Genomic DNA, 60,948 nt, shown 5'->3' with positions numbered 1-60,948 from the left:
CAGTAGGCAGACCACAACGTTCTGGCCTGGGATTGTCAGCATGTGCCGGAGAGAGAAAAGTATGCACTAAAAACAGACCCACATCTGCGAGGTGAGAGAGAGAGAGAGAGAGAGAGAGAGAGTGCACGGTCTGGTCACATCAAATTGCCCTTACAAGGGGAACGAAAGCATGCGCTCATCATCTCAAGAATGAATTACTTAATGTTTTCAAAAGAAGAAGAAAGGGGGGGGGGGTCGATAACATTACACGTAATTTCTGCTGCGTTTTCCAGGAATTTATAATGTGATTTGGCTTGGCGGCTGTGTCGTGTGCAGAAGCAACTTGTAGGCTACATGCCGGTTAATACTTTGTTACATGAGAGAGTTGGGTGCTCTAATGTTGAAGTCATGCACAGACAGACAGATGCTGCAATGACAGATGTTGCTGTCCCTGCAATGTGTGTGTGTGTGTGTGTGTGTGTGCGCGCGTGTGTGTGCGTGCGTGTGTGATGAAGCCTACAAACCCTAAACCACGCCCTCTAGGGGCGGTTGTGTTGTCCAGAATCTCCTCCCCTGCGCTCTCTCCAGGCCAAGAGCCACAGCTGTTTGCTGTGGATGGACGGACTGCCCCTTTAACCTTATACGGACTGCCCCTTTAACTCGCAACAACAAATCATAGGCTCCACGTCGTGTAGAAAAGCAGCCTTCAGCAGCTGCAGCTGAGCCAGAGAGTGGACGCGCTCAAGTGCAGCTGTAAGTCACCGCTAAATAGACGCTCCGGCGAACGGTTGTTTTACGCACGGCGTTTTGGACTTGGAGTGGTTTGGGCTGATTTTTAGCATGCATTTTAGGTGACAGGCAGTCTCATCCTGTGCATTCTGCAGTAACGACGAGGGAGGGACCGGGTAACGGGTTAAGCTATCGCTGCAAGACGTTTCTATCCGCGAAATCCGTCGGGAAAGCGATGCGTAAAAGCGCGGAGCGTTTTGGCAAGTTCTCCACAGTGGACATTCAGCTGGCAACGGACTCATGATCTCCGCGTAAAACTTTCATCCCGTTTCTTTTGTACTTTGTATGGGCATTCAATCATTTCTTATCGATTGACTGACTGAATACTTCATTGACAGCTTGCAGAAGAAGAAAACAGCACAGATAATTAAGTAGCCTACAGTTCGATACAAGGTCTGCTTCTCTGCTAAGAGGATTTAAACTTGTTTTTCCATTGGTGTCCTTCATACTCAACTCGTCGAAACGTTGAATGACAGACAGCATCGGTATCTCATCCAAACAAAGAAAAGACAACATGCAGGTCCTTCTGTTCGTCGCCGCGGCGGTCCTCCACCACCTCGGGGCTCTGGGGGGGGCGGTGAGCGCGGACCCCGCCGCCGCCAGGGACAAGCTGTGTCCCACCCGGTGCGACGTGAGCACGTGCCCCAGCCCCAGCTGTCCCAGCGGCTACGTGCCCGATCGCTGCAACTGCTGCCTGGTGTGCGCGCACGGCGAGGGCGAGCCGTGCGGCCGCAAGGACGTCGACCTGCCGTGCGGCGACGGCCTCGATTGCAAGCACCCCGCGGGCGGCAAGCGCCTCTCCGGGAAGAAGGGCTTCTGCCAGTGCAAGCTGGCGGGCAAGGTGTGCGGCAGCGACGGCAGGACGTACGGCAACGTGTGCCAGCTGAAGGCCAGCAGCCGCAAGGCGCAGCAGCAGGGCCTGCCCGGAGTGAGCAACGTCCAGAAGGGGGCGTGCAGCGACAGCAGCAGCAGCGCCGTGGGGAGTCTAGGGACCGGTATGTCACTTCATTTTATACTTTATTTGTTTATTTGGACAGGACAATGCATATTAATGGACGTCACATGGACGTAAATACACCGGATATAGCACAGTTGCTCATTTTCATCCACAGTCCTCATAGTCCGTGAGCCAGGGGGGTTGGTCTGTACCATCTGGCTGAATAAGGCTCATAGTGATTTTTGTGAAGGTATACATGTCTAGAGTTAGAAAATATGTGATAGCATTGCACCCGTGGTAGCTTTATGAGTGCTATCATGCATTTTATTTTATAACACTAGGCGAAAATTGCATGGATCAATATGAAAAAAAAAATAGTAATACACCCCCCAAAAATGATAGAAAAGGTTTTTCCAATTGGTTCTGGTACCTCTAGGCATGCTTAAGAATATAAATAAATAAACGTCCAAAAATAATAATAATAATGATCTTTCATAATCCTTAACTTCGAAAGTCTGAGGAGGATATTGGAAGGGGTATGGGAGCGCAACCTGTCAGCGGTGATCACATTCATTGACTTCCAAAAGGCTTTCGACACCATCCACCGGGGGAAACTCATGAGTATTCTACGTGCCTACGGAGTTCCAGAAAAGTTGGTCCAGATGATAGAGTCAAGCTACAGCCAGACTCGAGCCAAGGTCCAAGTTCGGCCTCAAGCTCAATACCAAGAAAACAAAGGTAATGACAGTCAACACAGAGGACAAAACCATTGCCACTGCAGACGGGACGGTGCTCGAGCGAGTCGAGGACTTCAAGTACCTCGGGGCCTGGACTGCCTCAACTGAAAAGGATCTGAAGGTTCGGAGAGCACTTGCCTGGAAAGCCTTGCACGGGATGAGGAGAGTGTGGAAATCAGACATGGGAGAAGACCTTAAGAGGCGGCTGTTCATAGATACTGTCGAGACATGGACCCTCACAGTACAACAGGAAAAATCCCTGGATGGAGTCTACACAAGAATGCTACGAATGGCACTAGGTGTCACATCAGAAATGTGGACCTCTTCTATGGGGACCTACCACGGGTCACGGACAAAGTCAGAGAGAGAAGGATGAGGCTGGCAGGGCACTGCGTCAGGTACCCAGAACTTGAGGCAAGTAAATTGACTATGGGAGCCAAACCCAGGGCAAAGCCAAGGGGGGGAAAGAAGCGTACCACCTATGTAGACGTGCTGCGGCGCGACAGCTTGGCTAACAACACTGCAGAGCTCAATAACCTGATGTTGGATAGGACATTGTGGAGGGCAGCGATCCAGGAATCCCGAGTTGGTGTTGGCTAGACCTCACTCTCGCAGTTACTATGTTCGAAAAAGGAGTAGGGAAAAGTTTATTGAAAAACGTAATCGGTCTGATTAATCAAACCGATGCCGATTAATCTAAAAACAACTCAAATCGTCCGATACCGATGTGTTTGCCGATTATCTCCCATCACTAGTTAATTATGTATTGCCAAATCCAAAATGGTGTCCATACCACACCCAAAGTGATGTTCTATTGTACTGCATTATGTAAAAACATTACAATTACAAAATGAACAGAATAACTGTCACATAAAATCAATTTCTTATAAGTAGGTCAATCTTATGTGCTAAAGGTCAGGTCAATGTCTGTCTCATAAGCAGGTGTGTCCAAGCATGCAGGAGATACAGTATGGTCACTGGTTGACATGCACAGTATTCACCTTACCATTGATATGCAGCTGTTTGTTGTTGTAACCTACAGCAGGGGTATTCAACTAGATTGAACTGTAGAATGATGGTGTGTGGGGGGCCGCACAGCGTGCACGCTTTACTGAAAATGTGGGGGTTCTCAAAATGCATTTGTGCTCAAACACAAAGATGTATACATTTGTGCACAGTAATGAGCAGGATAATATGACTATACAGCTATATGTTACCATAGAATAGATGTAGACCTATTTGACAGTGCATAAACATAATTGCCTTGACATTAACGACCTTCAATGGGACAGTCCTGTGCAACCTCATATCCATGTGCAAAGGCAAGATCAGAGCACAAAATACTTTGCTGGCAGGGAACTTCCCAGACTACCCTGATGTGCTGGGTGAGTTGGGTGTCACAATGTAACAATCTGTTGCTGCTGTTGTACCACGACAGTTGTACTCATATACAAGTGGAATGTGGCAGACCACCAAGCTCAATTTGAAAGTTCAGGTGATGTCACACAATTTGGATGGGAGATCCACATTTTGCTAAGGGTGACCTGACACCTGATGAGATGTTGATAATAAAGAGACGATGAGGTAGATCAGGATTTGGGTAAGATATTGCTGCCAATCAGGAGGGCTAGGGGGATGTGGTGGGTTGATTTTATGTTCCTGATTATGAGTTGAAGCTTACAGATATTGAATGTAGTTGCAAAAGATAAATATTATCATATTTTCTTATGCTATTATTACAAATGTATAAGTATAAGTTGTTATAGAAATAGAAATAGTTGTTTCTGTTTCATTGACCAGACCTTTAACATGTGAGATTGACCTGAAATAAAGGCCTTTTTTGATTATGCCAATTACCAAAGTTTGGGCAACCAAGCTAAAATTGTCCCCAAATACAAATCAACAACAAAAACGTAATATGAAACAGCATTATTAGGTTTGGTATTGAACAGATAGAAGTGTCAAATGGACTAAAAGGTGATGTAATGGTGAACGGAAAGTTATCTTATGCATTACTTACACTGTACACTTACACTATATTTAGTTTATTGAATTTCATAAAACATTTCATTAGAATTTATGTTCTAAGATGGTTTTAAATATTTACAGTTATTTACAGAGGGAACCTTTGTGCTGCATCTTTCATGAAAACAGAAGTACGTCTCATGTAATATATAGTCCCTATATGTTGTCTCTCCTGTAATAGATAACATTTCTAGATGTGCTAATTTTAACAACTTTTCAGAGAAATATATAGTCTGAGCTGTATCCCAACCATTCTTCAAAGATATATGATCAATAATAGGAGAGAACCATCAGTTTGAAGTAGAATGCTCCATTCGGATTTTGAAAATTGAGTTTTGGCATGTGGTTATAAATGGAGTGATAACACACAGAAAGCTACCACAGATGCAATGCTATCACATTTTTCCTAGCACTAGGGATGTATACCTTCCCAAAAATCACTATGAGACTTATTCACCCCATCGGTACAGATGACCCCAGATTTGGGGTCCTGGCTCACGGCCTATCACAAGAAACACAAAACGGAAAAACAGACAGTCAAACAGTGGAATGCATTTACATAACATTACATAGGGAAGCACAGCATAAAACATAAATACACCTAAAATAATCATGCATGGTTGCAGCTTCGGTTTTCAAGCAACCATTTTTTCATTGACACTTAGCTTGCCCTATATCTGACCTGCATTAGCCTACATTTTAGACTCTCGTAGATGTATTTAGGCTAACCAGTGCCACTATACCCAGTTCAGTTCAATTCAGCCTTTTATTGTCATGAGAAAACATTAACATTACCAAAACATTCCCCCCCCCCCCCCCACTGTGATTTTGCTGTTTTCTGTGTTTTAGCTATAGTTATAGGCCTACAGTGTTACAGTTACATTTTAGATTTTCTGTACAGCACTTTGTAAACCTGTGTTGTAAACCTGAGTTGTAAAATGTGCTATAAATAAAGTGTACTGGGGGAAAAAAATCTAAACTAAGAAATAGACGTATAGTAGGCTACACTTAAAAGGGAATAAAGCAATGTATATAAAAAGCAGAGCTGTGAGTGACACATTTGCAACTTCCCCCGTTTCATATCAAGATTCATGAGTAGGCCTTTTAACTTTATTCTCAAATTGAGTTGTCAGAGTGTGGCGGACTGGAGGAATTATGAACTTTTCTTTTATAAAAAAAAAGATGTTCATCATGTTTTCCTATTCAGCAGGCAGTCTTATAGGGGGAGGGAAGACTTCTTCAGTCTGCTTGCATGTATTGCCATCAGGGGAGATTTATCGGCTGGCGCACATCAGGGGAGATGTTTATAAAGTGGGGGTCTGTGGACCACCAGGGGTCGTTGGGGGGGTTCCAGGGGGTCCACTGACAGCAACACAAGGAGCAGTTTAAAACATTTAAGCCACATTTTATTTTATGTCTATTTGAAAATAGTCACTCTAGCTCAAGCTCACGGTGCACATATGTGATTGTGTTGTGAGCTTGTAAAGGATTTTATCTTTAAAATAATATATACAATCTTGTCAAAATTAATGTTTACAAATCTTGTCATGGCACAACATATTTTCAAATGGGGGCCTGTGGCCAAATACATATCAGTTTAGGGCTCCTTGACAAGAAAAGGTTTGTGACTATTTAAAATATAGGTTGTAAAGCTCTCTTTCATTAGACTGCAGCTGCTCTTTAAACCTTTGTTTACACACTGTATTAAATAGTGTGTGTTTACCATAGTCCGTAAACAAGGTTTAAAAGGTGCAGGTGTTGTCTATTAAAGTTTTTTAAACCTGTTGTTTGGACCAGAAAAGATAGTCTGTTCAAGATAGTCTGTTCAGACTGAACAGACTCTATGCTGTGAGACTGACTCACTCATTAACCACTTCAGGATTATACTTCCTTACAGGTTATGACGGAGAGCAGAAACAGCTGATCTACAAGCTCATAACGCCTCACATGTCGATGCGTTGTGAGCTTTAGTAGATCTGCTATCTTCACTATTCTTTAAATAGTTTCGACATTTGCCTAAATTAGGGATACCAGGGTTATTGTATACGGTAAGTTATAAACATTCCATCCTGCTGCTCTACCGGCCACTCTACCCCTGAGCCACTGCCGTCCCAGTACAGGGATCTAAAGTAGAGTGCATCCACTTTGGGATGCACTCTTCGGAAAACAAAACAATTGGTTGCACCAATGCACCTTACATTTAGCGACCACCAGAAACCTGTAGCTACAGTAGCCGACATGAGCAGTGCATGGTCATCGCATGAAACGATAATAAACTCAATGATGTTTGACTAGATAGCTCAACCTAATATTACTGCAAACCCGTGGGGGTGCATATGCGTTTGTTAGACATGCTAACAGTCCGACAGGCATTAGTCTGACAACACCGTCGCGCCTCCCGACATGCGCTGCCGGTTACAATTAACCCTTGGCCGAGGTTAAAACCCACCCGTGGCTTCAAGCATGTGCGACAGGTTAAAACTAACCTGTGGCAGGTTAAAACGAACCCGTGGCTCCGGACCAAGCACGGAGAAGCCAGTGTGTGGACAGCCTTCCGGTAGCAAAGAGAGGAGGAGGAGGAGGAGGAGGAGGAGGAGGAGGGGGTCTGGTCAGTCAGCCAGTGGAACGATGTGTTTCTCCCATAAAGCACTGCTGCATCTGGGGAGAGGGGAGGCTGCAGGGGCAGTGAAACTTCAGCCCCCGTAAAATACATTTATTTTCCCCCTTTTCTTTATTTGTTGCCACTTTCAAAAGCCTAAAAATAGCTGATCTCCAAGCTGTGAGCTTATAAAAGATGGCCTATTTGCAGTGCCTGACACAGACTCTGATTGATTGATTGATTGATTGATTGATTGATTGATTGATTGATTGATTGAATATTTGTTTATTAGACAAAAATGTAAAAACAGCAACACAGTCAATCATTTAGTCTAAAAGAAAAAAAGTCCTTGTGGTCTTGTTTCTACTATACACGAGTTTTACTGTAAGCTAGTGGATGTGGATGTGTGGGGGCTTACTTTGAGTTTTACTGTAAGCTAGTGGATGTGGATGTGTGGGGGCTTACTTTGAGTTTTACTGTAAGCTAGTGGATGTGGATGTGTGTGGAGGCTTACTTTGAGTTTTACTGTAAGCTAGTGGATCATGGATGTGTAAGGGCTTACTTTGAGTTCTACTGTAAGCTGCAGATGTGCCATTTGAGAACTTCACAGGTCATGCCATTGACAAGACAGTAAATTGTCTGAACATTGTCAGTGAGAAAGGAGGGCATGTCTGTCTGTACCTTGTACCCATTTTGACCTGAGATCAGATTCTAAAAATGTCTTCTACATCCTGACAGTTTTCTGAAAAAGCTATGTTTCTATGTCAGTCGTTCTTTGATTTTTCAAAAATAGCAGACCTACAAGCTCGTAGCGCGCCACTCGGTGGCGCGCTATGAGCTTGTAGATCTGCTATTTTTCAATAGCTAAAGCATAACATAATGCTAACACCAAAAGGGGATCCCGCCCAAAATGGGTTAATACCAACACCGTGGAAGAGTTTTATTTTGACCAGAACTTAAGAGGAGTGGCTCTCAAACTGTTGGTATTTGGTATTGACCCCCATCTGAAAATAGTTTTGTGCCAGGGACCAATTAAGGGACCAATTAAGGGCTCCATTAAGGGACCAATTAAGGGCTCCATTTCCGTCACCGCTAAACCCCTTATCCCTAAACTTCTTTGCCTTTTTTTACTATTTTGCAAAACATTTTTGAATAGTTAAAATGGCCAGTCTACAAGCTCACAACGTGTCAATGTAGATTGGGCTAGTTGAACCATATTCAAAAATGTTTTTCAAAATAGTAAAAAAAAAAAAAGGCAAAGAAGTTTAGGGATAAGGGGTTTAGTGGTGACGAAAATGGAGCCCCAAATGTTGGATGTTATGATAGATTTACAATGCATACCATTACACATCATTATAGCTTGTAGCTTGTAGATCAGCTATTTTCAAACAGCACTGGTTGTATTGACTTTTAAACACATTGTGTGCTGGCGCCATGCACACTGGAACCTCCAGGACCCTACTTGGAGAAGCACATTGACCCAGTGTGTGTGTGTGTGTGTGTGTGTGTGTGTGTGTGTGTGTGTGTGTGTGTGTGTGTGTTACCAACACTGCGGAAGTGTTTTGCTTTCACCAAAAACACCGTATGTTATTACGTTCACCACACAGTGGAAGTGGGGATTTCAACAAGTCAGTCCTTGGCAGTGGTCGGGATGACGTTATGATGCTTGGCCTCGCAGAGAGGACATTTGTCATTCCAGCAAAAACCCTCTCCAAGTCCACTCCTCCACACAGGGAAGGAAACTGTACTGTAGGCAGACAGAGCGTTAATAATAATAATACATCATTTACAGTGGTGTAAAGTAACTAAGTACATTTACTTACGTAGTTTACTTAAGTACAGCTTTACTTGAGCATTTCCAATTTCAAGGTCTTAAACGCAAAACTTGAAATGAGACATTCTGCATTAATGCACGAGTACTTTTACTTTTGGTACTTTAAGTACATTTTGTCATTCCAGCAAAACCGTCTCCAAGTGCACTCCTCCACAGATGAATAATAATACATCACGCATAGGGACAGTTGGAGGACGGGAGAGTGAACTGTTGTTCTTTACAATTTACAACCAGCTCAGTGGCCTTGTGGTTAGAGTGTCCGCCCTGAGACTGAGAGGTCGGGGTTCGATCCCAGGCCGGGTCATACCAAAGACTCTAAAAAATGGGACCCAGTGACTCCCTGCTTGACACTCAGCATCAAGGGTTGGATTGGGGGTAAGTCCCTGCGACATACTAGCGTCATGTCCAGGGGGTGTACTTGTACATCAAGCTGCCTCACACTACAGAAACAGGAGATATGGGCCTCATGGCTCGGCAAGGCTACTTACTTACTTACAATTTACAATGTATAGGCATTCAGCAGAGGCCGTTATCCAGAGCGACTTACGGTAAACACATACATTAAATGCATGGGAGACAGTGTAGTGCCCCAGTATAGAGCGTTGCAGTCCCGCCCCCTACCATGGCCCAGGAAATTATTCTCCGTTCATTTTCCTCATAGACATTTCAGAAAGTATTTATTTAAAGATGTTTACGCAGCGGACAAAGCCAACTCGAGTCGTAACAAATCATGACAACAAACACAATTTTTTGGGCCGAACAAATAATTAGAAAGAAGAAAAAAACGGCAGGTTACAACACTTTTTTTGTTGTTTTTCTTCTTTGTAATTATTTGTTTGGTCCAAAATATTGTTTGTGTTGTCATGAGTTTGTCCGTGGCGTAACCGTCTTTAAATAAATACTTTTTGAAATGTCTATGGGAAAAATGCATTGGGATTCATTTCCTGGGCCATGGTAGGGGGCGGGACTGCGACGCTCTATAGACTAGGAACAATATACTATCATCTAAAAACAATCACTATCAAAAAAATAATGTGTACATCGAAACTACCAGGTAAACAATGCAACGCATCTGTCTGAATAACATGCTATCTAAATTACATTTTAACATTGTAGTCAGGAAAAACAAGCACAAGTAACTACAACATGAGATCCAATTGATTGATTGATTGATTGATTGATTGAATGCTTTATTAACAGCTTGCAAAAAGTACAGAGGTACAGTTATACAGTAATGCTAAAAGATAACACAAAAAGCCCCGAGGGCTTGTTTCCATTGTGGTCCTGTCTATTAAATTCATCAAGACACATAAAGACATACAATACTATGCAATAAATCATCATCATATTTACAGAAAAACAGCGGGGGGTCATTTATTTTGGCAAGCTAGAAGACTTGTCTAGGTCCACAGTTGCTAAACTGGACCGAAAATGACCACGGTAGCCAAAGTCTTCATGGCCGTCATGCATATCTAGGTCAAGCGGAATCATGGACGAGCTTTTAGTGTGAACACCTGGAAAGTTGACATAAGCGCCGGAATGCAACCCGATATACCTCTGCACGTGTGTCCTCTACATGAGACAACTCTGTCTGTCCTGTACAGAAGCCAGTCCGACCACTAAAGCTAAACCCTGCAGTTTCCAGTTTGTGTGGAAAGCAGCAGCGGTATATTAAGCGGTTCTCAACCCGTGGGTCGCGACCCCTCGGGGGGTCGCCAAATTATTTTAGGGGGTCCCCAAATTATTTTCAAAAAATAATAAATAAATAAAATAATAATAATTTTATTTTCACGATTTTTCAAAAATAGCAGACCTACAAGCTCATAGCGCGCCACTCGGTGGCGCGCTATGAGCTTGTAGATCTGCTATTTTTCAATAGCTAAATTATAACATAATGCTTAAAACACCAAAAGGGGTTCCCGCCCAAAATGGTTTAAGGTTATTGTAGCAGTCAATTTATATTGGGGGTCGGGAGGGGGCAGGGCGGGGGTCCCGAGACATTGCCAAAGCATTTCCGGGGGTCCCCGGCCAAAAACTTTGAGAACCCCTGTATTAAGACACAGGTGATGGAGGAAACAGAAGCACATCGTCGGGTGGAAACCTTACATGTCCCAACTACAACCTATCTCAAACCCTCACCCTAACCCTCCCACGGGGCAGCACACCTAAACCTAACCTTTAGCCATTTAGGCCTGACCTCAAAATAAAAAAAAAGAAATTCTGAAATAAATATTTTCACGATTTTTCAAAAATAGCAGACCTACAAGCTCGTAAGCGCGCCACTCGGTGGCGCGCTATGAGCTTGTAGATCTGCTATTTTTCAATAGCTAAATTATAACATAATGTTTAAAACACCAAAAGGGGTTCCCGCCCAAAATGGGTTAACCCATGTCTAACCAATGACTAGTCTAAACTAAGTATATGCACCCCGTCCAGGATTCAAAAGCATCAAAGGTGTAGCAGATCTACAAGCTCTGTAGATCTGCTACTTGTGATGCTTTTGTGTGACACTGTAGTAGTATGATCACGTTAATTTATATATATATAAAAAAAGAATAGGATATGGAGATAAGAGGTTTTTGCCCGACAGTGATGATACTGTAGTGTGTGTGTGCGTGCGTGCGTGCGTGCGTGCGTGCGTGCGTGCGTGCGTGCGTTAGGGCATTCACTTCTAGTCATTTTTTACTAGTTGACTAGTTGCCTAGTTTACTAGTCGACTAGTCGACTAGTTGTTTAACTACCTATTATGTTTAAAAATGTACAAATACATATTTGTACATTTAAAAACGGTGTACATTGGTGACTATAACTATAATCTACCTGATCTTGAGGCCTACAAAATCGGGGAAAAAATAAAATAAAATAAAAATAAACTTTTTTTTCCTTCTTATCAACTAGTCAACTAGTACCAACAAGGTCGACTAGTGGATTTACTAGTCGACTAGTAAACTAGTCGACTAGTAAACTAGTCGACTAGTTGCTTAATGCCCTAGCGTGCGTGCGTGTGCGCGTGCATGTGTCAGTGTGCGTGCGTGCGCTCATGGTAGACTCATCACCAGTATGGTCCCACAGAGACTGTCAGTCACCCCGCCCCCGGGACAGTCTGACACTCACACATCCACACGTGGAAAATCCAAACATACACACACGTGCACATGGGCTCACGTGAATACACGCCTACACGCCTACACACACACACACACACACACACACACATGCAACTTTGACCATGAATAAATATGCATTATTATTTGCCTGCAGACCACCAATCTTTCCACATTTCTTTCTACATATTTTTGGAAAATATCCGATTTACAAGCTAACAATGCATCACATCGTAAAGCGCTGTGAGTTTGTAGATCGTCTATTTTCGAATAGCCAATGTACATAATACCTCTGCTGTCGGGAAGAATCCTCCAAAATGTACATTTTTCAGGAAATGAAAAAAAAAGAAAAAAAATCAGTTGTACAACTAATCCTAAAAGCAATCCCCTAATTATGATGAATTGAATATGAAGGACCCCAATTGAAACAAGCCATAGGCTTCCTTGGGTTTTAAACCCCCTTGTTTTGCTTGCTTTTTTTCTGCTAAACTGTTAATAAAGTATTCAACCAATCAATGCTAATCCCTCTACTGTAATCCTAACACTGACCCCGCGATGAATGAATGCTTTGCTAATTGTTAGAATGAAAATGACAGCCGTATCAATAGGTCAAGGATTTGGTCTTATTAGGATTGTGGGGATTCTTTCGGTCCCTAGTGTCTAGACACGCACGCACGCACGCACGCACGCACGCACGCACGCACGCACGCACGCACACACACACACACACACACACAGCCTGCGGTCAAGGCCATGGTCCCGAGTGAGGAAGTAAGAAGTCCCCAAAGTAAAGAGACCACTTTACACACACTGCTCTTTGATCATATAAGCCCTTTATTGTCTGAGCAGTGTGCACGCACCCACACACACGCACACACACAAACACACACACGCGCGCACACACACATTACACACGTGACTGTCTGTGTCATTACAGCAACTTAGGGTTGCAAGAACTTGTTATTGTAGCATGAAAGTGGCGTGCGTGTGAATTGTGTGTTTGTGTGTGTGTGTGTGTGTGTGTGTGTGTGTGTGTGTGTGTGTGTGTGTGTGTGTGTGTGTGTGTGTGTGTGTGTGTGTGTGTGTGTGTGTGCGCCTGCGTGCGTGCATGCGTGTGTGTGTGTGTGTGTATTGTTGTGAGCCACCCAGTCAGTATGACTGCTTAGATTACACACGGTTCGGTTTGAAGATAATCTCCGTAATTCTCCAGTTCCGGGAAGTCTGTGTTTATGTTATTCGTCCCTTCTGTGGAGTTTGGAGCAACATTGGCCATTCACGCCTTATCATTTAGACAAAAGTGGAAGTCCGCCCTACAAGAAATGTGACTTTTTTTACTGAGCATACCTAATTTTTTAGAGTAGTTCACCCAAAAATGGACTTATTTTCTGCCACACACACACACAACCTACCAGAGACTCAACCGGTCATTACATTATTGGCTTATGCTGCATTCACACGGGCAGATGCAAAAGATACAAAGATGCAATGCTACACAGTGTATTTGTAGCGTCGTATCTTTGTAGCTGAAGTTGAAGCTCAACGTTTTTGTAGCTTCATAGCTGTTTGTTTGTAGCAGCTGCAAACGTCGGATGTATCTTTGTATCTTCATGTCGCTGGCTTCTATCGAGAATTAATGATAGACTGTATCTTTGTATCTTCATGTCGCTGGCTTCTATCGAAAATTAATGATAGATTGTATCTTTGTATCTTCATGTCGCTGGCTTCTATCGAAAATGAATGATAGACTGTATCTTTGTATTTCCATGTCGCTGGTTTCCATTGAAAATGATTGGTAGACCGTGTCATTGACAGTATTACAGACAGATTGTAATACAGATTGTAATACAGACTGTATTATTATTATTATTTTCTATATGTTTTATCCCACAATCTTTGTAAAATGTTCAATTTTTTTTTTTTAATCTACAAAAGATGCTTGTAGATCTGCTATTTCTGAATCATGGCCTACGCATGAACCAAGCGCTATGTGGTTTCTTTTAAAGTAATGACTATGTATGAAATTGAAACAAACCCAGTGACTTTAGATCTCAGCCGTTCGAACCGTATACCCGTAGCGTCTGAATGCCAGCTCACCCTACAGACCTAGAAACACCAAACCACATTTTCCTAGAAGTCCAGAAAAAAGTCTAAATGCCTCTGAATGGCATCATGCAGCTGACTGCGCGGAAACCCCAGAGCTGATTCTGTCCCGTTTAGCCCATTTTGACCCATGGGAACGATTCTACAAAAGGTCTTCTAAATACTGACAGTTTTCAGAAAAACCCATGTTTCTATATGTCAGTGGTGCTCAATATTTCATGTCAAGGACGGAAGGACCCCCAGAATTATATGTATTTGGCCGCCGACCCCCATCTGAAAATATGTTGTTAACTTCCAGGGACCCCCCCAGAAGCAAAGATTTGAGTTAAAAACTCGCTCTGTAACAATATATATTCAAAGATTTCAGGCACATTTTCACCATTTTTTAAAAATAGCAGACCTACAAGTTCATAGCGCGGCACTCGGTGCCGCGCTATGAACTTGTAGATCTGCTATTTTTCAATAGCTAAAGCATAACATAATGCTTAAGACTACCAAAAGGGGTTCCCGCCCAAATTGGGTTAAAGGCAGACACACAGTCATCATTAGCGTTACCACTCAGCCTCGGCTTTTCCGAGCGCGCTGCCAAGTTTGTGCCATCAGGTGGCTTTGATAATGTCGGTGGTAGCCAAACCAAGCTAGGGCCACAGGGCAATTTGTATAGCATTTATCTGTGTGTGTGTGTGTGTGTGTGTGTGTGTGTGTGTGTGTGTGTGTGTGTGTGTGTGTGTGTGTGTGTGTGTGTGTGTGTCTGATCGTGAGATTCCCTTGCATTATTTGTAACTACAGTTGACTGAGGGACTGCCATTGTTTTTTTTTCTTCATGTCATATGAAAGCAGGGAATCATAGCTTCAAATTGACATATTGGTTGTAAAGTTTGACCCACCAGTTTTGGAGATATGGCTTATAGAGTAATGTCTTGCAGAAAACAGCGAGTTGAGAAAACAGGCTTGAAAGGTTCACTTCTGTGGTCTCTAACATTACACCAAGCATTTATTTCATATTTACATGTCAATTCCAGCTCTGACACTTATTTCAGACATGCTCTAGTGTGTGAAGAGTCTGCCTGTGCTATTAACTCATTTTTTTGGGTGGAAAAAAAAACGTTTTTTCCTCTGATGAAAAGCTGGAGTTTGCGCGATGGCAGGCTCTCAGTCAAATCTGGTCACATTTGTATGTGTGCGTATGTAGATCTAAGGATTTCGGATGTCGTTTAGACATCATTCATCATTTGGCTCAAGGTGAGGTGAGGTTTTACTGGTGAGCTCACTCACTTGGCCGCTGTTGAAACGTTCGCGCTTTCCATGAGGAATGGGGGGGGGGGGGGGGGGGGGGGGGTTGATGGTGGTCAAAATCAAAACTAGATGGGCAGATTTTCATGAAACGTGGTGGGAGCATACTCAGCATAGTACACACACCAGGACCCCTTTTATGTGTTCCCCGCATTGGACCCTGAAAAGAGATGGAAACTGGGATCATAGGGATATGCCCCCTGCTCTGTGTGTGAATCCCTCTGTGGTTCCATTGACGTGGTAGTTGGGAGATACAGGTCAAGTGAGCATCTTGGACATCTGGACACCTCAATGAAAAATTGGCTATTTTCTTGTCCAAAATGTAAAAAAGGACACTTAATTTGACTTAGTGGGGATCGAACCAGGAACCTTCCGATTTCCAATTCTTAAATGTTTTTTTTTTGTGGCTTTCGCCTTTATTTTATATTTTTTATGGAGGGACAGACAGTAGGCTGACAGGAAATGGGGAGAAGACATGCAGTAAAGGCCGTCGGGATCGGGAGTCGAACCCGCAGCACACTGCCAGACTGGATTACCAGCCAAGGTGCCTGGACCACTGAGCCACGGCCCAGGCCCCGATTCCCAATTCTACCTCATGCATGGCGAGTCCTGAGTAACTAAAATGAATTGGACAGACAACTAGTGCTGCACGATTCTTGCTCAAATTTAGAAATTAGTTCTCATATAGGTGTCTGAATCTATAGATCTCTTATCTTTTTTCGTTTAATTGTGCAGCACTAGTGTGCTTGTCATCGGTATAGTGACTCTTATCACTCAGACATCTCACATACCAGTATTGTATTGTAAGTAAGTAAGTTGTCTGACATGACGTTTGAAGGGCCGCCTCCGCCTCACTCTTCCTCTCGGCTAAACCGCTAAGACATGTGTTCCTCACCATGGTGTCAGTCACCATCACTCCTCCACAGCCTTAAAACCCATTCTGGGCGGGAACCCCTTTTGGTATTAGCATTATGTTATGCTTTAGCTATTGCAAAATAGCAGATCTATGACTAACCACTGACATAGAAACATAGCTTTTTCAGAAAACTGTCAGGATGTAGAAGACATTTTTAGAATCTGATCTCAGGTCAGGTCCACTGCTAGAGCCAAAGAAGGTCAATGGAGGTCTCGCTCATCACAATGACTTCCTCATGCATGATGTCCTCAAGTTGCTTCATGGATCATGTTCCTCTGGTCTGTAGACACTAGACAGTGGTGGAAGAAGACCTCACATGTTGTACTTTGTACTGTTTTAACTAAGCATTATGTTATACTTTAGCTATTGAAAAATAACAGATCTACAAGCTCATAGCGCGCCACCGAGAGGCGCGCTACGAGCTTGTAGGTCTGCTATTTTTGTGGCACAAATCTTTGAATATATATTCTTTCAGAAGACTTTTTTTTTTACGTCAGGCCTTAACCCACTTAGGACTGAGGCCAATTCTAAATACTGACCTAAGTTTTCTGAAAAATTCTAAATTCTTTATTCAAAAATGGTATCTGACCTGAATGGGTTTAAGTAAAAGTAGCAAAGTAAAAGGTAAGATTTGTGCTTGGGTAAAAGTACAAAAATATTGGCATTAAATTGAGCTTTCAGTGCCAAAGTAAATGTACTCAAACCTTTTTTTAATAGCAGAACTACTACTTTTACGTTTAAGTACAAGCTCACAACGTGTCACACTGTGAGCTTGTATACGCTGTTTTGGCTTTTGTAAGATGCTGTATGGTCAAGTAGGTCATTAATAAATAAAAAAAGAAGAAAATTAACAACACACAAAAAGTTTAACTCCAGCGCTGCGCACACTAACTGACCATAACTCAAAAACGCAGCGGTTTTTTAATTTAAGTGGCTGGGATGAAACTGGAGGATGATTGTAGTTCAGGGCCCAAAGTAAAAAAAAAAAAAAAAAAAAGATTTATTTTATTTTATTTAACCTTTATTTAACCAGTAAGAAAAGATTCATTTTCCGAGATGATGTTCTCCTTCTCCTCTGAAACGGTGAAAGTGATCTGGGCGTGCAGCACGTTTCCATCTTTTCTCTCTCTCTCTTAAAGAGATCGCAATGACAAGCACATGTTTTTCGGACAAAGTGCTTCCAGAGCGGAGCGGCGGCAACGGTGGAGAGAGAGTCAGAGACCACCGACCGCACGACGTGACAGAACGGGAGCCAATAAACGGCCAATCAGAGGGAGCGTGTGGTCGGCGGGCGGGGCGGGGGGGTGGGAGGGGGGGGGGTATGGGTTTACATGTCGGGTCTAAAAAGTGCTGTCAGCAGCGGTTTTAACCACTTTAACCCATTTAGGCCTGACGTCGAAATAAAAAAAAACGTTTGCTTTTTCAAAAATAGCAGACCTACAAGCTCGTAGCGCGCCACTCGGTGGCGCGCTATGAGCTTGTAGATCTTCTATTTTTCAATAGCTAAAGTACAGCATAATGCCTAGTTAAAACACCAAAAGGGGTTCCCGTCCATGGGTTAACCGTGGCATCGAAAACTGTGCAAAAGAATCTATAGATCTGCTATTTTACAAATCATTTTTTGAAAGTTCATCTGTGAATAACAACCACTTGAGCCCCGGCAGCATCCCGATCTCTGGGGGAACATATAATGCCAAAAAATAGCAGATCTACAAGCCTGTACAGTAGATCGACTATTTTCAGCAAATCGATTTGGTGTAGAGTGGGGGGAAAAGAGTGCACCAAAGTACCGTTGCAACTCATCTCTGTTTTACTAGGGAATAGAGGTTTTAAGACGTGGTTGAAAGAGAACGGAAAATAGCAAAATAGCAGATCACCTATTTTCACTATCCGTCGTATACAGCACAATAGCCATATTGGGCTTAACCCATTTTGGGCGGGAACCCCTTTTGGTGTTTTAACTAAGCATTATGTTATACTTTAGCTATTGAAAAATAGCAGATCTACAAGCTCATAGCGCGCCACCGAGTGGCGCGCTACGAGCTTGTAGGTCTGCTATTTTTGAAAAATCGTAAAAAAAGCGGCACATATATCTTCGAATATATATTCTTTCAGAGCGAACGTTTTTTTTTTTGGTTTCAAAGGTGGATGAAAAACGTAGGCTGATTGATTTGTTTTCCCAGTTCAGATCCAAATCGTGGCAGGCTGCATAAGGATTGATTGATTGATTGAAAAATGTATTAACAGTTTGCAGAATTACAGTACATTTCAAGCACAAACTCAATACAAAGGCTGTTAACTGTGAGTGGACGACCCAATTAAGCATTACACTTGTTTACAACAGGGTCCACCATGTTCAATTCATTCAGCATGCAGCCTGCATAAGGACACATGCAGTCACATGATGCATGTGAGAAGAAGTGTCAGCCTCTCGTTAATTTACATTCTGAGAATGATGCAGCGTTTCCTGTTGCGGTAGCAGAGACACCGCTGAGGCGTGTGTCGTTCTAACACGTCTGAGCTTTATGGGGTTCAAGTTCAACACCGGTGGCTCGGGCGCCATCCAATAGAAAAGAAGTGCTGTGGTTGACCCCACTTCACCCATTTTGACCTGAGATCAGATTCTAAAAATGTCTTCTACATCCTGACAGTTTTCTGAAAAAGCTATGTTTCTATGTCAGTCGTTCTTCGATTTTTCAAAAATAGCAGACCTACAAGCTCGTAGCGCGCCACTCGGTGGCGCGCTATGAGCTTGTAGATCTGCTATTTTTCAATAGCTAAAGCATAACATAATGCTAACACCAAAAGGGGTTCCCGCCCAAAATCATGAACACCTACTACTGTATAAAGTTGAAATGCCTAAATTCATTAGTTTGGCAGCTATGACTCAAATATTGTACCTCTCTGACCCCACGTTGGCAGCCTGTTTAGCTTGTAAGTTTTCTTGCAGTGAGCCAACCACTCCGACATAAGTCAAATGAAGTATGAACTATACACACCCGGAAACCCAAGACAACACATGGGAAAATGAAGCGCAGGCCTGACAAATCGGCATGCGTTTGGCTTCAAGCCAGGCTTCTGTCACGTATGTGTGACCGACCGACCGGGCCCTGGCGCTGGCTGACCTCATAGGATGCAGTGATGTAAGTGTAAGCGCCACAGCTGCCTGCAACTGTAGATTAGTTCAATGGGGGGGAGGTGTTAGAGTTAGGTGTCGACACATCTGTTGACTACTACCGGCGAATCTAACACGCCCGTTATTAATCTAATTAGCTGCAGCTGCATTGCCTGCCATGTTTTTAATTCGCTGTAGCGCGAGCCTAGGGGGTTTCATGTACCTTTAAGAGAGTACGGGTAGGTACCCTCACAAAAAACATGCAGTAATCCTGGTCTCTAAACTGCCTCCCCCTGGCCTGCCTGATGGAGGGGAAAGGAACTGGTTGGAATAACGTGTTCCTTCCACGCGCTATGTCCAACCAGGGAAACTCCCCCCTGTCAGGTGAAAAGGAGCAACTTGGACACTCAGGCATGAAGGAAGCATGAGTTCAAGTCCGTTGCTCTCCCCAGGTTGGCGGAGGGTGTGTAGAGCCCAGGATCACATTAGATAATAAAGAGAGTACATTTTGGAGTTATGTTTAGGCCTTTGGTTTCTGGGTGGCTGGAGTCCGTCGTTGCGCCGTTGAATACACACGACATGGAAACACGGCGTAATTATGGTCAGGGACAGGGTTATTCCTAGACACCTGTGGTCGAGGCACTCTCTCCGTACTTTGTTCTTTGGTTCTGGTTTCGGTGCAGGACATGGACTGCATGTGTTTCCTTGGGTCTGGTTTGTTCAGCGTGTGTTTTTTGCCAAGGGGATTATTTTCTGGTACTACTTAGAGACAAGTGCAGGTCAGGTGAACCCTCGCCGCCGCAAGTCATAATAAGAGACGCGTTGAACGGAGAAGAAAGAGGAAAAACACTGTGCAAGAAGTAAATAAACGCGGTGGAGTCCTCGAAATAACTACGGTGTGTTAGAGCCAAGACTGGTTGTGTTCTGACAAGGTCTCAGACTGTCACCCACATACAGTACAGTTGTATTACAGTATTACAATCCTAGTAGAGGGCTCAGGATCCTTTAGGATTTCCGGTTCCTCAACAATTCCCTCTCAACGGTCCCGCTCCATTTAGGCCTGACATCGAAATTTAAAAAAGGTCTTCTAAATCATGACAGTTTTCTGAAATACCTATGTTTCTATATCAGTGGTTCTCAAACTATTTCATGTCAAGGACCCACAGAATGATCTGTATTTGGCCGCCGACCCCCCCATCTGAACATAATGTTGTTCCAGGGACCCCCCCCCCCAGAAGCAAAGATTTGAGTTAAAAACATTCGCTCTGAAAGAACATATATTCAAAGATTTGAGGCACATTTTCATGATTTCTCAAAAATAGCAGACCTACAAGCTCGTAGCGCGGCACTCGGTGCCGCACTATGAGCTTGTAGATCTGCTATTTTTCAATAGCTTTCAATAAAAGGTGTTCCCATTCAGAATGGGTTAACGGTTCCGGTAAACCGCTGTTGTAAGGAGATGTATAGAGCAGCTGTGGGAGTATACTGCAGCTGCGTGTCTCTTAAAAAATTGTATCATTTTCGGGCCAAATACTGAGACTGAGCGCTGGGGGGTGCGTCAGCTAGGTCAAGAGGTAACAGGGGGGTGCAGGGCCAATAAAGTTTGGGGACCGCTGATGTACAGTAGATAAAACCTGGTTCCAGAAACGGTTCCAAATGTGTTGTAACCCATTCCTGGTTCTGCAAAGTTGGATCCGGTTTCTGCGGTTCCGGATCCCGACCCCTGACCGACATATCGATTGGGACGGTACATCAGTTATTATTTTGGACTTTTATGACGGCATCAATATCGGCAATTATGCAGCCACAATGTCCCGATTTGTAAGCACTTTCCATTGAGGATGTATTGGAACCCGATAAGACTGAATCAGTCCTATATCGGGTTGACCTGTTGACCCAACATCCCTGCTCTGGGGCAAACATTTGGGCGAGAATAGCCAAATCTACAAGCTCCTAACTTATGTGAACGTGTAGTTCAGCTAGGATAGTTACTGTAGTGTAGAGCAAAAACAGGAGGGAGGCCTATGGTATACTGTAGAGCAGTGGGTTAAAACCTCCCCATAGGACCCAAACTAGTGAAAATAGCAGATGTACAAGTTCACAACCGTGTCCCTTCGTGCCATGTTGTGAGTTTGTACATCTGCTATTCTCACTGTACTTCTTGCATTCCACGACCCACTGTTTGGGAGACAGTACATGTACTGTACATAGAGCCCTATGGGACACTCAAATAAGTGGTTAAAATGAACGCCCGTGTGTTTGTGCTACAGTAGTATGCTCAGTTACACCCTGCCAGTTGAAGTGCACTAAAACTCATCATAGTGTGTGTGTGTGTGTGTGTGTGTGTTCGTACAGGTCTGTATTAAAACCCATCGTAGTAAATAATAAATGGTGCATTTATATAGCGCCTTCATCCAAGGCACTTTACATAGATTAGTGCATTACATTCACCCATTCATACACCGATTGTGGCGGAAGCCATGCAAGGTACCAACCAGCACATCGGGAGCAATTTGGGGTTCAGTGTCTTGCCCAAGGACACTTCGACATGTGGACAGGAGGAGCCGGGATTCGAACCGCCGACCCATGGATCATTGGACGACCTGCTCTACCTCCTGAGCCACAGTCGCCCCACTGTGTGTGTCGTGCCTGTGTGTGTGTGTGTGTTAGTACAGGTCGGTATTAAAACTCATCGTGCCTGTGTGTGTTTGTGTTAGTACAGGTCTGCTACACCCTGCCAGTCCGCGCTACAAGTTCAACTTCATCGCCGACGTGGTGGAGAAGATCGCCCCGGCCGTGGTGCACATCGAGCTCTTCCTCAGGTATATTATACGCATGTTTTATTCACATACAGTCTTGTCGCTGTCCGGAAGAAACCTCTGTATTAACCCATTTTTGGACGGGAACCCCTTTTGGTGTTAGCATTATGTTATGCTTTAGCTATTGAAAAATAGGGCTATTTTTAGGGCTATTTTTGAAAAATCGTAAAAATGTGGCGCAAATCTTTGAATATATATATATAAGTGAATGTTTTTAACTCGGGTCTAAATGGAATAAAAGCAAAGGTTAAAGCCTCTGTCTGTGATACAGTATCTTCACCTGGTTGAGTATGTTGTGCAGCAGGAACAATATTACTAAAACATCATAATTTGACATGTTGTGCTAATTGTTTAGGATACAGCGCTAAGTGTATGTGCACATGTTTTCAGTCGTGAGATTTAATGTGTCTTTAATCCATGCCGAACCCGAACAGGCATCCCCTGTTTGGCCGTAACGTCCCGCTGTCCAGCGGCTCTGGGTTTCTGATGTCCGAGACGGGCCTGATCATCACCAACGCCCACGTGGTGTCCAACAACAACCCCGTGTCCGGTCGCCAGCACCTCAAGGTACATATTAAAATGCATACACTTTTTTTTTTATGATTCAAATTTGTATTGCTTTTTCAGTTTAGTCACAAGGGAATAACTGAGAATGTACATACAATAATCATACAAACAATTAAGACAACAAATGAAACAAAACTAGACAAGAAAAGAATAAATACATTACACTACGAAACCTTTACAGAAAAGATAATACAATACAATACAATACAATACAATACAATACAATACAATACAATACAATAAAAAAAGGAAAAAGAAATGAAGACAATGCCATTGAACCTGGGTAATATTAATTTACACTGTATCCAAGGAAAAATAAAAGAGAAAGGGATGTTAAGCAGTGGGTCACACAGTGTAAAGGTCAAGTCATCGTGTGCATGTTTTCCCTGTAGTAGCAAAGTTATGTGAACTTTGTGTGAACAACTTCACAGTAGGCTATGTTCCATAAATATGTACAACAAAATGCAGTTTAGAAAGGTGCAATACGAGCATAATAGTGCAAGAAGAGGGCGAAGGTGTGAGGGAGGGAGGGAGGGAGGGAGGGGGCTGGGGCGCTAGTGTTGTCCTTTGCCCTGTTTCCCTCTGATTCTTATCAGTTCGTTAATATATCTGACTATCTGCTTCCTCTCCCCTCCCCTCCTCCCCTCCCCTCCTCTCCTCTCCTCTCCTCTCCTCTCCTCTCCTCTCCTCTCCTCTCCTCTCCTCTCCTCTCCTCTCCTCTCCTCTCCTCTCCTCTCCTCTCCTCTCCTCTCCTCTCCTCTCCCCTCCCCTCCCCTCCTCTCCTCTCCCCTCCCCTCCTCTCCTCTCCCCTCCCCTCCTCTCCACTCCACTCCACTCCACTCCACTCCACTCCACTCCACTCCACTCCACTCCACTCCACTCCACTCCTCTCCTCTCCTCTCCTCTCCTCTCAGGTCCAGATGTCCAACGGTGAAGTGTTTGAAGCCACCATCAAGGACATCGACAAGAAGTCGGACATCGCTACCATCAAGATCAATGCACAGGTGAGATCTCTTCCTGTTCTCGTCCATAAAGTGAGTCACACATGGAAGACATTGACATTGAGACTGTTAAGGGCTTGTGTTCTTGGCTCAAGAGTCCAACTCTTAATACTGTAAACCATTAATACGTGTGTCACTTTAGCATTTAACCACATCCATTATATTTTATACTTTAGCTGTTGAAAAGTAGCAGATCTACAAGTCACTGGAAATAAATATTTTGAGATGAGGTCGGCGGCCAAATACAGATCATTTTGGGGGTCCTTGACGTGCAAAGGTCTGAGCACCACTGACACAGAAACATGAGTTTTTCAGAAAACTGTCAGGACTTTGAAGACATTTTGTAGAATCTGGTCTCAGGTCTCACTGGGTTAACGTAGACTTACTGTCCAGTTCACACTACCCATTTTGGGCGGGAACCCCTTTTGGTGTTAGCATTATGTTATGCTATTGAAAAATAGCAGATCTACAAGCTCATAGCGCGCCACCGAGTGGCGCACTACGAGCTTGTAGGTGTGCTATTTTTGAAAAATCGAAGAATGACTGACATAGAAACATAGCTTTTTCAGAAAACTGTCAGGATGTAGAAGACATTTTTAGAATCTGATCTCAGGTCAAAATGGGTTAACCTTGTCTCTCTTTAGTTGACATAATTCTAAAGCGTTGCAGCAGACAACAAACACGCTCACCTGTTTCGGTGGTGAGCAGACAGAGACAACATGGCCACCTCATCCTTTAGCCACACAGTGGAACAGTGCACACGTTGTTCATGATCCTTATTCTGTTAGCAGTCACACACACAGCGGTACTTTCCCAAATGTTTTTTTTTTTTCTTTTCGGGAGGGCTCATTGTTGAGACGGATCGGGGAGGAATTCCCACAGGGAGGGGAGTGAGAAGTTGAGAACTGGGTCCAAGGATTATCAGCAGAGCCCGGGTTCTAGTTCTGGTGTGTTTACTGAGTGGTGGAAAGTAACTAAGTACATTTACTTAAGTACTGTACTTAACCCATTTAGGCCTGACGTTGAAAGAAGCAAAGATTTCAGTTAAAATGTTCATTCTGTAATAATATATATTCAAAGATTTGAGGCACATTTTCACGATTTTTAAAAAATAGCAGACCTACAAGTTCATAGCGCGGCACTCGGTGCCGCGCTATGAGCTTGTAGATCTGCTATTTTTCAATAGCTAAAGTGTAACATAATGCTTTAAAACACTAAAAGGGGTTCCCGCCCAAAATGGGTTAAATTCAATTTTGAGGTATTATTTTTTTTAACTTTACTTAGTATTTCCAATACTTTTACTTCTACTCCACTACACCTCAGAGGCATCTCCACTACAATGAATTGAAAAGTTTAGTTACTAGTTACTTTGTAGATTTTGATTACAAAACATACATTAACCACTTCAGCCCTATATACATTTTGGCCATTTGAAAATAGCAGGTCTTGGTACTTTTAAGTACATTTTGAAACCAATGCTTTTGTACTTTTACTCAAGTAAATGTTGAATTCCAGACTTTTACTTGTAACAGACATTACATTACATTGCAGTATTGATACTTTTACTTAAGTAAAAACTTTTTTCCACCACTGATGTTCACCGAGTGCGTCACACATAGTACTGCTTTTAGGGTGTGGTTGAACCCACCCCAGTTTAAGGCGCATAATCTTTCTGGCCCCAGGTGTGTGTGGGGGTCGTTCTGAGCCCCCCCAAGCACTGTGGGAATATTGATTTTCAGTAGTGTGTGTGCGTCTGCGTGCGAGTGCGTGCGTGTGTGTGTAAAGTCAAGTTTTTGACAAATAACAGAAAAGGTTCGCACACTGCCAGAAGAACGTTCAGACTCTTTGGATGCAAATACATACCGACATCATCGTGTATACATACTTCTATGTCCACTCACTCCTTACTAAAATCATACGGTGTTTAGTCAACTAAAACAAGATTAAAACTAAGACATTTCAGATGACTAAAATATGACTAGAACTAAATGGAATTCTATTCAAAAGACTGACTAAAACTAAATCAACATTTGCTGTCAAAATCAACACTGGCTCCTTGCTGTCACTTTCCCCCTATGTCACCCCTTTTCACTTTGTTGTAATGAATAAGATAAATACAGTATATTTGCATCCACATAGAGCCCTCTCGCATGGCCTCTCACACCTGGCTCTAGCTCCGAGATAAGCTTTAGAGCACAAACTTATGTAAGTGTTTGACCCAAATCCCTCAGCACGATCCCACAGTCCAGATGGGAGGGGAGGAGTGGGGAGGAGGACATGCATAGTAGGTCAGACAAGAAAGACCTCCTTAAATCATGACTGTTTCTCCCTCTGGCTCTCTCGATGATAGTCTGGGCCCTCTGGGGAGTACCAAAATGCACTCCTTCCTCAAATCATATGGTGTTTACTAGTCAACTCTCTCCCTCTCTCTCTCTCTCTGACTCACACCATCTCTTACTGAAGCAGCATGTGTTTACACTCAGCTTCCCTCACCTAACATATGCCGCTGCTACCTTCTAATGCTCACTCCTTCTCTCGCTCTTCCCTTCTTTGTTTATTTCATGTTCTTTCTTTCGCTGGTTCTTTGTTGTCTCCACCACCAGGCCGAAGGCATGGGGAGAGAGCATGTTTTGCACTCCGTCCGTGTATGTGTGCGTGTGTCCGTCCTTCCTTCCGTCTGTCCGTTACCAGCTAATCTCCGCCACCGTTGGCCCGATCCATGCCAAACTTTGCACACATACTCCCTGGTTTCACTGTTTTTTCTTTCCTTTTTTCATTCACTCACTCCTGCTCCTTTTGGCATATGTATAGTCCGATTAGATCAGATTAGATTAGTGGGTCTCTGTACGTACGAAATAATTAAAACCATTTAAAATAAGGGGACCCATAACAATGTGTCCGTGACCCACAAATGGGTCCCAACCCAGTGTTTGGGGAAACGGTGATCATTCTAGGCATCCATGGAGTTGTAAACAGCAGTGCAACCTCTTCACACCTTGCAGACAAATGTTTAGTCTGAGCCTTCTACCCGGGCTTTTATATAGGCCTACCGCAGGTGTGCCAAATTAGGCTCAAACCAGGCCCCGCCCATCACTTAGTGAAGTGATTAGCTGATTAGTCCCACTTCGCCCCGAGAGTGAGGGGATTTTGTACACCCATTATTCTGTTCCCCGACTTCATCCAACCTTCTGTATTAAACTCATAACCATTGTGGTGGATATTCTTGTCAAAATTCCACTTTTACCACGGAATGAGTGGACAATAACATTAGCGGAAACACATAAAGAGATAGCCCTGAATGGCCATTGCAGGCCTGTAACTCTGAGAGTTTACAAATGAAACCATTTGGTTCCATTTGAACGCTCTCAGAGTTAATGGGGTCCTCCCAAATAAAACATTTGAGAACCACCAGTACTAGTGGACTCATAATATGCAATAGTGTCTGTAAATACAGACCCATAAGGGTCCATTTGTAACTATCTGTAATTGAGCTAGGTACCCCCTGGAACTCCCTCAAGTACCCCCAGGGGTCCCCGGACCCCACTTTGGGAACCACTGACTTACAGTATGTATGAGCTGGCAGACAATTGCGGTGTGGTGATGTTCCAGATCCAGCTGCCAGTGCTGCTGCTAGGTCACAGTGCTGACCTGAGGCCTGCTATAGACCTACAGTATGGTTAACTACAATAACCTTGGTGTGGGTGATGTTCCAGATCAAGTTTCCAGTGCTGCTGCTAGGCCACAGTGCTGACCTGAGGCCTGCTATAGACCTACAGTATAGTTAACTACAATAACCTTGGTGTGGGTGATGTTCCAGATCAAGTTTCCAGTGCTGCTGCTAGGCCACAGTGCTGACCTGAGGCCTATAGACCTACAGTATAGTTAACTACAATAACCTTGGTGTGGGTGATGTTCCAGATCAAGTTTCCAGTGCTGCTGCTCGGTCACAGTGCTGACCTGAGGCCCGGGGAGTTCGTGGTGGCCATCGGCAGCCCGTTCGCCCTGCAGAACACCGTCACCACGGGCATCGTCAGCACCGCCCAGCGCGACGGCAAGGAGCTGGGCCTACCGGACTCCGACATGGACTACATCCAGACTGACGCTATCATTAATGTAGGTGTAAGTGTAACATACATACATTTCTAAAACGGGTAGTCCCAATTCTGATTGGCTGGTTACCGTCATGTGACCGGTGTAAATTTCACCGATAACCCACACCTTCAATCACTCATTCGCAGCTGATTCTACATCTATGTAGCTGTACTGGGGAAGGGGAGCGCTTGCTTGCCTTGCAAACCCATGCCGTGCGGGCGTCTAAGCGCCGCCCGGCTCATATGACTGTGAATGTGTGGCTCCAGGCGGCCCCGTAAAGACATCAAGCGCTATTCTCCCGTCACATAGCCTACTTGCAGCAAAACAAGGAAGTGATGTGGCTCGCTCTGGTGGCACAAATTTTATGAATTTAATAGTTTTATTAGGTTAATATTGCTATATGTTTGTAACCGTTTTAGAAAAGCAATAAGCCACTCGAGGCCCCAGCTTACCGGGTATTTTACAATACCCGGTAAGGTGTGCCTACGCCCCCAGCCATTGTAAAATACCCGGTAACCTGAGACCTCTCGTGGCTTATTGCTTTAGTATACGGTGGCGCAGTCGGTAGCGCTGCGCCAGTAATCCTGGTCTCTAAAACGGCCTCCCCCCTGGCCAGCCGGGGCGCCTGATGGAGGGGGAAATGAAGGAACTGGTTGGAATAACGTGTTCCTTCCACACGCTACGTCCAAACCAGGGAAACTCCCTCCTGTCAGGTGAAAAGAAGCGGCTTGGACTCCTCATGCATAGAAGGAAGCATACGGTCAGTCCGTTGCTCTCCCCAGGTTGGCAGAGAAAGTGTAGCGCCCAGGAATACATTAGATTTAAAAAAAATGGGTTGCAAAATCGATATACTATCACAGTATATATGTGATACAGTGGACATTTTATGAGTCCCACTTCAACGACATTAGGAGTCATATTTTGTCATATTTTTTTTTTTACAAATTGCAGCATTTAACTCCCATTTCATTTTATATGGTTATAGGCCTAATGTCTTTATATTCATGTGGAAAACAGGAGAAGAAATGATTATTATAACTAAAGCTAGCAAAATAAAAAAAACAGTACAGTAGTGCATCCCGTGGATGCAGAGGGTGTTGTTTTATTGCGTCCCTTAAAGGACCACTTCACCACTTTTCAACATCTCTTCATATAATTGGTCCTCACTAATGTTCATGATAAAACACCACAATTTTTTCCTACTTAGTCTGTGTCTCATAGGAGGGCTTTGGGCAGTTCGGACGCCCGTCCACCAGTGACATCATCATTAGGCAGATTTTTTTTTAACAAGATTTGTTTTAAAATATATTTAGATTTGTATTATCGTGAGAACGATGGCTTCAACTTTTGCATTGCAACCTTTCAGGACTAGAAAGCCTGCCGTTTCTATTAGCTTGGATTCACCATCGATGATGTCACTGGTGGACGGGTTTCTGAACTGCCCACAGCCTTCCTATGAGACACAGACTGAGTAGAAGAAAATGGTGCCATTTGATCATGAACATTAGTTTGGACCAATTACAGGAAGAGATGTTGAAAAGTGGTGAAGTGGTCCTTTAACTATGAACTGCATTTTAGGATGCAAAATACACCCTATTTTAATCTCTGCTATCATACTGGAATGAAGGCTGAACGGAAACGTACAATGTGGATAATATGTAGAATATTCCATATTCCACATACCACATCTCACATACCATATCTCCCGTTGGGAGTCTGTCTGGAGCCATGTGTTGCATGTCTCTCACCTCTCTCTACTTCCATACACGTCCTCCTGTTGACATTTTTCTGTTTTTCTTTTGTTTTTCTCCAGTATGGGAATTCCGGAGGACCTCTAGTCAACCTGGTAAGGCTAATGGAATGCATTCCTCTCTAGACGTTATCTTCCATACTGTATGGATATCATTAGGATGGCCTTAATATACAGTACTGCACGTTAGGGCATTCACTTCTAGTCATTTTTACTAGTCGACTAGTTGTTTAACTACCTATTGTGTAAAAAGAAGGGAAAAAAAACTTTTTTTTCTTTTTTTTTGGGAAATAAATATTTGTACATTTAAACACTGTGTACATTGGTGACTATAACTATAATCTACCTGATCTTGAGGCCTACAAAATTCTTTTTTTTTTTCAATTTACGTTTTATTGAATGAGGCCTACAAAATTCTTATCAACTAGTCAACTAGTACCAACAAGGTCGACTAGTGGATTTACTAGTCGACTAGTAAACTAGTCGACTAGTAAACTACGACTAGTTGCTTAATGCCCTGCTGCACGTCAGTGCACGATGTATGTTTGTGGTTCCCAGTTAAATGACCAAATGGACCCTTATTAGATCTTTAACTCTTGAGAGCCTAAAACGAAACCAAATGGACCCTCGAGTGTTACATTATTGTTAAACATCTGCATCACTTAATTTACGAGAAGTCTACACAATTAGAGAATGTATAGAATGGTACCACACAATCTCATCCAACGATAACAAAACAGTCTTAAGTCTCGGGTCTGAGAGGTTAAAGGTAATCAAATGGTGGTCCGTGGCTCAAATGCAGAATATATAACCTTGATCTGAAAAGGGTTGAAAACCTTGGATTATGGAAAGTGTGTGAAAGCATTCACATCCAAACGATTACACAATGAGAAGGAATAGTAAAATATCAGCGTGTGTGTGTGTGTGTGTGTGTGTGTGTGTTTTTTTTTAAGGTTTCTTTAAGTATTTTTTGTAAGTATTTTTTTTACGTAAAGTTTTTTTTTTAAGTTAAGTTTTTTTTACGTTAAGTTGTGCGTGTGTGCGTGTGCGTGTCCTTCAGGACGGTGAGGTCATTGGCATCAACACTCTGAAGGTCGCGGCAGGAATTTCCTTCGCCATCCCGTCCGACAGGATCACTCGCTTCCTCAACGAGTCCATGGACAAGCACAGAGCTGCTCAAGGTGAGCACACACACACACACACACACACGCACACACACACACACACACACACACACAGCGGCCCCCTTTTCCAGCGGGGTTGAACCGGTTCCGTTCTTTTTTCATGCCTAAGTTTTAACAAAATTAATTGGTTCAGATCCCCTAAAAGTTGGTTGGGAACTGGAACCAAAAAATACTTCTTCTTGCCCTGAAGTGGGAAACAAAGTGGGTGTGTCACTATTCAGGCTGGACGATGCAGCAGTGATATAAACTGGGGTGCATACTTAGTTTAGACTAGTCATTGGTTTATGCACCCCCATAAACCATCATAAAGAACGGCACCAGTTGTAGAACCAAAGTTCTTTGGTGGAAAAAGGGCCACGTAGTGTGTAACACACAGATACAATATGATGTTGTACATGACGTGCACATTGATGTGGGAAAAAAAACGTATCCTGCTATAAATAAACTCTCAAACTACGAATGGCTTAACCCATTTGGGGGCGGGAACCCCTTTTGCTGTTTTAAACATTATGTTATAATTTACCTATTGAAAAATAGCAGATCTACAAGCTCAAGCTCTACAAGCTACGAGCTTGTAGGTCTGCTATCTTTGAAAAATCCTGAAAATGTGGCGCAAATCATTGAATATATATTTCAGAGCGAACATTTTTAACGAAAATATTTGCTTCTGGGGAGGTCCCTGGAACTACATATTTTGAGATGGGGGTCCGTGTCCCAATGGAGATCATTCTGGGGGTCCTTGACATGAAAAAGGTTGAGCACCACTGACATAGAAACATAGGTTTTTCAGAAAAATGTTAGGATTTAGAAGCCTTTTTTTATCGACCTCAGTCCAAAATGGCTTAAGTATCCCAGAGGTCTAGGGAGTGCATTGTGAAATGGGGATAGACTCTCACGCTCTGGGTTGTACTGACAATAAGCCTCTCCCGACGTACTTATTATCCTTCTATAAACAAACTCTCAAAATTCAAATAGCTTTAATTTTAACCCATTTTGACCTGAGATCAGATTCTAAAAATGTCTTCTACATCCTGACAGTTTTCTAAAAAAAGCTATGTTTCTATGTCAGTGGTTCTTCGATTTTTCAAAAATAGCAGACCTACAAGCTCGTAGCGCGCCACTTGGTGGCGCGCTACGAGCTTGTAGATCTGCTATTTTTCAATAGCTAAAGCAGAATAGAAAGAAGAGAGAAGCATAGACAGACATACGCACTCTTGAATCTATGTCATGCTCTCCTTGCTCTCCTTTTGCACTCTCTGCCCTTCCTTTCCTTAGTTTTATCATTATTCTACTGCTATTGTCTACGCTGCTGCATTGTCTGAAGGAAGCCAAACAAACCAAAATAAGTTTTAATGATGTACCTGTACACACGATAGAGAAAACTGCCTTTCTTCGTCCTTTTTTTTCAAACTTGACTATGGTAGCGGTGGTCTCAAAAACACAAGGGAAACTTTGACAGAAAAAGACTGGCTCACCGTATAAAAAATAGAAGTAAAACCCCTTAGACTGAGACTTAAGAAAATATTTTTTATTTTATTTTATCATTTATCATGCTCATAAAGTGCTCTGTGCTCAAAGTGCAATTAAAAAGTTTCGGTCCTAAGACCTTCGTCAGTGCTATATGATTTTCACAGACAAAGAACTTTCTCTTAAAGAGCTCCAAAACAATACAGCTCAGGTGCTGAGAATTGCTAATTACTAATTGAGGACACCTGTACACAAGATGTAACAATAAAGTACAACCTTGAACCTCGACTGCCCCCGAGACAGTCAGTGACTCTACCTACAAAGTAACTGAAAGTCTGATTGTCTTAGGCCTATCTCACAGCCCGCTTTCCACGCCCACTAGATAGTGGTGACATTTAACATTAGGCATTTACACTTTTTTTCTCTGGAGAATCTAAGTACATTTCCTAATGTTAAAATGTCAAAGACCGATAATAATATGAAGAAAACACAATGGTATAACAACTCAAATAAGTAGAATAAACCTTACCTTTACAAAACGGTAGTTTGTGGCTTGTGAAAATACCTCTTTTAACATGGAAGCCTATGGACCGAAAAAAAAAATACACCACTAGCTCTAAAAGGGGGCGTAAAAAGGGGGCGGGGAAATGCTGTGAGATAGGCCTATTCCCTGAGATGAGCATTGGGATTAGGCTGACCCAAGCTATCTAAAAAATAGACGTAAACAAGGAAAAGGGAGTAAAGGTAGAGTTTCTCTGGGAACGCCAGGTGGACAGCACAGAACACAAAGTCTGTCTTATGAGAAAATATATTCTGGCAAAACATTACCTCACATGTTTAGGAAACTGCAGGTCAGTTTACTCTCATTTTCTCATTTTCACAACATCATTTAAAATCAGTTTTTGTTTTTTCCCATATCGACATACCCGACACTAACCCCCAAACTTGATGTACTGTACTGTACTGTACTGTACTGTACTGTACTGTACTGTACTGTACTGTACTGTACTGTACTTATTAAACTCGATCTGCCCGCATTTCTTTCCACCAAATGTTTTCACCAAAAATACATGCTCATGTGCTCGTACATCTACTATTTTTTATTTTTTTGGGTAATGTTCATCAAGCACCTACATACTGTACAAGCACCTTGATTCTTTCTTGATAGTATTTATTGTTTTTTGAAGACATTGCATATGCAATCATAACTCCTCCACACCAGGACAACCAGATGTTTTGTTTTCAAATAACAATAATAACTGATCTCTTTTTTTCTTCTTTTTTTTCCCTTTTACAGATGTGAGGTCCATGAAGAAGAGGTTTATTGGAATACGGATGCTGACAATTACTTCATCGTAAGTCATATTGATTGAATGGACGACGGATGAGTCAATCAATGAGTCAATGAAGTCAATGAATGAACCGTGTGTTCAACGTGAGCGGCCTCGGGGCTGAGGAATGTGTTTTATAAACAACAAACTGACTAAACTGACAGACAGTCATGAAAACTTAATACCAAACAACATTGAGACAGACTCTGCCTGGCAGAGCGCGCTAGCCATGATGATAAATTTGAACAATGTTTTCAGTAATTAATCACAGTCTGTGGTTGTGTGCGTGTGCGTGCGTGTGTGTGTGTGTGTGTGTGTGCGTGCGTGTGCATTGCACCAGGCTGATGGAGGAGCTTAAACAGCACAGCCCAGACTTCCCTGATGTCACCACAGGAATCTATGTCCACGAGGTCATCCCTGACTCGCCTGCACAGAAGTATGTGTTGTTCTCTAGACATTCATCTATTACTGAACCACTCAGCCACATTAACTATAGTACTTATATAGAACTTAATCCCTGAACCACTTCACCACAAAACCAATTAACCCATTCTGGGCGGGAACCCCTTTTGGTGTTTTAACTAAGCATTCTGTTATACTTTAGCTATTGAAAAATAGCAGATCTACAAGCTCATAGCGCGCCACCGAGTGGCGCGCTACGAGCTTGTAGGTCTGCTATTTTTGAAAAATCGTGAAAATGTGGCACAAATCTTTGAATATATATTCTTTCAGAAGACTTTATTTTTTATTTCGACGTCAGGCCTAAATGGATTAAACTACAGTACCAACTAAATCACTGAACCATTAGCCACAAAACCAATTAACCAACTGTACCCATTAAGATCTGAGGCCCATTCTACGGTTGTAAATCTGCTATTTTTAAACAGCCAACGCTATGACACAGATGCTTTCCTGGTTTTAATGGAACCACTTAACACTCCCATCGCCCAGGACGAAGTTCTTTGTCCTTTCTATTAGTAACGCCCGACGCCCAGGACGAAGTATTGTCCAAAAGACGAAGTTTATTGATATGAGAACGGATCGCATGGCTCCATAGCCCAGGAGCGCCTGTTGGGCAATCCTCGGTGTTGTTCCCTCCCCTGTTTAGCTGATGAAAACGAAAATCTTAAAACATGAATGATCTAAATCATCCCGTCTAATTATGAAAAAGGATCCTGTATTAGACGGCGCTCCGCGGTCCAGTCGCTAGTCGCGATAGATTTATTCTTACCTTCCGTTGTTGTCGATCGACTCTAGAGTGGTGTGGCTATTGTTAGCTGCTACACACACATTCACAACAACATCCGGTCCGTGGGTAAAAAAGGGGTCCGTGTTTATAAATCGAATCGGCGCTATAATGTAATGGATTAAATAACCGTGGGCAATAAAGTGTTAACCACTTACTGTCACTGTCTCTCTCTCTCTCTCTCTCCCTCCGTATACCAGAGGCGGCATCAAGGACGGCGACATCATCGTGAAGCTGAACGGCCAGCCGCTGATGACCACCTCGGACCTCCAGGGGGCGCTCCAGGAGGAGACGGCCCTGCTGCTGGAGGTGAGGCGCGGCAACGACGACCTGCTCTTCAACATCCAGCCCGACGTCATCATGCAGTAGAGACCAGGGTCAAAGGTCACCGCGCCGCATTGTCGCGGCCTGTGCACAACAATCCAAAGGCACTAACGAACATCGCCGTTCCTTTTTTGTTAACCCCCCCCTCAAAAAACCTCTTTAAGCACTGTTGTTGGGGGAGGGGTGTCGAACGGTCTGATGACGGTGCTGATGATGTCATCGACGAGATAACGACACGATTCTTTACGCCCTGGTTTATATTTGGTTGCGCGTCGTGCCCGCGTACTGAAAATACGGGAAATAGCAGGTCGCTATTTTGGGGTGCGTGGCCCCCAAAATGCTCCAAGTGTAGACCGGGCTTTTTATTAGCATCACTTTGATTAGATTCGGGGGCGGTCTGAGGACCAAGGTGGGGACAGCTCTGACTGGAAGAGCAAATTAACTTCCAGAATAGACTGCAAGACAATACATTGGTTGTCTCACGCTGAACGTTGACGGTCGGACAATGCCTGGACATTCCCCCCCACCACCACAGCATGGATGTGGATGTGAGCTGGACATTAATAATAGGAGACACTTGATATTTTTTGGTTTGTGTTCTTAATGTGTATGTTTTTGTAAGCCTGGTTTCCAGCGTGATTCGCCGCGTTCCGTGATTTACTTTTACTTTATTTGTTTATTTGGACAGGACAATGCATATTAATGGACGTCACATGGACGTAAATACACCGGATATAGCACAGTTGCTAATTTTCATCCGCAGTCCTCGCAAGAAACACAAAACGGAAAACAGACAGGCAAACAGTGGAATACATTTACATAACATTACATAGGGAACACAGCATATTGTCACTTCCCTGCTCAGTCTGGCCAGCCTCCTGTTTGACTCGTATTTCATGACGTCGCCTGTTACGTAGCCACTTTGTTGCCGATACGTTATCATCAGCGCCAGCCAGCGCCACTTTGTCCATGCTTTTCTCACTGTTGCAAAAAATTAGCGTCAGTATTGGCTGGGAACCAGGCTTTATGTTTTGTGTCCACTGTGGTCATATCATGCTGTAATACATTTAAATTGCAATGTATATAATATGTCAAGACACTTCACTCCCTCCCAATGAAAGTGAACATCGGTTTTTAAAAGAAGAAAAGTCGTGACGCGTTTTTATTCTGCTTCTGGATGACAGGGGGCGTAGTTGAGCCCTCCGAAATGCTGCAACTCCTCGTCATTCCAATAACCGTAATGTGAACACTTAAAGCACGATGACACTTTGGTAAGAGGTCTGGCTTAGGGTTAGTTAGTTACCTTGTCGTCATGATGGGAACTCCAAAACATATGGGTGAGATATCTTCAATGGTTGATGATGTCGTTGATTAGAAATTGGTCCTTCAATGTAGCCTGACTACTTAGGCTGCACTCACACATATCAAACACATGTTCTGTGTCTTTGTCTCCCATTTTGGGCGGGAACCCCTTTTGGTGTTAGCATTATGTTATGCTTTAGCTATTGAAAAATAGCGGATCTACAAGCTCGTAGCGCGCCACCGAGTGGCGCGCTATGAGCTTGTAGGTCTGCTATTTTTGAAAAATCGAAGAACGACTGACATAGAAACAGCTTTTTCAGAAAACTGTCAGGATTTAGGAGACATTTTTAGAACCTGATCTCAGGTCAAAATGGGTTAAGCTACTAAAATCAACAGAAAGTTGACATTTTTATAAGAAATATAAGCAAAATACTGCCGTATATTATATTATAAACGGTCAGTGTTCTTTTACGTGCTAAAAGAGTGACGTTGAGACCTGCGCAATGTAAGTCAGTCAGCAGGCTTGGAATATCAACTTCAAATAAAGTAAACCATTTGAGATATCTCACCAATATTTGGAGTAACATAATCAAGGTATAACACCACCCCAACCTCCTCTCCCAAAGTGTCATGTTGCTTTTAAAGGATGTAATCATTTTGAGAGAAAGAGCTTGAAATGTGAGCAATCTCACTTGCTGCTGTACTTTTTGCTACTCTTTTTGTTAATGCCGGACTAAATATCGGACTCTCGCTTCTAGTGTGAATAGAAACACGCCCATATCGCACAACGTAGAATACAATGTTTACATGTAAAGGAACTCACCATAGCAATGAAACCTACAGTACGCTGTTTGTCCGCAGGGCTGTTTGATAGAACAATATTTTTATGACGTTTTGTTTCAACAAATAAAAGTTTTCATCAACTTGTTGTGATACTTTTTGGGGTAACTTCTCAAATGTCTTCACGCACATAAATAAGTTCTTGTTCCTGCACTTCGATTCACAATTGACAGACTTAAAGGGCCACTTCACCCCTTTTGCAAACAGTCACCAGATCTTTTTTTAATGATGTTTGGGAGACAAGAAACACTTTCCTGGGGTTTATATGTGGGTAATGATTATGTGTTTTTAGATATTTTAGTATTTCAAAGTGTCTGTGATGTCATGGACGCTAGTCTCACTTCCTTCCTGGACTACATGTTTTCTCAGTAAAGGCTCATTCATAGTCTGGATTTTCGGTGGTGAGGTGACCACCGCTCCGGTGGTGAGGTGACCACCGCTCCGGTGGTGAGGTGACCACCGCTCCGGTGGTGAGCTGACCACCGGAGCTGAAATAACGTTGAGCGGTGGTGAGTAAAAACAGAGAGAAGGGCTGGAGCGGTGGCGGTGGTTTGATCTTCACCGCGGCTCGTGACATTATGTTGTAGTTCGGTGGTCACCTCACCACCGAAAATCCAGACTATGTATGAGCCTTAAGACAGCCCTCCCTCTATCCACAAGGTGGGGTGAGTGCAGCAAAGCATTATGGTAATTGTAGTAATCCAGCAGTGAGACCAGTGTCCATGACATCACTTTGACACTTTGAAATACTAAAATGTCTAAAAACACATAATCATTACTCACATAAAAACCCCAGGAAAGTGTTTCTTGTCTCCCAAACATCATTCAAATAAGATCTGGTTGCAAAAGGGGTGAAAGGGTACAAAATATACTATGCTGTGGGTTGATGATGGCTTTCTGGCCCAAAACGTGATTTACTATCCTGTGCGTATCGGGTCTACAAGCTCACGTGTCACATGTGAGCTTGTAGATCTGCTATTTTCAAAGGATTTTTTTACACATTTTGAAAACTTGAAATGGGACATTCTGCGTAATGAGTAACTTAAGTACATTTTGATACTTTTGTTGTACTTTTACTCAAGTACATTTTGAATACTGGACTTCTACAGGTATTTGAGTATTACTGCGTTGCAGTATTGATACTTTTACTTACTTCCCAGTCCCTCTGTGGCACAGTGATGTCATTGACGACCATGAAGCTCGTGGTTGAGACAGTCAAACATGTTGGTGGTAAATATAATTGTCATGCTGTATATAGACTGTATAATATAGAGTATTACAACATGATAATCATTTTACCACCAAGAATGACGTATACGTCACAACAGCATTCCTCTGTCTATCTATACTATGAAGAGGAATGCTGTTGTGACTAGCCCTGCATACCGGTACTTACATTGGATGACACATTGCGGAAATAGCAGATCTACAAGCTCACACAACATGTCGCAATGTGAACGGTTGCATCAAGAACTTGTAGATCCGGTTTAAACCCCAGTGGTTTAAATTGATTGATTGATTACTATTTTATACCACACAAATGTAAACAGCACAAGTTTGGGCTAAAAGGATGTATAATGACACAAACATGTCCTGGTAACTTATGTAGGACTATTCAATTCATGTTAGTTTGTGTTCAATTATAACTCAATTTTCTGTTATCGCGGGGAAAGCTTTCGCAGGAAAATAGCAGATCAACAAGCTCACAACGCTTTGCTCTGCAACGCGTTGTGAGCTTGTAGATCCGCTATGTGTAAGCTTTCCCCACAATACGGACGCTGGGCTTTATAAGTGGTTAAAGATATCCCAAAGATAACCAAACATGCACGCAGAAATCTCAAATTTCAAAGATATTTCAATTTAACAGGCTTATATTTAAAACTATTTGAAACACGTGACTAAGCCGACTAACTACAACTGTCGCACCATCAAACCAACACCATTGCATCATCCAAAAAAATAAAAAGCTCAGAGTCAGACCGCGATTTGCCAACGGCAATGTCCCTCATTCAACGTAGTTCAGGAGGTTTTGGCAGATTTAACAGCCCCAAAAATCTCCCGCCCGATGAAGTCTTTCCTCCGGCCCCCTCTATAGTAGGGCTGGTTTGATTAATTGGTTGATTATTTCATTAGACAATAAAAAATGCAAACAGCACCGAAGAAAGTCCTTGCGGTCTTGTTTCCATTCAGGTCCTATGCACTCACACACAATCAAGACGTGAACAATAAAAGAAACAACAAAAATTGAGACATCTCAAAAACATGAAATCTGTGTACAGGTTGGAGTAGAAGTAAGTCGGAGGGCCCGGGGATAAAGAGGTGAGGGCGATCGTTTCCTCTCCTTTTGACCTGCTGATTTTGCTTGTTTTAACCCATTGAGGCCTGACGTCGAAATAAAAAAAACGTTCGACGTCGGAAAAAAAAAAAACGTTCGCTCTGAAAGAATATATATTAAAAGATTTGTGCCGCATTTTTACGATTTTTCTAAAATAGCAGACCTACAAGTTCATAGCGCGCCACTCGGTGGCGGATTCTTATCGAGCCCACTATCGATCATTTTCTATATTATTTTGTGGAAAAGCGGGAGACGACAGAACCGGTATCTTTTACTAGGGCCTTCAACTACAGCATGTTTCTGGCAGACGGAGGGCAAGTGACCTTTTTACTGCTGGTTAATATGTTTACCGTCACTTTAAAAGGCTAATTATGTATACCCGGGCAGCGCTGGTTGGCAGGTATCAATACACTTTTCGACCGACATGTTCGTCCCAGCATGGGTGATTCGATGTATTTCTTGATCAAATCTTGTACTGATTGTTTAAAACCCATTTTGGGCGGGAACCCCTTTTGGTGTTAGCATTATGTTATGCTTTAGCTATTGAAAAATATAAAGCTATGTTTCTATGTCAGTCGTTCTTCGATTTTTCAAAAATAGCAGACCTACAAGCTCGTAGCGCGCCACTCGGTGGCGCGCTACGAGCTTGTAGATCTGCTATTTTTGAAAAATCGAAGAATGACTGACATAGAAACATAGCTTTTTCAGAAAACTGTCAGGATGTAGAGAAGACATTTTTAGAATCTGATCTCAGGTCAAAAAGGGGCGATATGCTCCATAACAGGCTTGATAAGCCCCCAAAGCTTATTGATATCGGGTACTACTCAATACAACTTTTCGTCTGGGTTTCTTTGGGGGGGTATCGCTGGGTTTGGAGCTCCATCCCTACCTGCGACGGGTCGTTGCTCTGGATGAGGCTCAGGAGGAAGTCGTGCTCCTCCTGGCTGTGGACGGACGCCAGGCTGCAGCTCATGTCCGGGTGGCTCCAGGTCAGGTGGCAGTGCAGCTGTGCGTCGTTCCAGGTCAGGTGTGTGGGTATGTACTTGTAGCAGCGACCGTTGAAGCCGGTCCAGAACATCGGACAGCCCCCTGGCTCGTGCTTCAGCTCCACAGGCCAGGGACTGGCGTGCACGGTACCTACACACGCACGCGCGCACACACGCACACGCGCACACACACAAGAGTTGTCAAACTCTGCCCCGAACCTGACCCGATCCAACGTTTTAGGGCTGGGCCGGGCCTAAAATGTATGATACTCAGTAGGGCTGGGCCGGGCCGGGCCTCGGGCTCCATGAAAAAAATAATATATATTAAAACATTTCATAATTATAAAAATATTAGTTCTCTTCTGTCTGTGTATTTATCTATTATGAAGATGGTGCTGACTGGCTTTTCACCTTTACTCTGTGTAGAGTTCTCAAATTCTGCCCAAAGCCGACAAGGCCTAAAATCTATGCAAATTAGTCGGGCCGAGCCGAGCCTCGGGCCTGATCAGTTAGGGCCCAGTTAGGGCCGGGCCTACATTTTCAGGCCCGTTGAGAACTTTAACACACACACAGATGCCAAATTAGAGTGATGTCATAAAAAAGCCATTCTCAAGCGGCAACCCACCCACATTTTAACATTTTAACTGACACCCTGGACAAGCACTTAGAATTGTACGCATTCCATTTGAATTTGACTCTGTTCCAGAGCCTACAGTATATTATGAAAATAGCCGGCTATTTTCACAATGTTGTTTGCCTCTTTCTTACATAATAATTTGACAATTATGACCAATTTGGTATTAAAAAGTTCTTAAAAGTCAGGAAATTGTCACTTTAGAAATGTGCAGATACCTTGTATACTACTTATACTGTATGTGGGTTTGTTTACTGGTGGGTGAGTGAGAAAACAATGTTGCACATTAAGCTAATCATCTGGGGACCCCCAAAATAAATGTGGGACCCCCAGGAGTCCCGACAACCCGTCGGTTTGGGAACCACTGATTTAAATAACCTTTTAGTTGAATGGTTCTATAAATAGCACAGGGGTCTCTCTCTCTACTTGGTCCAATCTCGTTTTTTCCCCCCTTGTATGTTTTCGAACTTGTAGATCTGCTATTTTTGCGCAAGCTCCATCTATTCAAATTTTAACCCATTTTGGGCGGGAACCCCTTTTGGTGCATTATGTTATAATTTAGCTGTTGAAAATGAAAATGTGGCCCAAATGTTTGAATATATTCTTTCAGAGCGAACATTTTTAGCTCAAATCTTTGCTTCTGGGGGGGTCCCTGGAATGACATATTTTCAAATGGGGGTCGGCGACCAAATACATATCATTTTTGGGGTTCTTGACATGAAATATTGAGAACCACTGATATAGAAATATGAGGCTTTTCAGAAGAAAATACATTTAAAAAAAATACATTTTTTAAATTTCGACGTCAGGCCTAAATGGGTTAAGGAAAGAAAAGGGGACAGGGAGCAGAGAGAAAGGAGAAAATAAAAACATATCAAAAGTAAATTCTAGACATAAAAACAACTATATAAAAGCACAATGTAAAAGCAGCAGGTATAGGGCCTACTCTATTTAGGCTCTATAGAGGTTAGACATAAAGCTGCAACCATATGGCCTTATATGGAACTATTGTGGTAGTGGTTACCCGGGGGGTCCTCGAGTGTGTTGCAGGGGGTCCACAGCTAAATGATGTATAGTTAGGATTACTAAATGGACCCTTACAGTTCTGTATAACTCTGAGTGTATCAGAGGTAAATTAACACTTTACAGTGATTGGATTCAGAGATATAAAAGGCTTGTGTGCAGTGGGGGTCTGCGGGCTAATAATGCATGTCAAACTGGGGTCCTTAGCGCATTCTGGACGGGAACCCCTTTTGGTGTTTTAACTAAGCATTATGTTATACTTTAGCTATTGAAAAATAGCAGATCTACAAGCTCATAGCGCGCCACTCGGTGGCGCGCTATGAGCTTGTAGATCTGCTATTTTTGAAAAATCGTGAAAATGTGGCACAAATATTTGAATATAATATTTTTATTTTTTTCGACGTCAGGCCTAAATTAAAACCATATGGAACCATATGAAACAATTCTAAGAACAATGTATTATATTACCTAGTGCCATGAGGCCCAGCAAGCACAGAAGTCGAGGACTCAGCAGCAGCAGCAGCATGTCAGCCTCGAGGTGGTCTCTGTGTCCGTGGAGCTTGGGTCGGGGGTCTCCTTGAAGGGTGTGTGTTGCTGTCCGTACCTGTCTTTTTATGTGCTCCACACGTAGCCTCGGTCCCAGGCTCACTTAACTGCGAAAAAGAAGAGCCTGGTCACAACCTAGGACAAATAAGCTATCGAAAGGAGGGACTTCCGCCGTGTAACCCCCCCCCGGAAGTTTACGTTTTTTGACCAATCGCAGCGTTGTGTTCCCGAAAATGTATTCCCGCTGAAATGATCATTGGGTGGGGACTAGTAAACACAGCCGCACCGCGTGACGTAGTTATCTTACACGCAACACTTCCGCCACTTCCGCTGATAGTCTTTTCAGCGTAGGTCTTGGCCAGGGTGCTCCACACGAGGGTGACTTCACAGCTGGCATCATTTGATTGGTCCTCACGACACGTTTATAGCAGCTGCCGGAGTTCACACACAGTACCATGATGTCAGGTGAAAACCTCATACCTGTAAACTGTTGCTTCTCAGGATTAACATTGGAATTGAGCAACAATAGCAGATCTGCAATGCGAGCTTGTATATCCGCTATGTTTTGCTACTTTTGTGTGACCGCTGTAGTATGATCAAGTACAGCGTTCATTTATGAAACAACCTTTTTTTAAATTAATGTTAAAATACGGAGATATGAGGATTCTGCCCTACAGCAACGACACTTGTTTGACCCTGCAGATTTTCACACACACAGAGAGAGAGAGATATATATAGAGAGAGAGAGGGAGGGGTGGTTGTGTGTGAGTGATGCAATAGGCCATGGGTTCCCAAAGTGGGGTCCGGGGACCCCAAGGGGTACTTGAGGGAGTTCCAGGGGGTACCTAGCTCAATTACAGATATAAGGAACCAAATGGACCCTTGTGGGTCTGTAACTCTGAGAGTGTACAAATGGAACCAAATGGACCCTAACGGGGTCCATTTGTAAACTCTCAGAGTTAAATTAACTGCTGTTTTACAATATAAATTGGGGTACCAGAGATATAAATGCCATTAAATCGGGGGTCCGTAGCATAATGCGTGTGAAACTGGGGGTTCATGAAATGAATATGTTTCGGAATCACTGCTAGAGCCGTAAAAATCTAGCCTGGCTAATAAGCCAGACCGAATCAGCCGTTGGCAAAACAAAATTGCCTGCCGGCGGATTACAGTCTGGAGAGGCTCAATTGTACGCCCATTTCCTACACCAGAGAACTGGTGTGGCCAATCGGGACAGTGTTTGGTACAGTGTCATTTTAACTTTATTTTACAGGGGCCAGTTTCTAATTGCAGCCACCCGTAAGAGCGGTTTTGAAGGAGTCTAGGGATTCACATTTCTTAACGGCTGTTGGTTGGGAGTTCCACATTTTAGTGACATAGGAGCGAAATTAATTTACCCCTTGTTTGAGCCAAATCTGGGTTGAATGTGGTTTGTGAAACTCCCTCCGGTGTTGTGAGCGTGGACTTCATTGACATTATGGAAGTATTTTGACAGGTACATGGGTACCTAGTTGCATGATTTGCTGCACTCTGTCGTCAACCCTAACCCTAAGGCCTGACTCACACCTTCGCATCTAGCATACAACATTGATGCATGCTAGATGTAAAGAAAGGGTTTGTTTACATCTTGCCCCAATGCATTTCCAATGGAAGTCACATGGTTTGACACAACATTTGTGTTGTACGGCTTTCGGCTGTGTTTCGACTGCCCCCCCCCCCCCACCCCCTCATACAACACAAATGTTGTGTCAAACCATGTGACTCCCATTGGAAATGCATTGTGAGCTTGCATCAGTCAATAAGTCTCATGCATCAGCTATACATCAATCTGTTGCGAAGGTGTGAGTCAGGCCTAAGCCAAAATGAGCAGGGGTGAACCAGCAGGTGACTTAGATTCTATACAATATGGATTTAGGTTACGTCGGTCGGCCTCATTATTCCTCTCTGTGTTTTTATCACTTGTTATTCAGGTCAAATAAACATTTCTTTGTGCATATTGTGATAAATACACGCATGTATAATCCATATATTCTTTGCGGAATCGGTTGTTTTTGCTACGGCATTTCAACAAATTGGACTATCAGCCAGAGATACAGGGTCGTGTTTGTTAGCCCGGGTGGATTTCTCAGCCTCTCAGATGTCTACTGTTTGTTGAGACAAAAGTGGTTCCAGTTCCACCGCGCCTTCCTCACTATTATGAACCTTTCCCACTGTGGATATGGATATCTATCCGCATGACTTTATTTTTGGTTTGCAGGGCGTGCTAAGCCATTTAGGCCCGACCTCGAAATAAAAAAAAAAATCTTCTAAATCCTCTAGTTTTCTGAAATAAATATTTTCACGATTTTTCAAAAATAGCAGACCTACAAGCTCATAGCGCGCCACTCGGTGGCGCGCTATGAGCTTGTAGATCTGCTATTTTTCAATAGCTAAATTATAACATGTTTAAAACACCAAAAGGGATTCCCGCACAAAATGGGTTAAGGTACACAGTGAGTTCATTTCAATGGACTTTTTGCTGCGCAGAGAGAGTTTGGACGAGAAGCATGTCCGTCCTTCACGCACATAATAATAATAATATCTGGTCCACTGTCCACACAATCCGATGTTATCAGACTCTCTCCTACACTGTCAGCATTTCACTCATTTTTTCTGCCAGCGTTTGAACCCGTCTGTCCAAACAATTAAACATTGTTTCAGATGTTTCTGTTTCAGATGATGGCCACGTGGAAAATGACTACGCAGCGGTCTTGCCATGTCCGCTTGTTATAAGTGACTTTGGGCTTCTTTTTCCTGTAAAGTCGCTTGAAATATTAGTCGCGGGTTGCATTTTTTTTGGGCTTGTTTCTAGAGTGTACTGTAGCTGCTTACTTGGGCTACAATTTCTTGAATTACTATTTAAACCAGTGGTTCACAAATATTTTCATGTCATGGGCCCCCAATGGATTTCTCAAAAACATCTCCAAACGCCGCCCCCTTCTAACCCAGTCAGATGCAGAGAAGCTCATCCATGCCTTTATCTCCTCTAGACTGGACTACTGCAACGCCCTCTTCATTGGGATTCCTGGCAAAAATGTACAGAAGCTGCAGTACATTCAGAACAGCGCTGCCAGGGTCCTAATGAGAGTCCACAAACACACCCACATAATACCCATCCTCTTAACACTGCACTGGCTCCCCGTTACAGCCAGGATCGACTACAACAAGGTCCTGCTGATCACATACAACTGCATAAACGGACACGCCCCTCCCTACCTACAGACACTAATCAACCCTCCAAAAACAACCTCCACCCGCCCCCCCTCAGATCTGCAAACAAATTCCTACTCCAGGTTCCTGACACCAATCTGCACACCATGGGGGACCGGGCCTTTTGCTCGGCAGCACCACGCCTGTGGAACCATAGATATATATAAACTCTAGATGGCTCAAGGCGGAGTTTCTGACGTCGTTCACCCGGCAGCCATCTTACTTTGGGGCTACAGTACAGTATGTTCAATGGCAGCTCAAACAGAACGGGTTGGTTTATTACAAACGTTGTCAACGTGGCTATGATTCAGGACGCTTATCTGCTTAATTTTCTTTTATATGAACGTCGTATGCAGACGTCTCTGACGTTTATAACAAACCAAACCGTTTGAAAATCGGTTGAAAATTGAGCAAGTTATGGTCATTTAAGAGTACATGCCCCATAGACACAATGTTATGTGGCCCGAGGTAAGATGGCCGCCACGTAACGACGTCGCTCTCCATTGGCCAACAGCGCGGGTGAGCTATCTAGAGTTTATATATATCTATGTGTGGAACAGCCTCCCCATGGACCTGAGAGTGAACAGCCTCCCCATGGACCTGAGAGTGAACAGCCTCCCCATGGACCTGAGAGTGAACAGCCTCCCCATGGACCTGAGAGTGAACAGCCTCCCCATGGACCTGAGAGTGAACAGCCTCCCCATGGACCTGAGAGTGAACAGCCTCCCCATGGACCTGAGAGTGTGGAAAGGCCTCCCCATGGACCTGAGAGTGAACAGCCTCCCCATGGACCTGAGAGTGAACAGCCTCCCCATGGACCTGAGAGTGGAACAGCCTCCCCATGGACCTGAGAGTGAACAGCCTCCCCATGGACCTGAGAGTGAACAGCCTCCCCATGGACCTGAGAGTGAACAGCCTCCCCATGGACCTGAGAGTGAACAGCCTCCCCATGGACCTGAGAGTGCCGCAGACTGTGGAATGCTTCAAAACAGGCCTGAAAACCTTCCTGTTTCGGAAGGCCTTTTCTCGTGTTGAACTGTTGTCGCCTTGCACTGTTTTTTGATAACCCTGTTTTTAACCTTCTATGATAGATTATATGTTTTTAACCATGTAGCACTCTGGGATTCCTTGTGAATGAAAAGTGCAATACAAATAAAATCCATTATTATTATTATTATGGATGTGTCCTCTAACCCCACATCTGAAAATGTTTAGTGACAGGGAGCCATGTACCAGATGTGTGTCTTTCAAATCCACATTTCCACAAGATTTTTGAAAATGGTAGATCTACAGTACATGCTTCTTCTGTTTTTTGATTGATTGATTGAAAGTTTTATTAACAGTTTGCAGAATTACAGTACATTTCAAGCACAAACTCAATACAAAGGCTGTTAACTGTGAGTGGACGACCCAATTAAGCATTACACTTGTTTACAACAGGGTCCACCATGTTCAATTCATCAAAACAGATGAACAATCTGACAAGAATAAAAAGAAAAAGAAAGAAAATATATAAACCAGGCTAGAAGAAAACACAACGTTTTACAATAGCAATACAACCTTGAACCTTGAATACCACAACACACACAACCATTTTGCATTTTTACCTCCGTGTCTGTCCAGACTCGTCAGCGCAGTGAATGAATGAAAGACTTTGAAGGAACCGTGAGGTCACTACAGTGACCTTGACCTATGACTCTCTACAGTACTTCAAAACAGTTCACTCTTGAGTCCAAGAGGACGGACGGACGGACGGACGGAAAACTCCAAAACACAACGCCTTCGGCGACAGCTGTCCACCAGTGGAGACATGAAAAGACAAACAACAATGGACGCTCACATTATCCCATTTTGGGCGGGAACCCCTTTTGGTGTTTTAAACATTGTTATAATTTAGCTATTGAAAAATAGCAGATCTACAAGCTCATAGCGCGCCACCGAGTGGCGCGCTACGAGCTTGTAGATCTGCTATTTTTGAAAAATCATGAAAATATTTTTTTCAGAAAACTGGAGGATTTAGAAGATTTTTTTTAAATTTCGAGGTCAGGCCTAAATGGGTTATATTATCGTCACTGTCGGGGCAGAAACCTCTCATCTCCAGATTACTTTTTGGGGGTAAATTAACGTTGATCACACCCCAGCGACGTCACACAAAATAAGCATCAAAAGTAGCAGATCTTGCAGATCTGCTACGTTTGATGCTGTTGAATTAGAATCCCGAAGAGTCACAGTAATGAGACATGTACAGTAAGCAGTGGTGGAAAAAGTACTCGCACCTCTTGCATAAGTAAAAGTATTAATACTGCAATGTAGAACTACTCCGTTACAAGTAAAAGTCCGGAATTCAAAATGTACTTGAGTAAAAAGTACGAAAGTATTGGCATCAAAATGTACTGAAAGTACCAAAAGTAAACGTGCTCATTATGTAGAATGTCCCCATTTCAAGTTTTCAAATGTAAAAACATATTTTCAATTGGCCGAAATGTATAGGGAATAGGGCTGAAGTGGTTAATGTATGTTTTGTAATAATAATCAAAATCTACAACTATAGTATAACAAAAGAAAATGTAGTGGAAAAAAGTACAATATTTGGATCCGAGATGTGGTGGAGTAGAAGTAAAAGTATTGGAAATGAGAAATGCTCAAGTAAAGTACCTCAACATTGTACTGAAGTACATTACTTAAGTAAATGTATTTAGTTACTTTCCACCACAGCATGTAACAAGGATGTAAATAGTTCAACGAGATACAGTTTTTCTTTTCTTTTCTTTGCTAAATACGTCTCCCCTTAACTCATTCCATGCCACGTGACGCCTTTGGACGCCTCCCCTTTAACATGTGTCTCTGGGATGTGAATGAACGAAGACAGCTGCAATTACAACTGTCAGACAGATGTTGGTATGGCTAAGTGAATAAACACAGTTCCTCCGGACCCCCCTCCTGGGTCCTAAAGCTCAGCAGCACTATAAAATCCTCTCCACTAATGAGGTTACATTCTTACGGTGACACCGGCCTCATCTCCCATAATGCACTCTGACAGTGTCCACAGTACACCCCCCCATTGTTTTAATTTTTTAAACCACTTGAGCCCTATTATATATGCTCTGTATACTATGAGTATACTCATACTGTAGTTTCATTGTGCAGATATTCTACTGTTAGACAGATGTTCTTGCTTAAGAAGAATATTTGATGTATTACCATGTTGTTCATTGTTCTTGTTTACTGTAATTCACTCCGGATTAAGAGCGTCTGCTAAATGCCTACATTGTAAATTGTCTGCTAAATGCCTACATTGTCGAGTGACAGCGGTGCATGGACATAGCACCAACGCCACTAACTGTATTGTCAAGACAAGATCTACATTCTTGTTACATTCTTGTTATTCTGACGTTTCTGTTTATATTGTTTATTTTAATTTTAATGCTTTATTCAAAATAAACATTTCAACATTCTACGGCCCGACTCACACCTTTACATCTAGCATACAACATTGATGTATGCTTGTTGTATGAGATGTATAGCTGATGCAAGCTCGCAATGCATTTCCAATGGGAGCCACATTATGGTTTGACACAACATTTGTGTTGTATGGCTTTTGGCTGTGTTTCGACTGCCCCCCTCCCCCTCATACAACACAAATGTTGTGTCAAACCATGTGACTCCCATTGGAAATGCATTGCGAGCTTGCATCAGCTATACATCTCATACAACAAGCATACATCAATCTGTTGCGAAGGTGTGAGTCGCCCCTCAGGCCTACCAGTGGTGGACAAAAAGTACTCACATGTTTTTCTTAAGTAAAAGTATCAATACTGCAATGTAGAAATAGCTGTTTCAAGTAAAAGTCCGGAATTCAACATTCTGTGGTCGAAAGTCTCATAACATAATGCTAACACCAAAAGGGGTTCCCTTAAAGCTGCTATAAGCAATAATATGTCCAGATTTTAATGACCTTTTTATTCTTTTGGTATTCAGACAGCCAGCAAATGGGTGGAACGCTCCCCAAAAGAAATGTAGTCTCTGTGACACATCTAGGGGCCACAATCTGCATTCAAAGATTTTCCTAGAAGCTTTGTCATTGGTCGATTTGCCTGTCTGCTTCCTGGTTGGTTTGCGACCGGGTTTATTTCCGACCAATGACAAAGCTTCAGTCAGACGTCTATGACGCTTGTTTTGGGCAAAGTTTCATCCCCGATTTGCAGTGGTGGAAAAAGTACTCAAATGTTTTACTTTAAAGTATAAATACTGCATTGTAGATGTACTCCGTTAAGTACATCTACAATACATCTACAGCACGTGCGTGCATGCACACAAGTCACTTCTAGTCATTTGTACTAGTTGACTAGTTGCCTAGTTTACTAGTCGACTAGTTGTTTAACTACCTAGTATGTAAAAAATAAAATTAATTATTATTATTATTATTTTTTTTAAATACATATTTGTACATTGAAAAACTGTGTACATAGTGACTATAACTATAATCTACCTGATCTTGAGGCCTACAAAATCGAAATAAAAAATAAAAAATAAAAATAATAATAGGATTTACTAGTCGACTATTAAACTAGTCGACTAGTTGCTTAATACCCTAGACACACACCAGAAGGGAGGGCGTGCGGGCAGGCTTGCAGGCAGGCAGGCAGGCAGGCAGGCAGGCAGGCAGGCAGGCAGGCAGGCAGGCAGACAGACAGGCAGACAGACAGACAGACAGACAGCAATGTCTCAATCTTGTCGGCTGTAATTTGTCCACAGCCAACGTTGTAATTTGCTGCTTCCTTCTCCTCATGGGCGGAGAGGAGAGGAGAGGATTGATACTATAAATGGTGAGGTCCCCTAGGCTGTGTGAGTCTCTCTCCCTCCACCGTCACTCTGCTGGCTGCATAGACACAAATGAGTTCTGAATGTTTCACATTAGAAACCCAACGGTGGCACAGTTGGTAGTGCTGTCGCCTCACAGCTAGAAGGTCCTGGGTTCGATTCCCGCTCGGGGCGCTGTGGGTGCTGGCGGCGTGTTTCCTCCTCCGCACCATCAGTGCCCATACCCGAGGCGGGGTTGGCGAAAGGGCCTTTCTGTGTGGAGTTTGCATGTTCTCCCCGTGTCCCCTAGGGTAGGTACCCTCACAAAAAACATGCAGTAATCCTGGTCTCTAAACTGCCTCCCCCTGGCCAGCCGGGGCGCCTGATGGAGGGGAAAGGAACTGGTTGGAATAACGTGTTCCTTCCACGCGCTACGTCCAACCAGGGAAACTCCCTCCCTGTCAGGTGTAAAGGAGCAACTTGGACACTCAGGCATGAAGGAGCTCAAGTCCGTTGCTCTCCCTATGTCCCCCATATATGGGGACTAGGTTGGCGGAGGGTGTGTAGAGCCCAGGATCACATTAGATAATTGACACAGGGTTGAAAATGGGTTACAAAATCGTGGGATAAAAATTATATATATATTAAAAAAAAGAAACCCACCCTGGCTGGCATCCATACTCTGGTCATGTCACATAGTTGACCAAAAGAAAGTGTCAAAAATAGCCTAAAATAAAATGCTTAAATAAGCTGAAATAGGCGATCGATCGACAAGCACATGACATCCGATCGCATGTTGACGCGTTATGAGCTTGGCGGACCATTTTGAACTTTCAACCCATTTTGGGCGGGAACCCCTTTTGGTGTTTTAACTAAGCATTATGTTATACTTTAGCTATTGAAAAATAGCAGATCTACAAGCTCATAGCGTGCCACCGAGTGGCGCGCTACGAGCTTGTAGGTCTTGTAGATTTTTGAAAAATCGTGAAAATGAGGCACACATCTTTGAATATATATTCTTTCAGAAGACTTATTTTTTTTATTTCGACGTCAGGCCTAAATGGGTTAAGTTCATCTTCATATAATGTTGTCCTCCGCTTTCTGAGCTGTCCACACGGCCCAACCAATGAGACGCAGAGGGAGGAAACAGAAATGATGTCACTGGTAGGCAGGTTTCTGAACTGCCCACCAATGAGACGCAGAGGGAGGAAACAGAAATGGTGCCATGTGATACTAAGTGAGCACCAATATGAAGTTGGGTAAAGTACTAGTTTTCTAGTAGGTATAGAGATGCTGTTCTGGTCAGCGTCCATGACAAGAGGACCACAGACAAGAGGACCACAGACAAACACGTTCTACGGTTGTGCCGCCGGACCAGTGGAGGACAAGGTGTATTCCTTTGGAGGGTTCTTCTATGACGGGAAGACCTACAGCAACAAGATTGATGTGCACGTCTTCAACACAGTGACGTTGCGCTGGATGACATTGCCCCGGGTGACAACCGGAAGAGGACAATGTTCCCTTGACGTTCCCTCCATGTGCTACGGACACACAGCTGAACTGATAGAAGATACCATCTACATCTGGGGTGGGCTGGTGAACTGTAAGATAATTGCTGACAACACCTGGTTGTGCACCAGAGGGCACAGGGTCAACATTCTTTATGCATTTGATGTCGACACCCACAGATGGTTCAAGGCCAAGGTTTCCGGAACCGTTCCAGAGGAGAGGTACGCCCACTCAGCCTGTGTCTTGGGGAAGGTCATGTTTATCCATGGAGGATGCATCGGTCCTGGACTGTACACCTGGACTAATGACACCTACAAGTTGGACACCACCACAATGTCCTGGTCCTTAATGAACACGGGAGGCTTTCCACCACCTGTTTCATCACATCACTCTGCCACCACCATCGGGACAAAGATGTTTGTATTTGGGGGAAATGGGCCTCAGCACAACAACATCAGAGTGTTTGACACAGAGACCAACTGTTGGCTGAGCACACCTTCTGCTCAGCTTCTTCCAGAACAACGTTACACTCATGCAGCCTTTGCTTACAATGAAGAGCTGTACATTTTTGGTGGCAACACCCCTGATTCAAGGCTGTCCTTGAATGATCTGTGGAAATTTAATCCCAAGACCTTCTCATGGAAGAAGACTGAGCCCAAGGGGAAAGATCTGAGTTTGTTGGGTAACATGTGCTGTTGCATGGTGGGAGATTGTGTAATCCTCTTTGGTACAAATCTCGTCTTAAAGATCTTGTACTTAAGACCTAGTCTGAAGACATTATGCAAGCTAGCAGTCATTCAGTCCAGTCTGGAGCACTCAGGACTCCCACACAACATCAAATGGGAACTATCGGCAATGGCAACAGCAACAGGACAAAATAAGGAAGAAGAGAATCAATGACCAAATAAGGCTGCAAGCAGCGATAAGACGCGGGCATGCCATAAAAGCCCCTCTCTTCACAGCGTCTCCTCACTGGTTTTGTTACGCTGATTGCCTGAAGGGTTGTCTGTAAACGCTGTAGTCCCGCAACCAACCGTGCATTAGCAGGGTTGAGACTCCACACAAATGAATGGAAATATGATTTCAAGGGGGAGTGGTTAACCAGGCTATGCAAGTCTTTGACTTCGCTTTTTTGAAGTCGAGAATGGATAGAGAAGATCAAATAATGCATTAATTGAGAGTCCTTTGACGAATGACTGTGAGCTTCAGTTCTTGAGAGATTTCCACCACTCTCTACCATATTGCCGAATTTCGTGTTAAACGACAGCACGGAACTGCCAAAACTGAGACAAATGGCAGAATCTGTACAAAAACAATAATCTTCGCCCCTTCGGGCTTGGCCCCTAAAAAGAAATAAACAATATTACAATAAATGCACCACGGCTCTGTGTGTACGTACGCATGTCTGTACATATACATCTGTAATAATAAAACATATCTAGGATCGCTGAAGAAGGAAAGACCAAGAAAAGAAAAAAAAATGAAGTGAGGTGTGAAGTGAGTGGTGCAACTCTGTGTGTGGGTTTCTGGAGGGGGGGGGGGGTTCCAGACCCCCAGGAAAGCGCCCAGGGGGCCGGGCAGGTTCCGGCATGCCGCCCTGTGTCCGAAATGGTTGAGAAATGACAGAGTTACCGTGCGGTTGTCCCTCTACTGTACCCTCTACTGTACTGTACTGCAGTCACTGTACTCTACTGGCACACCCGAAAGCATCATATATACAGTTAATATGTGCGTGTGTGTGTTTGTGTGTGCGTTAGGTTGCGCACAGGTGGTGAAAAACAACCATGTTGTTTTCGTGATCATACCCAGCCAGCTACCCAGCTACCTAGCCACCCACCCACCCACACACACACATAGCTCCGTAAGGGAGTGGTTGCACCACTCAATAATAATTGACTACAGCGATCCCATTTTATATGGATAAAAAGTACCTAAAGACTTCCCCAGACGTCATTAGCACCTCATGGTTTCCACTGAGAAGACGTCCTTAGCTCAATTGGTGTTAACATCGATAGTGGATGACCGGGAGACCCGCCGTAGCAGTGATGCCAGCTAGGACCAAGCACTCCAACCAATGTGGTCGGCTTCACTTGCCTGGACTCTTATGGCGACTCCGAGCTACCGTCACCAGGCTTCCTCCGATGTGATCGGATTCTATAGGCAGGGACCGGTCGCACTGTACAAGTCCTGGTGGAGACACCGTCCGCAACCTCTGAAGCGCGGGTTCGGCGCCCAGCTCGTTCCGGTGCTCCTGACTTTTTTTCCCCCTCTTTTTTCCCGCGTGAATACAACCACGCAACGTCTCCCAAGCCTCACTGAGATCAGCTCTCTTCTTACACGGTATAAGTGGACAGTTGCTATACGCAGCCAAACACACGTTCTATACTGCTTTTCGTCCGATTCCTCGTTGACGTAAGCTCCACTGGTGGTGACTCGACTCGTACTAACCACGAAACATTAAATATCAATAAAATAAAAATAAACGTAATTGTTGTGATATTAGCCCATGCACAGTACATCAGTCTATGTACTTGAACTTGAGATACAGTGTACTTGATATGTATTGTGTACTGCCGGTACTGTAGCATTCTTTATAGATAGGCTACGAGAGACATCTAGGAGACAGCAAGGTCAGCCTTGCTGCAGTAGGCACGTTCTTCTGTCTCATATCTTATTGTTACGTCATTATGATCCAGCACTATATATGTTTCATGTTTGTGTAATAAACTTTGTGAACCTTAGCGTGATACTGTCTCGTGTCTCGTTAATTTGTTCTCCCGGGTACCCGCCGGCCGCCGCCGCAGTCGCCGTACCAAAGTAATACTTCAACAGGATTGTCACACACCACCCAGCCTGCACACACTACCTGTCTGTCAACCCAGACGAGGGTCCCGTACTTAGATTACAACAGTAATTAACATTCGGTTTCTGCGACGGGCAGATGCAGCCACCCTGCCTATACCCGTCTCTGGGTTGTTTGAATCGTTTCTAACGCTTATTTTGTTACTCTTTGGGTATATTTGTACATTTCCACCTTCAGTCGATGCTTCATATCCATATGAGTGAAAAGGCCGGGGTGATCGGTTTATTTTTCAAACACAGTTCTTATATGAGGCGATCTAAAATCCCCCTATGGAGATTACAATGCAAATAAAAAGTACACGAACCTGGGGACTGGCGCCCTCTACTGAAAGTGACGTCAGGACTTTGGTGCTCTATACTAGCGTCTATTAGAGTCCCCGTGTCTATAGGCAATGAACTGGAAGTGGTTGGTCCGTCGATATAAAGGTTCCCCCTCAATGATTTGAACGGTGGCCCGAGAGCTTGACACCCTTTTATCTCGGGATTCTAATCCTAGATTCAGATTCTAATCAAAACAAGCTATATTTGCGGTTACGATTCTGGCCCGCGGAACAAACACACAAACACATGCACCCGGTCATTTTTGCCTCAAGCAAGAACGCTCAGAATGGAAAGACATCGGCACGGGTGAGATAATGAATGAATTAACACTCTTGATCACCCGGGGGTATTTGGAACCATTGAATCAATGCGCCCAGCAATTTGCAGCTTTAGCCCATTTTGACCTGAGATCAGATTCTAAAAATGTCTTCTACATCCTGACAGTTTTCTGAAAAAGCTATGTTTCTATGTCAGTGGTTCTTCGATTTTTCAAAAATAGCAGACCTACAGCTCGTAGCACGTCACTCGGTGGCGCGCTATGAGCTTGTAGATCTGCTATTTTTCAATAGCTAAAGCATAACATAATGCTAACACCAAAAGGGGTTCCTGCCCAACATGGGTTAGAGCCCATTTCAAGGTGGCACGGCGCCATCTTGGAAGGTGCTAGATGTAGCTAGATGTAGCCAAAATAGCCTATACTCTTTGGAGGATCGGCAACCAACGTAGTAGGTATGATTACTTCTAACGCGACTAGCGACGGGATCACGATGGGCCGTCAAAAACACAATCTTTGGTTAGAATTGGAAGCATTGATTTAGATCAAGAGTTATTCACGTTTTAAGATTTTCGATCCCATCCATTAACCCATTATGGGGGCGGGAACCCCTTTTGGTGTTAGCATTATGTTATGCTTTAGCTATTGAAAAATAGCAGATCTACAAGCTCATAGCGCGCCACCGAGTGGCGCGCTATGAGCTTGTAGGTCTGCTATTTTTTGAAAAAACGAAGAACGACCGACATAGAAACATAGCTTTTTCAGAAAACTGTCAGGATGTAGAAGACATTTAAAAAAAAAATGACCTACAAGCTCGTAGCGCGCCACTCGGTGGCGCGCTACGAGCTTGTAGATCTGCTATTTTCCAAAAGCTAAAGTATAACATAATGCTTAGTTAAAACACCAAAAGAGGATCCCGCCCAGAATAGGTTAATACTTGAGAGGCAGGGGCTGAAATTCCCTAAAAGGGCACTTTTAGCAAAACATTGCGAAGATAGCAAGATTCTTTCAGCGCAAAAGGTGCAGGGGAGTTCGGAAAAAAATGGCAATTCTCCTGAATGCTGCCTTCGGCTACGGCATGGAAAGAGTTTACATTTCTTTCACGTTAGTAAAAGCAGCATTCATTCATGGTCTGAAGGGGGCAGGTTTTTTTTTTTTTACAAGCGGGTAAAAGGGCAGGGACTCAATCCCCCTTTGATGACTATATGATACAGAATGAGTAGTATTTAAAATGTCTACAACACGTTTACATCTGGATGCAAACAGAGTTTGTAATAATCTGAACAGTTTCTCTAGCCCATTTTGGGGCGGGAACCCGTTTTGGTGTCAGCATTATGTTATGCTTTAGCTATTGAAAAATAGCAAATCTACAAGCTCATAGCGCGCCACCGAGTGGCGCGCTTACGAGTTTGTAGGTCTGCTATTTTTTTTAAATCGACGACTGACATAGAAACACAGCTTTTTCAGAAAACTGTCAGGATGTAGAAGACATTTTTAGAATCTGATCTCAGGTCAAAATGGGCTAGTAATCTGGTAACACACACCATGGCATCTTTCTCATCCTGAAGTGTGGAAAATGTCCAGCAGGGATTGGATCGGGTCAGGACTCTGTGCGCTGTTGGCCTTTTCACACGCAACGGGAATACTTTTATTCATTTCCCCGCAACAGAATACGACACAAGTAAACTCCCCCTGACCCTGTCCTTCACTGGGCGGCGGAGTAAACATGTGTGAGTCTGCTTTTTTTTCTCCTTCTTCATCATCCCGATATGAGTGGTTTATAAAGTCTAATCTAAACAGGAAGTGGTGCTGGGGGATGATGAGATCCCATATCTTCACTCAACCGGGATGTGAACACTCAACTGTTCTCCGCTGGAGGGGATTCAAGAACATCATCGTGACCGAAACATGACGAGGTGTGGGTTTTTATCATCAACAATAAATGTGTGTTTGCACTTTGCACATTACGCACACCCGTGTGATTAAAGGGATTACATGTAATCACTCACCATGTGTGTGTATGTGCGCTTGCGTGCGTGCGTGCATGTACGTGCGAGTGTAGTTTAACCCATTTTGGGCGGGAACCCCTGTTGGTGTTTTAAGCATTATGTTTATACTTTAGCTATTCAAAAATAGCAGATCTACAAGCTCATAGCGCGCCACCGAGTGGCGCGCTACGAGCTTGTAGGTCTGCTATTTTTGAAAAATCGTTAAAATGTGGCACAAATCATTGAATATATATTTCAGAGCGAACATTTTGAACTAAGATATTTGCTTCTGGGGGGTCCCTGGAACTACATATTTTGAGATGGGGGTCTGTGGCCCAATAGAGATAATTCTGGGGGTCCTTGACATGAAAAAGGTTGAGCACCACTGACATAGAAACATGGGTTTTTCAGAAAGATGTTAGGATTTAGAAGCCTTTTTTTAATCAAAATCAGTCCAAAATGGGTTAAGATATAGTTGCAGATAGCAGGGGTCAGGCCAGGCCTTTCTTTATTTCATTTTGACTTTATGTTTTCAATTTCATTCTGATTAGTTTTAAAGTGGGTCTGCTGGTTCAGTTTATAATATACTTTGTTTAGAAAAGGCTTTAGTTTTTAGTTCCGTTTGTCTGATGAGTTTTAGGGTTTTCATGTTGTTGTTATTGTAATGTTTTGTCATTTTGTCTCGGCTGAGATTCAAAAAGATAAACCGGACAAAGCATCATACCGTTAAAAAAGAACTGTCTCATTCAACCACAGTGAACCCCCAGCAGTTGCAGATCTACAAGCTCACAACACGTGGCAACGCGGCGACATACTAAATCCAACACGGGGTTGTGCTTATAACCACGCCCCCGGGCAGGCATACAGTTGGAGGCCATCGATATTGTCCTTTTCTTTTTGCTGAGGTTTGCGTGATCTGCGCAAAAGGACAGTTAACCCATTTTGGGCGGGAACCCCTTTTGGTGTTTTAAAACATTGTTATAATTTAGCTATTGAAAAATAGCAGATCTACAAGCTCATAGCGCGCCACCGAGTGGCGCGCTACGAGCTTGTAGGTCTGCTATTTTTTAAAAATCGTGAAAGGGATTTAGAAGGATTTTTTTAAATTTTGAGGTCAGGCCTAAATGGGTCAAATGATAAGGGACAATATCGGTGGCACCCAACTGTAGTTTATTGAGGTTAGGTTGTTAGGGTTAAGGCTAGGTTTAGGTATAGTTTTACTGAGGTTAGGTTTAGGTTTCTGGTGTCCTGGTTGGCGTCCTTGCACAAACCGTGTAGGCTTTGGTATGACGCGGCAACGCGACAGTGTGAGCTTGTAGATCGGCTATTTTTGACATTTACAGTAGAGATTTGGAAGGGGAATTAATTAAAATGACCTTGAATCAACTCAAACCTAGAATTAACCCATTAACACTGGGAAAGCATCTGTGTCATTTATATACTTTGGCAATTCAAAAATAGCTACATAAAATGTAGATCTGCTATTTTTTTTTTAAATCGTGAGAATTTGTGTAAATCTTTGAATATGTACAGTACATATTTTAAAGCAAACATTTTAAACTCAAATCTTTGCTTCTGGGGGGTCCCTGGAACAACAGTGGGGGGGATCAGCAGCCAAATACATAATGAGAACCAACGACATGGAAACATAGGGTTTCAGAAAACTGATTTAGAAGGCATTTGTAGAATCGGCCTCAGGTCTTAATGGGTTAAATGGAAATGAGTGTCCTCTCCTATATAACCCCCACTCATTACACTCCCACAGGCTGACGTGTTTTTATTAATTTAACATTAATTTAACCTTATCCATTGGTTTTATTGGAGTATATTTTCATTTGGTTGCATGGAGTTATTATGAGGATTAAGGAAGATTAAACTATATTTCACATCAGCAGATAAATGTCATTAAAATCAGACATATAATAAATAACATGGAGATTCAAGAGAACACATTGGAGAGCTTCACTTTCATAATCATACTCTGCTGGAGCAGCAGAGAGACGAGAGGAGGAGGAGGAGGAGTGGACGAGTATTACAAAACAACATGGAGGTCAGCCAAGAACACAGATGGAGAGCTGGACTCTGTCTGGGGTCCAGCTGTGTGTGTGTGTGTGTGTGTGTGCGTGTGTGTGTGTGTGTGTGTGTGTGTGTGTGTGTGTGTGTGTGTGTGTGTGTGTGTGTGTGAGGGCGGGGGGGAGGGAGAATGAGAGCAAGAGAGAGAGAGAAAGAGAGAGAGGGCCATCAAAGTCACTCCTCCATATACACTCCTGCGTCCTGCTGTTGGTCATACTCATTAATTGGTCCAAATGCACAAATTCATACTGTGTCGTATGACCTCATACATGTGTGGAGTATAAGCTACATGTGGCTACAGAGGTATGGGTCTTATTAGGTTCAATTAAGGTTCGAGGTTAGGTTACTATATTTAGTCTCCGAGGAACAATTTGTCTTGGGAGACAAAAGGGACTCGATCTTCACCCCCGAAATATCTTTCTGTTTCTATCAATTGCTCGACGCACGAAGCCTTGAATTGCATTCAAGGAACCAAGATAGCATAGTTTAAGTTGCTGTTTAATGGTATCGCAATGAAAACACAGTTTTGAAGAGGTTTTAAATCAACAAATGCCATGACATTTTTGTTTTGCATGATACATTTTTGGGTCGGGGTTAGAGAGGGAGACTAACCGACCGTACTAGACGTCTGTGGGTTTTTTTAACCAACCTTATGAGGTCACGTGAGAGGTATCAAAGTTACCAAAAATTAAAGATCCATCTTTATTAATAATGTCCATTCAGTACTTAAACGTGAATATCTGTCTATGGTTGCATACACTGACCACACCGCCAAGCGAGAGCTCTGGGGCCATGAACCTTAAAAAAAACTTAATAAAAAAAAAAAAGAAAGAAAAAAAAAAAGAAAGAAATAACAAAAAAGAGAAGATAAAAAATCTAAAAGAAAAAGAAAAAAAAGCTTTGTGTGTGTATGTGTGTGTGTCAGACTGCCACAAGAGCTGCATTCGCTTCCCGCATTCACGCGTCTTACTTGTAACAGAGTAGATGTCATTTCCTG

At 43.3% G+C, this 60,948-nt stretch overlaps 1 protein-coding gene across 2 annotated transcripts; it reads left to right on the top strand.

Annotated features, from left to right (window-relative positions):
- Positions 1-731: 731 nt before the first annotated feature.
- Positions 732-36,420, top strand: htra3b (HtrA serine peptidase 3b). 2 transcript variants are annotated; one of them, XM_079491019.1, is made up of 10 exons: positions 732-1,763; positions 22,151-22,250; positions 22,682-22,814; positions 23,729-23,818; positions 27,734-27,928; positions 29,721-29,753; positions 30,718-30,838; positions 33,606-33,663; positions 33,980-34,075; positions 35,086-36,420. In XM_079491019.1, exons 1-10 carry the CDS (start codon positions 1,238-1,240, stop codon positions 35,252-35,254), a joined length of 1,521 nt encoding a protein of 506 aa, XP_079347145.1. In that variant the 5' UTR covers positions 732-1,237; the 3' UTR covers positions 35,255-36,420. The 2 variants fall into 2 exon arrangements, with proteins under 2 accessions (XP_079347145.1, XP_079347144.1); XM_079491018.1 differs by having other exon boundaries at positions 27,734-27,934.
- Positions 36,421-60,948: the final 24,528 nt, after the last annotated feature.

This window comes from Electrona antarctica (genome assembly GCF_951216825.1).
Source record: "Electrona antarctica genome assembly, chromosome: 21".
NCBI classification, from domain to species: Eukaryota; Metazoa; Chordata; class Actinopteri; order Myctophiformes; family Myctophidae; genus Electrona; species Electrona antarctica.
Note: the sequence above shows the minus strand (reverse complement) of the source record. Positions and strands in the feature narration are given on the sequence as shown.

What these genes read in the sequence shown, in the direction of transcription:
- htra3b (XM_079491018.1), top strand. Translation starts at nt 1,238, where the DNA reads ATGACAGACAGCATCGGTATCTCATCCAAACAAAGAAAAGACAACATG. An exon ending in CCGGTCGCCAGCACCTCAAG is followed by an intron (nt 22,815 to 23,728) that starts GTACATATTAAA and finishes CTCTCCTCTCAG; the next exon opens with GTCCAGATGTCCAACGGTGA. An exon ending in ATGCTGACAATTACTTCATC is followed by an intron (nt 33,664 to 33,979) that starts GTAAGTCATATT and finishes GCATTGCACCAG; the next exon opens with GCTGATGGAGGAGCTTAAAC.